At 45.1% G+C, this 71,244-nt stretch overlaps 2 protein-coding genes and 1 pseudogene across 3 annotated transcripts in view; 1 reads left to right on the forward strand and 2 right to left on the reverse strand.

Annotated features, from left to right (window-relative positions):
* The first annotated feature begins 15,125 nt into the window (after positions 1-15,125).
* On the forward strand, positions 15,126-15,631 carry LOC127200573 (transmembrane protein 134-like; annotated as a pseudogene).
* Positions 15,632-19,536: 3,905 nt separating this feature from the next.
* Positions 19,537-42,052, reverse strand: Nol11 (nucleolar protein 11). 2 transcript variants are annotated; one of them, XM_051158943.1, is made up of 18 exons: positions 41,878-42,052; positions 39,733-39,846; positions 39,567-39,623; positions 37,532-37,680; positions 36,037-36,094; positions 34,040-34,184; positions 33,001-33,189; positions 31,528-31,604; positions 29,877-30,000; positions 29,496-29,581; positions 27,408-27,482; positions 26,335-26,516; positions 23,993-24,118; positions 23,594-23,785; positions 22,661-22,739; positions 22,065-22,157; positions 20,515-20,622; positions 19,537-20,119 (listed from the first exon to the last, which is right to left on the reverse strand). In XM_051158943.1, exons 1-18 carry the CDS (start codon positions 42,016-42,018, stop codon positions 20,003-20,005), a joined length of 2,112 nt encoding a protein of 703 aa, XP_051014900.1. In that variant the 5' UTR covers positions 42,019-42,052; the 3' UTR covers positions 19,537-20,002. The 2 variants fall into 2 exon arrangements, with proteins under 2 accessions (XP_051014900.1, XP_051014899.1); XM_051158942.1 differs by having other exon boundaries at positions 19,538-20,119; positions 23,594-23,845.
* Positions 42,053-60,134: 18,082 nt separating this feature from the next.
* The window catches only part of Pitpnc1 (phosphatidylinositol transfer protein cytoplasmic 1), a 267,470-nt gene continuing 256,360 nt past the window's right edge, over positions 60,135-71,244 (reverse strand). Inside the window, exon 9 of the mRNA XM_051158946.1 lies at positions 60,135-60,698. Coding sequence (XP_051014903.1) covers positions 60,382-60,698 — 317 coding nt within the window. The 3' untranslated portion in view covers positions 60,135-60,381. The remainder of the gene's footprint in view (positions 60,699-71,244) is intronic.

Below are 71,244 nucleotides of genomic sequence, written 5' to 3' on the forward strand. Positions count from 1 at the left end.
AATAAAGTAGGTTTTAAAAAAAAATCAAAGCCTAGGGGCTGGAGAGATGGCTCAGTGGTTAAGAGCACTGCTTGCTCTTCCAAAGGACCCAGGTTTAATTCTCAGCACGCACATGGCAGCTCACAACTGTCTGTAACGCCAAGATCTGACACCCTCACACCAATGCACGTAAGTTAAAATTAAATAAAATATTAAAAAACAATCAAAGCCTCGCCAGGCATGGTGAGGCACAACTTTAATCCCAGCACTCAGGAGGCAGAGACAGGAGGATTGCTGTGAGTTTGAGGCCAGCCTGGACTCCAGGGCAGCCAAGGCTAGCACATAGAGACACTGTCTCAAAAAACAACAACAATAACAAAAAAAATGAAAGCCTCACTCTGGAGGCAGAGGAAGAGGGATCGCTGTGAGTTCAAGGCCAGCCTGGTTTATAAAAAGTGAGCCCAGGACAACCAAGGCTACACAAAGAAACCCTGTATTGAAAAACCCCAATAATAAAATCAAAATCAAAATCCTACAAATCTTCCTGTCTCTGCCTCCTCTCCTGTGCTCAGCTTTTTGTGTTGGTACTGGGAATTAAACTCAGGTCCTTGTGCTTTTGAGACAAGAAAGTCCTAGATAGTTCAGGCTAGCTTCAAACTTGCTACGTGGCCACTGAGGACTTTGAACCTGTGCTCCCAGACTGTAGTCATGGCAGGTATGTAACCGAGCGGCTTCTTTTGGCTTTCCTTGCTCCCTGGCCAGAACTAGCTAACAGAGAGTGAAGGAAGCATGGATTTTGAAAACCTTATTTGCTTTTGTTTTTTTGTTTTGTTTTGTTTTGTTTTGTCTTTCTGTGTAGCCTTGGCTGTCCTGGACTCACTTTGTAGACCAGGCTGGCCTTGAACTCACAGTCATCCCTCTGCCTCTGTTTCCCAAGTGCTGGGATTAAAGGTGTGCACCACCAAGCCCTGCTCTTATTTGCTCTTTCTAATGGGTCATTCACAAGAAGCAATAGGGGAGCAGATGAGTTTTATTTCCTGCTTCAATCAAGCCACCTTGAATAATTTTGGCCAGTACATTATCATCCTACTTGGCCAAATGCCACTTCCTCAGCCAGAAACCTGTAAAGCTAACATCTCAGGAAATCAGGATTTTAATAAGCAGTCACTGACATTACTAATGTGAATACCTTAGTAGATCATAAAGTGAACAGCTCGTTTTAGGGGAGGGAAGGTGAGGAAGGAAACGGGCCATGCACGTGCCAGCTGCTGCCGGGGGCTTCTCATTCTCTTCCTGAAACAAAGGAAGTTGGGGCGCAAAGGAGGCACAAAGACTTCCTTTGGCATCCCTGTTGTGTCTGAGCAAGGGATCTGCCTTGTCCTGCTGTGTGCACTTGCACACAGTCCACATCATACCACACGTGCAGAGGACATGTAACACACTAGGCACAGGGTACACACAGATACACATGAACCACACACCATGCACACAGCACATCAGGTACATGCTACACACATGCACAGAGACATACGCACAAACTACACACCATGTACATGCCACGCCAGTGTCACACTACGGATACACAGACATACACACAGAACACATACCACGCACATACAATGCTGTTAAAATAATTTATTTTTATTTTTATTTTTTTGGTTTTTTTTCGAGACAGGGTTTCTCTGTGTAGCCTTTGGTCATCCTGGACTCACTTTGTAGACCAGGCTGGCCTCGAACTCACAGCGATCTGCCTGCCTCTGCCTCCCGAGTGCTGGGATTAAAGGCGTGCACCACCACGCCCGGCTATAATTTTATCCACCCAATTTAACTGTCATCCCCCGGCTTACTGCCTCTGTCTGCTAAGCTAGGCCTAGTCCTGGAAGCTTCTGGCCTCTTTCCAATCTTATGCGGGCGTAGAATGTTTTCAGCCTCTGAGACTTACTGCTGAATAAGCTCACCCTTTCTAGTTCTTTCTGAGCTCTGGCTGGCTGGTTCAACTCAACTGTTCTAGCTCAAACACCATCCCTAGCTGGCTGATTCAATCTGGCTTCTCTCAGCTTCTGACACAAGTGCTTTGCCTGGCCTCAAGTTAACTCTAGCACTCTGTTCTAATCTTCTGCCTCTTTCTCAGTCTCTGCTTCACTGTGTCTTCACCTGTGTCTAGCTTGTTGTCTCTCTTCAACCTGTCTCTGTAAAACTCGCCTGGTGAATCTGCCTCTGAATTCCATGAGCTGAACTGCGACAAACTCAACTCCCCTGCGCTGCCTCTCAACTCACTCTCAATCGAACTGCTTGAACAGCACTGACTGGAAGTCAGAGCTCTGCTGGCCTCCGTCTCCTGAGTGCTGGAATTAAAAGCGTGTACCACCACACCTGGACCTAAGCTTTTCCTTACCTGAAACTTGCTCTATACCAGGCTGGCCTTGAACTCAGAGATCTGCTTGCTTGCTTTCTCCTGGGATTCGAAAGAGTGTCTGCATTCCAGTCGGAGTAGCCATGTTGCTGGATTAAAATTTCTCTATACCCCGCACACACACCACACCAGGTGTGCACCCTGCTACACTCCCTACATACCCACTACACACAGCAGTCATACGCTCCCTGAACCTCCCATATGTGTCCCCACACATGCATACCATGCTACAACATACGGACACCACGTACATATCACACGTACCTCATACACACACTAACAAACATGCAACACACAACACATTACACACCTACCAATACAACCCCCCACAAACTCCAGAAGCCACACACATACCCCACGCAAGCCCTTTCTATAGACACACACCATCTACACGCCACATACTGTTCACACCAGGAACATCGCACATACCGAGACAGACATACCACACACACACACACACACACACACACACACACACACACACTACCTACATGTGAGACTGCTACCACGTCTCCCTCCCTTCCCTTCCCATCCATACCACACGGCACATATATGTCATACACACATCCCATATTTATACCTATCACCCTCCTACATACATACATGCACATACAAGTACACACAAAGTAAATTGCTCTACAGGCCAGGCTGGACCCAATGTGAAACACACATATGCCACGCACCACACATATCTCCCAACATGTACTATACCAGGCACATACTACACAAACAATAAATAATATTGCCCAGATTCTCCAAGTTTAGAAAACTAGCCTGGAGCTGGTCATGGTGGCACACTCGTTTAATCCCAGCACTTGGGAGGCAGAGGCAGGAGGATCTCTGTGAGTTCGAGGGCAGCCTGGACTACAAAGTAAGTTGAGGACAGCCAGGGCTACAAGAGAAACCCTATCTCAAAAAACAAACAAACAAAAAACAAAAAACAAAAGGTGAGGATGGCAAGGCTGGCTTCCAGCCAGGCCTCCCTCAGCCTGTGTGCCCAGATAGCATCTCCTGGTTAGAACAGTGGGCAGAAGTGAGTGACTGGAATCCGTCAGGTCGCCTGCAGGCCTGCCACCTAGCTGACCACTCCGCTGAGCAAAGCTCCATGAAACTGGAAGGTTGTGAGAACACAGGGTGACAAAAATGGGACTGGAGAGCCAGGCCGTGGTGGCGCACGCCTTTAATCCCAGCACTCTGGGAGGCAGAGGCAGGGGGATCGCTGTGAGTTTGAGGCTAGCCTGGTCTACAAAGCAAGTCCAGGACAGCCAAGGCTACACAGAGAAACCCTGTTTTGAAAAACCAAACCAAACAAAACAACAACAACAACAACAACAAAAATGTGGCTCCTAGGTCTGGCCCTGCAGGTCTTCTACTGAAGTTACCAACTACATCTGCTGCCTGGAAACACTAGGGGCCCTGTTGGGTCAGAAAAGGTATTTTTGTTTCTTTGTTTTGTTTTGCTTTTGTATTTTTGAAGCAGGTTCTCATTATGTAGCCCTGGCTGGCCTTGAACTCACAAAGTTCTGCCTGCCTTGGTCTTGTGGGTACTGGAATTAAAGTTGTGCACCACCATGCCCAACTTGGAAGAGCCCCTCAACTCTGTCATGGGAGGACTTGAAATGTTTTTCGTTTGTTTGTTATTTGAGACAGGATTTCTCTGTGTATCCCTGGCTGTTCTGGAACTCACTCTGTAAACCAGGCTGACCTTGAGCTCAGAGATCCTCTTGCCTCTGCCTCCCGAGTGCGGGGATTAAAGGTGTGTGCCACTCCAGTCTGGTTGCATTTGGAATGTTTATTTGGAAAATTTGCTTCTTGTTTGTTTGTTTTTCCAGATAGGGTTTTCTCTGGCTGTCCTGGAACTCACTCTGTAGACCAGGCTGGCCTTGTACTCAGAGATTTGCCTGCTCTGCATGAGTGCTGGGACCACTGAATGCTGCGCCACCACCAAGAGGCCTTGTTTTTTGTTTTGTTTTGTTTTTCAATGATTATTTTATTTTGTATTTTATTGTACATTGGTATTCTGCCTGCTTGTATGTGTGTGTGAGGGTGTCAGATACCTTGGAGCTGGAGTTACAGAGAGTTGTGAGCCACCATGTGGGTGATGGGAATTGAACCCAGGACCTCTGGGAGAGCAGTCCATGCCTTAACTCCTGAGCCATCTCTCCAGCCCCCTATTGTTTGTTTTTTGAGACAGGGTCGCATGTAGCTCAGGCTGGTCTCACACTTGCTATGCATTCAAGGATGATTTTTTAAAACTTATTTATTTATCATATATACACAGTGTTTTGCCTGTATGTACACCAGAAGAGGGCATCAGATCTCATTACAGATGCTTGTGAGCCACCATGTGGTTGCTGAGAATTGAACTCAGGACCTTTGGAAGAGCAGGCAGCGCTCTTAACCACTGAGCCATCTCTCCAGCCCTCAAGGATGATTTTGAACTCTAGGTTCTCATGTCTGCAGCGTCTCAGAGCTTTAGATAACCAGCATGCAGCACTTCCCGGGGCTGGAGTGTAGTGCTTAAACCCATGTTGTTTTGGATCTGAGGCCATGGGAGTTTAAAATAAATTTCAAGGTTACTTTTGGGCTGTTTGAGGGGTTGACAATGCTGTTAGGTGTGGGGCAATGTCATGCTTTCTTCCAGGGTCTGAAGAGTCCTGCCCTCTCTCCCCTCCCCCACTTCTAAACTGTGACATCCCCTTCGCCTGGGGGACATCCTCATTCTTTCACCAGGTTAGTCCATCTTTTCCAGTTCAACAGCAGGGGCGCCACCTCCAGGCCAAGATGTAGAAGTGCAGCTTTCTGAAACCCTTATTTCAGGCTGTGTCTAAAAACTTCAGGGCAGGGGTCTGTCTGTGCTCCTGGTCTGGGAAACTGGGAAGGAGCCTCCCCCATTCATTATATATCATAATCATAATATATAATATGTATATAAAATACAAAGGACCTCTTGGGAGTTAAAAATCTGGGAAGGCTGGATGTGGGAGCACAGGCCTGTATTCCTAACTCTCTGATGGTGGTAGTGGGGAGACAGTAGTAGACACGGGAGAATAAAGAGCTTAAAACCAGTCTGGGATATATAGCAAGATCTTAGTCTAAGTAAGGAAATAAATAGTACACACTTAAAAGAATCAGGGCCAGGTGTTGTGGCAAATGCCTTTAATCCCAGCACTCTGGAGGCAGAGGCAAGTGGATCGCTGTGCATTCAAGGCCAGCCTGGTCTACAAAGTGAGCCTAGGACAGCCAAGACAACACAGAGAAACCCTGTCTTGAAAAACCAAAAAAAAAAATTTTTTTTTTAATTAAAAAAATAAAAAGAACCAGGGCCAGGCAGTGGTGGTACATGTCTTTAATCTCAGCACTTGGGAGGCAGAGGCAGATGGATCGCTAGCCTGGTCTACAGAGGAAGTTCCAGGACAGCCAAGGCTACACAGAGAAACCCTGTCTCAAAAAACAAGCAAACAAAAAAAGAAAGAAAGAAAGAAAGAAAGAAAAACCAAAATCCAAACAAACAAACAAACAAATAATTGGGGAAGTGGCGCATGCCTGTAATCCCAGCACTTGGGAAACAGAGGCAGGTAGACTGATGTGAGTTCGAGGCCAGCCTGGTCTACAAAGCGAGTCCAGGACAGTCAAGGCTACACAGAGAAACCCTGTCTCAAAAAAACAAAAACCAAAAAAAGAATCAGAGAAGCTGGCTGGTGGCGGCGGCACACCCCCTTAATCCCAATACTCACGGAGGCAGAGGCAGGCGGATCTCTGTGAATTCCAGGCCAGCCTGGTCTACAAAACAAGTTGCAGGACAGCCAGGGCTACACAGAGAGAAATCCTGTCTCAAACAAAGGGAGAGAGAGAGAGGGAGAGAAAGAGAGGGGGGGGAGGGAGGGAAGGAGGGGAAGAGAGAGAGAGAGAGAGAGAGAGAGAGAGAGAGAGAGATGGTTTTTTTCTGTAATATTCCCTTATTGTGTGGTTTATTTCACGGATAAACTACTTTTTTTCTTTTCTTTTCTTTTCTTTTTGAGATAGGGTTTTTCTGTGTAGCCTTGGCTGTCCTGGACTCCCTTTGTAGACCAGGCTGGCTTCAAACTCGCAGGGATCCGCCTGCCTCTGCCTCCCGAGTGCTGGGATTAAAGGCGAGTGCCACCATGCCTGGGCTTTTTTTCTTTTCTTTTCTTTCTTTTTTTTTTTTTGAGATGAAGTCTTGCTACCCAGGCTGATTTCGAAATTCCTGAGTTCATATGACCATCCAGGCTTAGCTTCCTGTGTGTTGGAACTACTGGTATGTACATGTGTGTGCATGTACCATATTTTGGAGGGTATAAGATGACTTTTTAATACACACACACACACCAGAAAAATCCGTGTTAAAGTCAAAGTCCCGGGTCACTTTATACACCAGGTACTTACCTGCAGCTTGTTTTCCGTTGCTTCTTCTGTCTGGGGCACACGGTGTGTGTGTGTGGGGGTGCTGTGGCCAAGTCCCCTCTGTGCAGGGAGGAGCAAGCTGCACACATCTTCCTGTACCTCAAGGAGAACATGAGCTTGGATTGGCTCTCCGTCAGAACCCGCCCATTTGACTCGGAGGGTGGTGTGTCTTCATGTTGAGTGTGGAGCGCACCTTAAAGGGGCAGTGTAGGCTGGCAGTGGGTGTCTGCTGGCATTTAATGAAGCACCTGGTTGTCTGTGCCTTGCCTGAAAACAGACACATGCCGGAGTCGGCTACACAGGGTGTGTGTTGGAAGAGGGGTAGTCTTATACGACAAACATTTTTCAAACGCTACATTTTTTGTTTGCTTGTTTGTTTGAGGCAGGGTTTCTTTATAGTCTTGGCTGTCCTGCAACTCTCTCTGTAGACCAGGCTGGCCTCTAACTCAGAGATCCGCCTGCCTCTGCCTTCCCAAGTGCTGAGATTATAGGCATATGCCACCATGCCGGCCTGACCACCCCAGGTTTATGAAGAACTGGGACCCTGTGCATGCCAGGCAGATTTTTTTTTGTTTGGTTTTTTTTTTGTTTTTTTTTTTTTAATTTATTCTTGTTACATCTCAATGGTTATCCCATCCCTTGTATCCTCCCATTCCTCCCCCTCCCCTCATTTTCCCATTATTGCCAGGCAGATTCTTTATCAACTGAGCTACATTTTCCATCTCTGGCCACAATTGTTTATTTCTAGGTTTTCCGTGGCCTCCCTGAAATCAACCTTGTTTTACACCCTTAAGGTAGGTGTCTTGGTCTCTCAAGAAGTCCCTTCCAAGTGACCTTTATATAACTGGATGCCAGAACTTGTGATGGCTTAGTCCAGTGACTTAGGGGACAGGATGGCCAGTGAATTGTGTGGTCTTCAGGGAGAGAAGGCATTGACCTTTGACAGTCACAGTAGCACTTTGGACTCAGCTCACGTCCTCACCATCTTCAATACTTTCTTTAAAACTGTCTTTTATAAACTGGATATGAACCTGGCGTGGTGGCACATGCCTTTAATCCCGACACTAGGGAGGCAGAGGCAGGCGGATCACTGATCACTGTGAGTTCGAGGCCAGCCTGGTCTACAAAGTGAGTCTAGGACAGCCAAGGCGACACAGAGAAACCCTGTCTTGAAAAACAAAAACAAACAAACAAACAAAAAACAACAAAATAAATTATGTCAGATCTCCTGGAACAGGAATTACAGACTCGCTTTATAGACCAGGCTGGCCTAGAACTCACAGAGATCTGCCTGCCTCTGCCACCCCGAGTGCTGGGATTACAGTGTGTGCCACCACTTCCAGCTCAGGATCTGACATACTTACACACACACACACACACACACACACACACACACGTAGTCAAAACATCAATGTACATAAAATAAAAAAATAAGGGGCTGGAGAGATGGCTCAGCTGTTAAGAGCACCGTCTGCTCTTCCAGAGTTCCTGAGTTCAATTCCCAGCAACCACATGGTGGCTGACAACCATCTACAATGAGATCTGGTGCCCTCTTCTGGTGTGTAGGTGTACATGCAGGCAGAACACTGTATATGTAATAAATAAATCTAAAAAAAATAAAAAATAAAAATAAAGCCGGGCGTGGTGGCGCACGCCTTTAATCCCAGCACTCGGGAGGCAGAGGCAGACGGAGCGCAGTGAGTTCGAGGCCAGCCTGGTCTACAAAGTGAGTCCAGGATGGCCACGGCTACACAGAGAAACCCTGTCTCAAAAAAAAAAAACCAAAAAAAAAAAAAAAGCCAGAATATATGTATAAGGTGTGCACCACCGCCACCACTAGTGGTTACTTCTATGTGTCAACTTGGCTACGCCACACTAAGTACTTCCTTGTTCAGTCAGACTGAATCTAGGTGTCCTAATGGAAGTTCTGCACGTGTGGCTGACACCCATAATCCACTGTGTTTAAAGTAGATTATTCTCAACAGGATGGTCCTTCGTCATCAGAGATGCCTTAGGAACAGAGGCTGGCTGGGGAGATGGCTTGGCAATCAAGAGCACTTGCAGCCTTTCATTCCGTTGCCTAGCACCCCTACTGAGAGGCACCAGTATCTAAAACTCTGGGTCCAGAGGAGCTGATGCCTTCTGGCCTCTATGAGCACTTGCATACATGTGCACCTTCACACACACACACACACACACACACACACACACACACACACACACACATCAATACAAATAATATAATGCTTAGGAGAACAGCAAGAAGCTGGACACGGCACTGCATGCCTGTAATCCCAGCACTTGGGAAGCAGAGACCAGTGGATCTCTGGGAGTTCGAGACCAGCCTGGTCCACAAAGCAAGTCTAGGACGGCTAAGCCTACACAGGGGGATCCTGTCTTGGAAAAACAAAAAGAACAGCAACAGAGGTTGGAGAGATGAGTTGGCAGTTAAGAGGTCTTGCTGCTGTTGCGGTGGACCCAGGGGTGGTAGTTCACCCAAGCTCCAGGGAATTCAATGTCCTCTTCTGCTCACATACATGTGGGCAAATAACTCACACACATAAAATGAAACAAGTAACCCAAAACAACAACAACCACCAAACAACAGAACCATGGTTCCTAGGGAAAGGTTTGTCCATGATGGCAGGATCTGTTTTGTTTTCTTTTTTTCCCTGTTGTTTGTTGTTTTTGAGACAAGAGTTCACTGTGTAGGTGTGGTTTACTGTGCAAACTACTCCAACCCTGTGGATGGTGGAGCCCACAGGGATCTGCCCCGTCTCTGCTGGCAGTAAAGACAAACACCACTACACCCAGCAAGCATTGGTTCTTTGCCAGGTGTTTCCCTCCTGGCATTGAGGTAATTTGGATGCTGAGCAACCAGAATAGGCCCCCTCTTGGCCTATCTCGGGACATCTTGGCAGTGCCTTCACGGCTTGGTCACAAGATCTGCAAATCTAAAAGATCGGTTTATTCTCAGAGCCAGCTTCTTCCCATGAGTGAGTTCCTGCTATTTGTGCTGTAAACTCCTGGGTAGATGGGAAGAGCTCGGGGGAACACAAGGAAAGGCCTAGAAGGCAGGCCACACATGTGTTAAGTATGAACACCCCTGCTTTAGGCCGTCCATCTTGGAACTGCAGGGGAGTTACTGGGCCTCTCTGACTCTTGGTTACCTCAGCCACAAAGTAGACACAATGATAACACCCACCCAGGGGAGCTAATTCTGAGAAAAGATGAGCTGGCATCTCGATGAGAGCTTGACAGTCTAAACTGAACCCAGGGCTTTGCAGACGTGAGGGAGTCCTCTCCCACTGAGCCACACCCCAGTCTGTTGTCAGCAGGTGTTTGCTGCTGTTGTTCTGTTTTGTCGGAGACAAGGTCTCAGGATGTTGCTGAGGCAAAGCACAAGATGGGTGGCCAGCCTCTTGGGATGGGACCACAAACACGCTTCACTAGTTTTAATTTAAAACAAATGCACGTGGGGCTGGAGAGATGGCTCAGTGGTTAAGAGCACTATCTTCCCAGCAACCACAGGGTGGCTCAACCATCTATAATGTGATCTGATGCCCTTTTCTGGCCTACAGGTGTAGATGCAGATAGAACACTCATATATGTAAAATAAATAAATAAATCTTTAAAAACAAAAAAACCCTGAAGCTGGGCAGTGGTGGCACACGCCTTTAATCTCAACACTTGGGAGGCAGAGGCAGGCGGATCACTGTGAGTTCAAGGTCAGCCTGGTCTACAAAGTGAGTCCAAGACAGCCAAGGCTACACAGAGAAACCCTGTCTTGAAAAAACAAAAACAAAAAAAAAAACAAAAAAAAAAAAACAAAACCAAACAAACAAAAAAAACCCCTGCATATGTGTGTGTGAGATGTAAGTGCACAGGTCTGTGTGTGTACACATGTACCTAAGTGCACATGTGTGCCTGTTTGTGTCCATGCCAGAGAACTACCCTGGATGTTACTTCTTAGGATGCTCTCTGCCTTTTTGTTGTTGTGTTGTTTTTGCTTGTTTGTTTTTTGAAACAGGGTTTCTCTGTGTAGCCCTGGCTGTCCAGGACTTTGGAGACCAGGCTGGCCTTGAACTCACAGAGATCTGCCTGCTTCAGCTTCCAGAGTGCTGGGACTAAAGGCAAGACTTTTCCCACTACAGTCAGCCCTTGCTTTTTTGTTTTGTTTTCTTGTTTATTTTTTGAGACAGGGTTTCTCCCGGGCCTGTATCTCAGAGTAGAAGGACTGGCTGACCAGTGAACTTCAGGGATCTCCTTGTCTCCACCTCCCCAGCACTAGGATTAAAAGTATGTGCAAAAATAAAAATAATAATAAAAAATGAAAATGAAAATGAAAATAAAAGTATGTGTACCACCACTGGCTTTTCTGTGTTTGTTCCGGCGACTGCTGCTTATGTGGCAAGTACATTACAAGCTGAGCGATCTTCCCCACACCCCCTCTTCTGTTTTCACAGGTTCATTCCAGTCTGAGCATTGAGGATTGACTGCTGGGAGCAGTGCAGGAGGCTTTGCAGTAAACTAGCTGTGAGAGCGTGATGGCTGAGGCCAGGAACAGTAGCGAAGCTGTGGCCAGGACTTAGAACGAAAACAAGGGGGCTGGAGAGACGGGCTCAGCAGTTAACAGTGCTTGCTGTTCCTTCAGAGGATCAGAGCTTGGTTCCTAACACCTATGTTTGATGGCTCACAAATGTGTGTAGCTCCAGCTCCAGGGGGAGATGCTGCCCTCTTCTGGCCTCCATGGGTGCCTGCACACATGCACACAAAATCTTTAAACCAAAAAATAAGGGCTGGAGAGATGGCTCATTCGTTAAAGACTAGGCTCTCAACAACAAAAACAAAACCATGAAACTCCCCCTACTCTGATCAAGCCAATGGTCAGGACATTCTCCACAGTTATGTGGAGAGCGGGGGCTCACTCTGACATGAACTCTGGTGCCCCATATTTGACCACCTCCTCTAGGTGGGGAGGCCTGAGGGCACTCAAAGAATCAGCAGGCTACCAAGATGAGACTTGATAGCCTGTGACTATATAGAGGGGGAGGAGGTCCCCCTTGGTCATAGACCTAGGGGAGGGGAATAAGGTGAAAGCAGGAGGGAGGGAGGAACGGGAGGATGCAAGTGATGGGATAACAATTAATCAAATTAAACAACAACAACAACAACAACAAAACCATGAAACTCCCACAAACCCCACTAAATCCAAAACTAGCCAGGTGTGGTGGCACACACCTTTAATCCCAGTACTTGGGACATAGAGGCAGGCGAGTCTCTGTGAATTCTAGGACAGCCTAGGGAGACCCTATTTCAAAAAACAAAAACAGGGCTGGAGAGATGGCTCAGAGGCTAAGAGCACTGGCTACTTTTTCAAAGGTCCTGAGTTCAATTCCCAGCAAGCACTTGGTGGCTCACAACCATCTATAATGAGATCTAGTGCCCTCTTCTGGTGAGCAAGAGTAAGAGCAGGCAAAAACACTGTATACATAAATCTTAAAAAAATAAAAAGTAGCCCGGCGTGGTGGCACATGCCTATAATCCCAGCATTTGGGAGGCAGAGGCATGCAGATCGCTGTAAGTTCGAGGCCAGCCGGGTCTACAAAGTTAGTCCAGGACAGCCAGGACTATAAGAGAAACCCTGTCTTGGGGGGGAAAAATGGTGCATGCTTTTAGTCCCAGCACTCGGGAGGCAGAGGCAGATGGATCATTGCGAGTTTGAGGCCAGCCTAGTCTACCAAGTGAGTCCCGGAATGTAAAGGCTACACAGAGAAACCCTGTCTGGAAAAACCAAAACCAACCAACCAACCAACCAACAAACCAAAACCCAATATTATATATATATTTAACACAATAATACATAATAATAGTTCCATCGCTTTTCATAGCAAACCACAATGAAACATTGTCCATATACATTAGGATGGCTTCTGAGAAAGAGCCTCCCTTCTGGCAAACCCAAATCCAAACACTGAGGGTATGGAGCTCAGAACTCTGTGGATTGCTGGAGGGACTCTGAAATGGTGCCACTGCTGTGCAGAAGAGGATGGTCACTCCTCATGAAGTCACCAGATGGCCCAGCTACTGCACTTCTGGTTACACCTCCAAGAGATAGTTCTACATCCATGCTCAGTCATTGGAGGAGCAAATGGATAGTCATAGTGAGGAATATGCAAGCTGCACAATATTATTCTACCCCCACCATCCCTGCTTCAAGACAGGGTCTCACTCTATAGCTCTATCTGGCCTTGAACGCTCAACCCTCCAGCCTCAGATTCCTAAGTTATGGGGTTCTAAGCGTGTGCTATCACATCTGGTTTTATTTAGTGTTAATTTTTTTTCTTTGTTGTTATTTTTGCTTGCTTGCTTGTTTTTTGTTTTTGTTTTGTTTTGTTTTGTTTTTTTTTTTTGAGACAGGGTTTCTCTGTGTAGCCTTGGCTGTCCTAGACTCACTTTGTAGACCAGGCTAGCCTCAAACTCACAGCGATCCACCTGTCTCTGCCTCCCAAGTGCTGGGATTAAAGGCATGCGCCACCATGCCTGGCTTGTTTTTTGTTCTTTGAGACAGGGTTTCTCTGCATAACAGTCTTGGCTGTCCTGTACTCTCTTTGTAAACAAAGCTGGGTTGAACTCACAAAGATCCACCTGCCTCTGCTTCTAGAGCTGTTTGTTTGTTTGTTTGTTTTGAAACAGGTTGCTCTGTGTAGCTCTGGCTGTCCTAGAACTAGCTCTGTAGACCATGTTGGCCTCAAACTCAGAGATCTGCCTGCCTCTGCCTCCCAAGTACTAGGATTAAGGGCTTGTGCCCACCACCACCCAGCTCTTAAAAAATGTAAGGCAAAAAAAAAGGTCAGAAGAGGGTGTCTGATCCCATACAACTGAAGTTATGGATGGTTATAGCCACTATGAAGGAGCTGGGAACCAAAGCCAGGATCTCTGCAAAAGCAACAAGGGCTCTTAACCACTGAGCCTCTTAAACTCCACTGCACTCTTTTGTTTTTGTTTGTTTGTTTTTCTGTGTAGCCCTGACTGTCCTGGACTCACTTTGTAGACCAGGCTGGCCTCAAACTCACAGTGATCCGCCTGCCTCTGCCTCCCGAGTGCTGGGATTAAAGTTGTGCGCCACCACTGTACTCTTAAACTCACAGCAGCTGTGATTACCGTCAAAGAAGTGGGTCTGTCAACACCCTGTCTTGGAGTGAGGAGGAACTCACAAGGCTGCACCCCTCCCGGAGGTTCGACTGCCTGTCAGTGGTTGCTGTGAGAAAGGTACTTTCTTCAGTGGCGTAGTCACTGGTCAGAGGCCCATAGCTCCTGCAAGCAGCACTAATGGAGCTCACTGGGTCACACACAAAGACAAGAAAGGAGAAGGGGACTAGTTGAGGGATCAGCAAGGAAGAGGGAGGGGGCTGGAGAGATGGCTCAATTCCCAGCAACCACATGGCAACTCACAACTGTCTGTAACTACAAGATCTGACACCCTCACACCAATGTACATACATTAAAGTTAAATAAAATATTTTTTAAAAAATGGAAGAGAGGAAGATGGGAGTAACTCTGAAGCACATATGTACAAGCAGGGAAGCGCCGTGATGGGTCCCGCTGTTATGTATAATTGACACAGGCTAATAAACACACACAGGAAAGAGACCCCACAGGAGTAGCCTGGTGGTTTCCAGAGAGTGCTGAGAGGAGGAAGTCGATTTCTTAGTGGGTAGCTTTGGTTTCACAAGATGAAAATCTGGAGAGAGGTTATACAGCAAAATAACCAGAGTGATGGAATTGTGTGCTTAAAAGACTTAAGACAGTGATTTTATGTCTGCTTTGCCTATATTTTTAGAAAAGAAAGTGGTTCACAAGTTACTTACGGGGCGGAGAGATGGCTCAGCAGTTCTTGGTGCTCTTGCAGAGGACCCAGGTTTGGTTCCCAGCACCCATATGTTAGCTTGTAACCCTCTTTAATTCCAATTCAGGGGCTCCAACACACTCTTCTGGCCTCCCCTGGAACCAGGCACACACGTGATGCATAGACATACGTGAAGACAAAACACCCATACATATAGAAATGAATAATAAAAATGAATCAAAAGGGAATTTGCAACAATTCTTTTTCTTTTTCAATTTTGGTTGAGACAGGGTCTCTCTGTGTTAGCCTTGTGCTGGAATAACAGGCATGTGCCACCATGCCCGGCCACACATTTGTTTTTTCTAACTTGTGGTTTAGTTGTACTTAAGGATGGTGTCTATGATTAAAGTTAGCTTCTCAGATAGCGGCTGGTGCTGGGAGCCTAGGCGGGCAGGGGTCATGAGTGCCTCCAGGCCCCAGTTGAGCATCGATGACGGGGCCTGGGCCTGAGTCCAGCGGGGTCGCCCGCTTCAGGCCGTGGCACTTGGAACACTGGGCCCTGTTCGAGGTGGCTGATGAAGACAAGTAGTCCCGGCTCGCTACCAGAACCTGGAAAATGACGAGGATGGAGCTCTCGCCTCTCCAGAGCCCGATCAGGGAGTCAGTACCAGGGATTTTGGGCATGTGTCTATCCCGAGCTCCCAGGGGTCCTTCAGCACCAGCAGCAACAGCAGCACCCAGCACGCCTACAATACCTGCTGCAACATCCTTTGATACAGAAAAACTGCCGGCTAGTGCTGGCCTCCTTCCTGCTTCTGCTGCTAGGGCTAGGTGTCTCCAGCGCCATCTTCTCAGCCCCTGGAGTCCTGGGTTAGTCCCCGGAGTCGACCACGTGATCATCTACTGTGCTGTCTGTCAAAGGCCACCGTGACTTCCAGTTCTACCCGCCCTACTTTGAGAAGTGAGCTGCATCTGGCCAATGAGATACCAGTGATCCAAGGCCTCAGGCCACCTTCACTTGTCCACAGGGTGGTCCTCTAGCATGTGCCCTGTTCTGTTCCTTTCACCTGGAAGGAAAAGGTCCTCTGGGACCCTCAGAACCACTAGCCCCCCTGGATTTGCTCAGGAAGTTTGGGGCATGTCAGCCTGGGGATGTTGCCCTTGACCTGATGTGTGCCTTAACTTATTGCTCGGCTCTGGGCTCCTGGGTTGGTGTAATTTTGTGCTAATAAAAGATTAATTAATTCCAAAAATAAATAAATAAAGAAGGTTAATTTGTCAAGAGTAAAACAAGGGCTGGAGAGCTTGCTCAGAGGTTAAGAGCACTGGCTGTTCTTCCAGAGGTCCTAAGTTCAATTCCCAGCAACCACAGGGTGGCTCACAGCCATCTATGAGATCTGGTGACCTATTCTGGCCGGCAGGCACACATTGTGTACATAATAAATCTTTAAAAGAAGAAAGAATAAAACAAGCCAGATGCCTGTAATCCCAGCATTTGGGAAGCGGAGGCAGGTGGATCAGTGATGTCAAGGTCTGGTCTACAGAATTGCAAGGCTGTTACAAAAGGAAACCCTGTCTAGTGAGGGTGGAGGGTGGGGGCGGGGATAAGGAGGGGAGAGATGGGGCGGGCGTTAAGCAGCAAGTGAAATCTTGGACATCTCATGTGAGACTGCAGCATCTTTTAGAAGGATTGCTGATTCTGTCAGGCTAGAGACATAGTAAGTTCTTCAGCTTCAGAGACTTACTCCCCCGGGGAGGTGCTCACTAACTACTCTGAGGAGTAGGAGGTTCCACTCTAACACGTCTTCGGTTTCTGTTTTCTTTTGCATTGTTGGAGATGGGCTCTCAATGAGGCTGGCCTCAACCTCAGAGCTTCTTGCTTTCCAAGCAAGCACTCTAGCTGTGCAGCCACACTCCTAGCTCCCTCTGCTTTTACTTGGAAATTCCTTTACAAGGTCTCATTAATGTTTAATAAAGACTTTCGTCTGTAAAGCTCTTTCTCTAAAGGTCGGTGTGTTTGTATTGAGTGTATGAATGTGTGTGTCTCCTGACACACTCCTGACTGAGGCATTTGTGGATGATTTCCGATTCCTTGGAGTTTGAGTTACAAGTATTTGGAAAAAACGTGGCTTGTCACAGTGGTGCGCATCTGTAATCCCAGCACTCGGAAGGCAGAGGTAGGCAGAACTCTTGTGAGTTCAAGGCCAGCCTGGCCTACAAAGGGAGTCTAGGACAGTCATGTTACACAGAGAAACCCCGTCTTGAAAAACAAAAAAACAAGCCAGGCGTGGTGGCACAGCACTTAGGAGGCAGAGATAGGTGGATCATTGTGAGTTTGAGGCCAGTTTGGTCTACAGAGTGTAGCCCAGGACAGCCAGGGCTACACAGAGAAACCCTGTCTCAAAAAATCAAACCAAAACAAAAACCACCCCCCCCAAAAAAACAAAGCCCCCCAGAAACCACAAAACAACAAAGATTTCCACATGTCTTGCTGCCACCACCCAGGTTTTGGTTTTCTCTCCTTTTTTATTTTTTAGAGACACGGTTTCTGTTACTTTGGCAGTGCTAGGCTCACTTTGTAGACCAGGCTGGCCTTGAACTCACAGCAATCCACCTGCCTCTACTTCCTGGGTACTGGGATTAAAGGTGTGCACTACCACGCCAGGCTAGAGATGGGGTTTGTCTACGTAGCCTTGGCTGTCCTGGACTTGCTTTGTAGATCTGCCTGTCTCTGCCTCCTGTAGTGTTGGGATTACAGGCTTGTGTGTTTTACTCTTTACTTTAATCCTCAAGTACAACTAAACCACAAGTTATAAGAAACAAATGTGTAAGCCAGGCGGTGGTGGCGCACGCCTTTAATCCCAGCATTTGGGAGGCAAGGGCAGGCAGATTGCTGTGAGTTTGAGGCCAGCCTGGTCTACAAGAGTCCAGGACAAGCTGGGCGTGGTAGCACGCACCTTTAATCCCAGCACTAGGGAGGCAGAGGCAGGTGGATCACTGTGAGTTCGAGGCCAGCCTGGTCTACAAAGTGAGTCCAGGATGGCCAAGGCTACACAGAGAAACCCTGTCTCGAAAAACCAAAAACAAAAGCATATAAACCAACTTACAGGGAATTGAATTTGCTTGCCTTTTTTTTTTTTGGCTTCCTTTTAGATAGGCTAGAGATGGCTTGGTGGTGAAGAGCACTTTCTGCTCTTCCAGAAGACTGAGTTTCGGGTCCCAGCACCCATCTCAGGCAGTTCACAGCTAACTGCACGTGGAGTTAGAACAACCTGAACAGTGAGCAGGGTGTGGAGACAAGGGCAGGGCAATCCCTGTGAGTTCATGGCCAGCCAGCCTAGTTTACAATGAGTTGCAAGCTACAGTGAGACCCTGTCTAAAAACAAACCCAAATCAGAGCCTTCTTTATCTTTTATTTTTTGGTTTTTGGAGACAGGGTTTCTCTGTGTAGCCTTGCTGTCCTGGATTCGCTTTGCAGAGCAGGCTGGGCTGAGTGCTGGGATTAAAGGCGTGTAGCATCACACCAGCAGCGAGTAAAGGAACAGAACAACTAGTGCATCACGCTGGTCCCTCCCTCCCTCCTTCCTCACGGGGGTCTTCGTAGTCCCAAGTGGCCTCAAATTCAGGGCTAGCATTCCTTAGCCTCTGAATAGTTGACATTCTTACAACTATGTCTGGCTACTTTTCTATTTACTTTCTTTACAGAGATTAGTGATGACCGAGGGGACCTATTTCTGCCACAGCTGTGACTCAAGTTTACTTTAAAAGCTTTTTCCTAAGACAACCAACCAAGATTCCATATACAGGATTCTTAGATCAGACCTGGACTGAACTGCCCAGACTATGCAAACACTTTTCCCTTATCAATCAACCTGTAAAGATTTTCCAAAACTTTTGTTTACTTATTTATTCTTGGGGGAAGGGTTTGAAGCAAGGCCTCACTCTGGAGTCAGTTGTGCTACCGCTGCACCCTGTAGCACTTGCTGTTCTGGAACTCACTATGTAGATGAAGCTGATCTTGAATATGCAAAGATTAGGCTGCCTCTACTCCTGAGTTCTGGGATTAAAGGCCTGTGCCGCCACGCCCTGTACAGTGTTCTATCTTGGGTGTGGTGGGTCCTGTGCAGTGGAGGGCAAAGAACAACTGTGTGGCCCTGGCTCTCTCCCTCCCACTTCACATGGATGCCAGGGATGGAACTCAAATCAGGTTTACAAACTTCCAACAATATTTATCCAGTGACCTTCACTGGCCTCAGGAAAACTATTTTTTTTTTTTTTTTTAAAAAGGATAGACATTATTAATTATTATTATTTGAGACAGGGTTTCTTTATGTAGCCCTGGCTGTCCTGGACTCCCTTTGTAGACCAGACTGACCTCGAACTCACAGAAATCTGTCTGCCTCTGCCTCACTAAGTGCTGAGATCAAAGGTGTGCGCCACCACGCCCAGCTAACATCTTCATTATTTAGTAATAGGATTTTATAATTTACATGGATTTTTACCATTATCCTTTTTTTTTTTTTTTTTTTTTTTTTTTTGGTTTTTATGAGACAGGGTTTCTCTGTGTAGCCTTGGCCATCCTGCACTCACTTTGTAGACCAGGCTGGCCTCGAACTCACAGCGATTCACCTGCCTGTGCCTCCCAAGTGCTGGGATTAAAGGTGTGCGCCACCATGCCTGGCTTTACCATTATCCTTATCACACAGTTCATCTGAGACCTCTCACTGGAAGAAGGACTTTCTCATCCCCTGAGCACAGGGGAGAGATGGCAGGAGGCAGCACACACTATGTTGGCTTGGAGTCCCGAGTGCTCCACAATACAGAGTTGGAACAGCTTCTGACTGAAACACATTCCCCCATGATTCACTCTTAGAGATAATTTGCTTCTTTTATTAAAAGAAAAACTATTAAAATACATAAGAAATTAGACTTTTATCAGTATGCAAATAAGTTTACTTAAAATCAGCTCAAAAAGGTTCATAACCTCCTTCTATGGATGTGTGTGGAACCTGTAGCACACTGAGGAATGGTGACACACGATGGTCCAGGTCCTCACACTTCTCTCTAGACACTGATGGATACAAACCAAACTTCTTTCCATGGATGAAGAAGCAGATTCATATAAAGGATTCCATCAAGCCAGGCGTGGTGGCACACACCTTTAATCCCAGCATTCTGGAAGGTAGAGGCAGGCGGATCTCCATGAGTTTGAGGCAAGCCTGGTCTACATAGTGAGCTCCAAGACAGCCAGGGCTACATAGTGAGAAGCGTCTCAAAAAAACCAAACCAAAAAGATGGAGAACTCCATAAATGTCCATGAAGGGAAAGCCCCGCCATCAAAAGAGCTCCAGCACTTCAATGGAGTAGAGTCCTCTGCTGCTCTTCTCTTGGTTTAATTTCTGCAGCTCCCGGAAACTTACTTCAATCTTGTTGAGCTCGGAATAGATGGAGATCTGAGGAAGACAGACTCAGTAACGTCACATACCCACATTAGCACGCCCTCAGCCTACCAAGCCTACCAACCGCTCTGCAGACATCTCTGTTGTCTGGCTAATGAATCAAGGGTTCCAAGTATGCATCGTCCCTTTCCCATGAGCTAATTCCCACATCTTCACATCAAACTTTAAAGATAAGTTGTATGGATTATACATATGTTAATGGCATTGCTAGAAATAAGCCGCTCCCCCTTGGACTTGCAGGGTGTGAAGAGAGAACCAATTCTCTAAAAGTGTGCTCCAACCTACACACTCATGCTCTGGGGCACACACCCACAGACTCACTCAAATTAAATTATTAACCTGCAGTATTAAAGAACTACAAACCTAAGGGGAAAAAAACACCCACAAACCTGAGATTTCACAAAATTGTAAAGATTAAGCAAGAGTCTTTTTGCTTCTGGGATCATTAAGACAACAGTAAAATTAGCATCTAGAAGCAGGCATATCCAATCCATAATCTGCAGAGAGATGCAGAAAGATTAATCCATTAATTCAAGTCTTTTTTTTTTTTTTGGTTTTTCGAGACAGGGTTTCTCTGTGTAGCCTTGGCCATCCTAGACTCACTTTGTAGACCAGGCTGGCCTCGAACTCACAGCAATCCGCCTGCCTCTGCCTCCTGAGTGCTGAGATTAAAGGCGTGCGCCACCACGCCCGGCGCCTTCTTCTTCTTCTTCTTTTTTTTTTTAAGATTTATTTATTTATTATTATGTATACAGTATATTATTATGTATACGTATTATGTATACAGTGCTCTGCCAGCAATATACACCTGTAGCCCAGGGGAGGGCATCAGATCTCATTATAGATGGTTGTGAGGCACCATGTGGTTGCTGGGAATTGAACTCAAGACCTCTGAAGAGCAGTCAGTGCTCTTAACCTCTGAGCCATTTCTCCAGCCCCTAATTCAAGTATTTCATTGTCTCAAACTCAAAAAAAAGAAATTATTTTGTTTTGCTTTGCTTTCTTGAGACAGAGTTTCTCTGTGTAGCCTTGGCTGTCCTGGACTCACATTGTGTTTTGTTTTTCTGAGACAGAATTTCACTCTGTAGCCCCAGATTCCCAGCACTTGGGAGGCAGAGGCAGGTGGCTCGCTGTAAGTTTAAGGCCAGCCTGGTCTACAAAAGCAAGTCCAGGACAGCCAGGACTATTACATAGAGAAACTCTGTCTCAAAAAACCTTAAAAAAAAAAAAAAAAAAAAAAAAAAAAAAAAAAGAACATGATTTCTCTGTGTAGCTCTGCTTTAATTCGAACTCACTCTGTGGATCAGGGTGGCTTCTACCTGCTTCTGTTGGGATTAAAGGTGTGTGCCATCCTGTCCAGCTAAAAAAAACCTTAATGTTGATTATCTCTAAGTGGGCCCAGAGGAGTAGAAGTGCAAAGTTTATTTATTTAGTTTTTTTTTTTTTTTTTTTTTTTTGTAGACAGGGTTTCTCTGTGTAGCCTTGGCTGTCCTGGACTTGCTTTGTAGACCAGGCCTGCCTCTGCCTCCTGAGTGCTGGGGATTAAAGGCGTGCACCACCACCGCCCGGCTAGTTAGTTATTTTTGAGGCAAAGTGTCACATGAGACCTCATTATGAAGATCAGACTTGTCTTGAGTTTATAGAGATCCATCTGCTCCTGACTTTTAAAAATTAAGATCAAAGGCATGTACTACCACAGCTGGTCCCAAAGTTTACTTTTTGAAAGTTTTGTGATATTGAAACTTCCAACTACAATGATGACTTTGGAATTTTTTATAGCCCCGAACTATGGCTCTAGGTATTCATCTACTAAACAGAAGCCCTCTCCAACCCAACAGTGTGAGCAGGAGGGAAGGGACAGCAGGGAGAAATCAGCTATGGGACTCTGAGGTTGACACTGCATGCAAGGTTTCTGTACAAAGGCAAAAAGGTGTCTGACCTGGCTCACAGTTGGCGGGCTTTTTCCAGGAAGAGTCATAGTAGCATTGCCACTACACTTCAGATAGAGGAAATACAAATACTGGAGAAATAGCTGTGTGAGGGAAAAAAAAAGAGGAGCATAAATTACCACCAGGTAGAAAAATGTTCTCTACAAATAAACCCAAGAGATAGTAGAAAAAATAATTTATGAAGCTGTTCGATTAAATTATCCAGCAAACAAATGTGACAGGTCTCTGGTGACAGAAACCAGTCCTTGTTACCACCAAGAAGCTTCTTAAGTTAGGTAGGACAGGGGACAAGGAGCTCAGGTCAGTGAACGACAGGCAACAAAGACTTTCTCCTCTCTCTTCTCAGTTCTTTTCAGTGTCTTTTCAATGGTAACTGGTCTAACCTGGTTTCCAAGTATGGCAGAAAGAACACACCAAGTCTATCACCCCCAAATCACCCTAGTTTCCTGAGCAATCTTCACTATGTGTGGACCTCTCTTTTGCATATGGAAGTATCCTGCAGTGTTTAGATGGCCTGCTAACAGCTCAGAACTAATCAGCGCAGTTAAGCCAGAAATACAAGGCACAGGATGTGCAGGACACTTACTGTGATGTGCTTGGCAGGGATGTCTTTCAAGTGCGGCAGAAGGAAGGGCTCACTATATGCTGAATGAAGGACTGCATTTCTACTAGGGACTAAAGGAAAATCCTTGATAGACGAAAGGCTATATTTCTGTGAGTCGGTGGTCCCTTCGTTGGTTTAGAAGGGGTCTATCACCAATACTTTCCTATTGTCAGAGATCAGGAACACTGCTTATTTGTAAACAATACTTTTTAGCTGGGCGTGATACATGCCTGTGATCCCATCACTCAGGAGACAAGAGGCAGGAGGATTTCTGTGAGTTCCAGGCCAGTCTGTTCTACAAAGAGAGTCCAGGACAGCCAAGGCTACACAGAGAAACCCTGTCTCAAAAAACTAAAAAAAAAAAAAAAAAAAAAAAAAAAAAAAAAAAAAAAATAGGCCAAGCACAATATGGTGGCACACACCTGCTATCTTGGCACTCAGGAAGTAGAGACAAGAGGATATCAATGCCGTCCTTGGCTATATAAGCCACAACTCAGAACAAAATTAAACTAAAAGAAACAATAAAAGAAGCTCCAAAGAAAACAGATATAAATGGCTAGGAAAGGCAGCTCTGAAATAGACAGTTTATAAAGTATGCACAGAAGCATAAGTGTAATCCACTCAAACACACACAGTCAGAGAGGACAGTTTTAATAAATTAATTGAAAGTAGCATTGGTGCAAGGCCAGGCTGGTCTACAAAGAAAGTCCAGGTCAGCCAAGGTTAACACAGAGAAACCCTGTCTCAAAACAAACAAACAAACAAAAAGAAAGAAAGAAAGAACGCAGCATTGAATAGAATCCATTTCAAGTACATACTGAAAAACAGGAAAAAACAACCATATCTTCATTACTGCTTAGCATGTAAGTACGTCCCTGATGGACACAGTGCGATGGAACCCATTTGGAAGGATACAGCAGAGTGGCTCGTTTTGGTGACACAGGACATGAAGTCACAGGGAATGAGATGGTCTCCTGTGTTGCATCTCCAGCCTTTTTGCTTAATTGCTGACTGTCTTTACTGCAGCCACTGTCTTCGGGACTGAAGCCATTTTGAGCAATTTCAGTTTGCTCTTCCATTTCCTCTTCCCCATCTTGTATGACGTCACTATAATCAAAAACTGACTCCACATTGATAGTAATGTCTCGGAGACAGTCATCAGCAATGCTACGATGTTAATTGAAAGCAAGAGGTTAATTCTTTTCACTATTTGAACTTCTGAAAGTTCAGTTTCTAAGCATTCAACATTTTAGAAGTCAGTAAGTCACGGATTTAAATGGCACCAAGGGAATGAAAACACAAGCCCTAACTTACCTCAAGAAAAGTTTTAAGCAAGCACAGGTGGTAGACTCAGGAATGTCAGGGAACTGCTGCAGACACAGCTGTAACATCTGCACGTCCCTGTGCTCTAGGGCAATCTCCATCAAGCCAGGGCACAAGCTGAGACCGGAAAGTAAGACAATTAATAAAAAACTTGATAAAGGGCTGGAGAGATGGCTCAGAGGTTAAGAGCACTGGCTGCTCTTCTAAAGGTCCTGAGTTCAATTTTTAGCAACAACCCATAGTGATTTGGTGCCCTCTTTTGGCCTACAGGTAGGCAAAACATGTATACATTAAAAAAAAAAGTTAAGCGGGCGTGGTGGCGCACACCTTTAATCCCAGCACTCGGGAGGCAGAGGCAGGCGGATCGCTGTGAGTTCGAGGCCAGCCTGGTCTACAAAGTGAGTCCACGATAGCCAAGGCTACACAGAGAAACCCTGTCTCGAAAAAACAAAAAAAAAAAAAAAAAACCAAAAAAAAAAAACAAAACAAGGTCCAAGACAGCCAGAGCTGTTACATAGAGAAACCCTGTTTCGAAAAACAAACAAACAAAGTTGAGAAAAAGCCAGGCATGGTGGCACACACCTTTAATCCCAGCACTCGGGAGGCAGAGGCAAGTGGATCGCTGTGAGTTCGAGGTCGGCCTGGTCTACAAAGTGAGTCCAGGCCAAGTAAGGCTACACAGAAAAACCCTGTCCCAAAAAACCAAAAAAAAAAAAAAGTTCAGACAAAATATTTACTCTACAAATGTCTTCCCTGTATGTGTACCTGTGTACCACATGTATGTACGCCTGTGTACCACATGTGTGCCTAGTGTCTATAAGAGCGCACTAGGTTCCCTGGTACTTGTGAGCTGCCAAGTAGCTGCCGGGAAAATAAAGCCAGGTGCTTTGCAAAAAGAGCAAGTGCTTTCTAGCGCCACTTTTTAAAAAAAGAGGGGGTCACTAAGAGATTCAGGCTGCCTTGGCCTACTGACTGTTAGATCACAGGCATGCAGCCTCACCGCTGCCTTAGTTCCTCCCTTATTTTCTTTTTTTGAGACAAGGTTTCCCTGTTTAACAGCCCCGGCTGTCCTGAAACTGGACTTGTAGACCAGGCTGGCCTCCAACTCAGAGATCCCGCTGCTTCTGCCTCCTACGTGCTTGGACTAAAGGTGTGCACCACCACGCCTGGTGTCTTTAAGGTTCTTTACTAGCAGCTGGGGTAGACTATGTGGCTCTTAGGTTGAGGGTACAATGTAAATGAGTTTGGTATTTGGGTTTCAAATGCAGTGAACAGCTCAAGGGAAAGCGTGGGAACCTAAAAACAGCAATGCTGAGAGAGATGGGCACAGCGGAACAAGAGACTCTTAGGAACTGAGCTATGGGCCATTTGTGTGGTATTCTGACCAAGAACCTGGCCTCCTTCTGTCCACTTCCTTAGAACATACATGAAGCTCAACTGGGCAATAGTTGACTCGTTTGTTTCCTAGAGGAAATGTAAAAGGAGATCATTTAGTGCTGGGTGTGGTGGTGCACGGACGCCTGCAACCCTAGGACTCAGGGAGCTGTGTCAGTTCAGTTTAGGGCCACCAGAGCTACACAGAAAAACCCTGTCTCCAAAAACAAAAAACAAACAAAAATCATCTAGTTTGATACTGAGAAGCCATCTGTAACTATTAAAGAAATCAATGTCATTAACCAGAAACCTTTTATTACACTTGACAATAAGAAAGCTGTCCCAAGGGCAAACTCCATCCCTCTGAGGCTCTACCTAGTGAATACACAGGCTCATTTAAAGGGAATCTAAGCCGAAGAAGATCCCTGCTCCTCAAATGCAACTGCCTAGCACCAGCACCAAGGAGCTGATCGAGCTGTCATCCAAGCCGCACCTTATCCAGGCAATAACGGTCTGAGGCCAAAGAGGCCAGCAATGTGTGGCAGGGCTGAGTTCCTACAAAGGGGTTCACACGCCCACTGCGTGAGGCTGAGGAGGTGAGGTCTATGTGTTGAAGCCCATGTCACCACAGGCACAGGATAGGGAACTAGACTACAAGCACACCTAGATGACAACCTTTCTGGTTGTGTGTGTGTGTGTGTGTGGTGGAGACGAAACTCTTGCTACTTCTTTCTTTACCCCTCACGCCTCGGACTGCAGGTGGGCTGTCATACCCCACTATACTGCTACTAGGTTCTGGGAGGCCACACTCCAGCCCTGATATTTACTCACTGAGCACCTCCTCGTGAACATTTTTACATAGGGGGAAAAAAAAAAAACAAAAACAGAAACAAAAAATCCACAAGTATAAAAAAACAAGGTTAAAAATGCTGACTATCAAGTGTGAGACACGTATCTACCTGTAGGAAAGCACGTGTGTTTGGATGAGCTGCATCAGACAGTTCCGGGGATAAAATGATTGTTCTGCTTTGCATCTTCCCAGAAGCCCCGCCACTATATCCCCAATTACAGTATGAAAGTCAGGTGTTGACTTAGCCAAGAATTTTCGTAGTTCTACTTCAATGTGTTTTTCCGAATCTTTCTGAAAGAGTAGAATTAATGAAATTTAGTTTGGTACATTAAGAAATGTCATTCTGAACTAAAAATAAGTCTATCAGCACATTTTGTCAAAAGATGTAATATCCATGCAACCCACTAAAGCAAGATGACATTAAATTACACACGAGAACACACACACATAGACACAGTCTGCAAAAGAGGAAAAATACAAGGGTTTATAAACCCAGATACTCAGAGTCTACATTACAAACATGGTGCAGAGTATGAGATACAGGAGGGCAGCGCCAGATCACTAATTCGTCAGATAGTAGAGTCAACTAAGGTGGTTGAAAATACACAATACAAATGTTGACCATAGCTAACGTTAAACCTTACGACATGTAGAATGGGGCTGGAGAGATGGCTCAGCAGTTAAGAGTACTTGCTGCTCTTGCAGGGAAACTGGGTTCAATTCCCAGGACCTGTTTAGTAGCTTAACTTCCTAGACATTCTGGTGGTGCGCGTTCATACGCACAAAATAACTGGATAGGGTTCTTCATCCCACCTTTGTTTGGGTCCCGTGAGAAAAGTGCCTTTACCCACTGACCCATCTCAAGAGCCCCATTTCCAATTTTCTTTCTTTCTTTTTTTTTTTTTTTTTGTTTTTTGTTTTTTGAGACAGGGTCTCTCTGTGTAGCCTTGGCTGTCTTGGACTTACTTTGTAGACCAGGCTGGCCTTGAACTCACAGAGATTCACCCACCTCTGCCTCCCAAGTCCTGGGATTAAAGGTGTGCGCCACCATGCCCAACCCCCAGTTTTCTTTTTTTTAAATTTATCTTTATTACCCTACACAGTGAGTTCTAGGATAGTGAAGGCTACCCAGAGAAACCCTGCCTTGAAAAACAAAAAAACCAATCAACCAACCAAAATTACCTTTATTATTAATAAAAGTTGCTTGAATCCTGGAACTTCTGGTTGTAAATTTGTTTCAATTTTTTTTCTCCTTGGCTGTAAGTAAATTGATTGATTAGGTTTTCAAAATAATGCAAAAGACCTATCTAAAATTTAGAAGACTACAAAACAAACAAGCATACTAGGTATGATCATATTCTTTTTTTGTTGTTATTATTTGTTTTTTGAGACAGGGTTTCTCTGTGTAACCTTGGCTGTCTTGGATTTGTAGACCAGGCTGACCTTGAACTCATAGTGATCCATCCGCCAGCCTCTGCCTCCTGAGTACAGGGATTAAAGGTGTGCGCCACCATGCCTGGCTTCATATTTTTAAGAAAATATAAAAAGGGCTGGAGAGATGGCTCAGACGTTAAGAGCACTGTCTGCTCTTCCAAAGGTCCCTTGAGTTCAATTCCTAGCAACCACAGGGTGGCTCATGACCGTGTGTAATGAGATCCAGTGTCTTCTTGTGGCCGGCAGGCACACATGCGGACAGAATATTATATAAATAATAAATAAATCTAAAAAATTAAAAAATTAAAAAATAAAAAAGGTAATTAGTTTTTTGGGTTTTTTTTGGTTTTTTTTTTTTTTTTTTTTTTTTTTTTTTTTTTTTTTTTGGATACAGAATCTCTCTATATGGTCTGAAACTTGCACAGACCAGGCTTGCCTCAAACTAAAAAATATCTACCTGCCTTTGCCGTCTGAGTCCTGGGATTAGAGTCATGTGCCATCATGCTCAGCTAGTGTTCATTGTTGTCTACATGTATGCATGTGTAGTATGTTAAGTGCCTGGTCCCATGGAGGCCAGGAGAGGGAGTTAGATCCCCTGAACTGGAGTTATAGATGGTTTTGAGCTGCCATGTTGATGCCAGGAACAAACTCTGCTCCTTTATAAGAGCAGCCAGTACTCTTTTTTAAAAAATTTTATTTATTTATTATTTATACAGTGTTGTGCCTGCCTGCATGTATGTACACCTGCATGCCAGAAGAGAGCATAGGATCACATTATAGATGATTGTGAGTCACCATGTGGTTGCTGGGAATTGAACTTAAGACCTTTTGAAGAGCAGCCAGTGCTTTTAACCTCTGAGCCATCTCTCCAGCCCCAATCACATATTCTTAAAAACAAGCTTTATTATAAATAAAATGTTTTATTTATTTGGTTTTTCTGTGTAAGAGCCTTGGCTGTCCTAGACCCACTTTGTAGACCAGGCTAGTTTTGAACTCATAGACCTCTCGAGTACTGGGATTAAAGGCATGAGCCATTCTTGCCTGGCATAAAGTACTTTTATTACAACTTTGAAATTAAATACATTAAAGTGTGGTGGGTTTTTTTGTTTGTTTATTTGTTTGTTTTCTGAGACAGAGTTTCTCTGTGTAGCCTTCGCTGTCCTGGACTCCCTTTGTACAGTTTTTGTTTTTTTTTTAAACTTAGGCTGGTCTGGAACCTATTACATAGTCCAGGCTGGCCTCAAACTTGCAATCCTCCCTACTTGGCCTCCTAATCACCGGAATTAGAGGCATCCAGCTTTAGTTTTAGGCTTTTGTTTTTGTTTTAAACTTAAACTAAAACCTCTATACCCAGGAGGGAATTACTGGTAATTGCAAATTGGCCTCTTTTCCTACCTGGGACTTAGTTAATACCACACACACCCTTAAATATTAAAACACACTAGGGCTGGAGAGATCGTCCAGTATTATCACCGAGAACATTTGCTGCACTTGCAGAGGACCTGAGTCTGGTTCCCAGCACCCACACGGCAGTTCAAAACCACCTATAACTCTAGTTCCAGGGGACCTGACTTTTTTCTCACATCCGCTGGTAGAGTACATGCATAACTGGGTCCTTAAACATAAAACAAATAATATTAAAAAAAAAAAAAAAACAGCTAGTTTTGCCAAGTATCACTTTGGATAAAAACTACAATGTCACAATGCTGAAGTCCTATTACTGAGATGAAGATGTAAGAGGCACACAGATATTTTAAGCTAATAAAGCCTTTTCCTATTTTTTTTTTTTTTTTTGAACATTCACACTAACATTTCTCATTCAGCTAATGAACTTACAGTTTTTGACTGCTCTGCACTGCAGGACCCAAGTTCATATCCTGAACACGTTTCCCAGTTTACAAAATGGGGCATGGAATGAGTGCCTAAGGAAACACAAAACAAATTACTGGACTATTTGACCTAACAGCATCAAATTCAAGAGCAAAATAAAACTAATTATGCACAATTTATGAGAGTTTTCAAACTAGGCAATGGTGGTACACTCCTTTAATTTCAGCACTAGCTAGGCAGAAGCAGGTAGATCTCTGAGATAGAAACCAGAGTAAGTGCTAGGATAGTAAAGGCTACACAGGGAAAGCCTATCTAGAAAAACCCAAAGGAAAAAAAAGAAATCGGGTACTAATAAAATGGTCTGAGTTGACAAAATCAAAATCCTACCTGACTCTTGAGTAGGCTTGAGCTTTCCAAGAGCGCTGGCTAGAGATGACACTTCACACTTGTACGGAATCACAGTTAGACACTTTCCATGTAGCATAAATAGTATTTCCCCATGATACCAGAGCTGGAAAAAGCAGCACACATTTTTCTGAGGTCCGACTCTACAAAAGCCAGTAACCAATTAGCATGCATTCATTGCATCAAATGATGCCTTTCATTTTATTTCACACACAATCGCCTGCCCTTGACCCTCGTTTACTGCCCCACCCACTCCCTCCTGTTGCTCAGCTTCTTTCCTCATCCCTGTTCCACTCTCATGCCTTATACAAATTTAAGTCTCGTTTCAGCAATGAAATAAAACTCCAATTTTTAAAAAATTTCACCTACTTTTCCTATAAATGACATTTTATTCTTCCTTATGACTTAAGTTCCATTATGTAACACGTATCACATTGTATTCAGCCACTGATGGGCATACAGGCTGCCTCTTTAACTCAGCGTTACCATGTAACAGCAACACTTCATGAGCTATCTCAGAACAAGACTGGGTTTCACTATGCAGCTCTGGCCATCCTGGAAGGCACAGGCAGATCAGGGCTGGCCTGCAACTCAAGAGATCTGCTGGCCTATGCCTCTAGAGTGCTGGGATTAAAGGTGTGTGTCACAATTGCCCTGAAAATATTTAATTCTTTAAGTAATTTCATGGTAATATTTACTATATAAAGGCTAATTTATTAGAAATAGTTAATAGGTTTAATACACAGAAAATAAAATGCTCAGGAATGGAGAGATGGCTCAGTGGTTAAGAGCACTGTCTGCTCTTCCAAAGGACCTAGGTTCAATTCCAAGCACATGGTAGCTCACAACTGTCTATAACTCCAGTTTCAGGTGATCTGACACCCTCACACCAATGCATATAAAATAAAATTAGATAAATTAAAAAAAAAATCAAATAAAATGCTCAAACAAAAGAAGAGCTAAAAACAAACGAATTGTTCTACTCTGATCTAAAATGTAGTACTTTGAAAGTCATACAGAGATGGGCAGTGTTGTTGCCCACTTTTAATCCCAGCACTCTAGAGGCAGAGGCAGATGCCAGCCTGGTTTACAGATCAAGTTCCAAAACATCCAGAGCTAAATAGACAAACCTTGTCAAAAAAAAAAAAAAAAAAAAAAAAAAAAAAGAAAGAAAGAAAGAAAGAAAAGAATAAGCTGTTAAAACAAAAACTCAACCAATGTAATCTCTTTGGTAAAAAGTAAATTATACCCAGGTGTGGTGGTGCATGTTTTTAATCCAGCATTTGGAAGGCAGAGGCAGGCTGGTCTCTGAGTTCGAGGACAGCCTGGTCTACAAAGTGATCCAGGAGAGCCAGGGCTATTATATAGAGAAACTCTGTCTCAAAAAACCAAAAAATAAAAAATAAGTCAATGCTACTTCTAGTTTTCTTCAGAGGACAGTTAACAGAAACTTAAGCAACCAGCAGCAGGAAGGTATACACCTAAAGCTCTGGCACTCAGGAGGCTACGGCAGGAGAACTGCAAATGTGAGGCCACCCAGGGCTACATAGCAACACCTTACCTCAACCAACAACCCAAACCTGAACAAAACAAAAACCCATAACAAACAAAGTAAGGAAAAACCCGAACATACTTGCCCACTGGTTCCTTGTGGCAGCTCTTTTGATGTCTGCAATGTTTGAAACTTTATGTTCCATATGGAGAGGCAATCTATAATGTAAGTTACAAAAAGTTCAGAAACAGACCTAAATATCTACAAATATGGCTACACAGAGAAACTCTGTCTCAAAAAAACAAAACAAAACAAAAACCCCCCAAAATAAATAAATAAATAAAAAGCAAGATGGGGCTAGAGATATGGCTCAGAGGTTAAAAGCACCCTCTGCTCTTGCAGAGGTCCTGAGTTCAATTCCCAGCAACCACATGGTGGCTCATAACCATCTATCATGAGATCTGGTGCCCTCTTCTGATGTGCAGGTGTATATGCAGGCAGAACACTGTATATGTAATAAATAAATCTTAAAAAAAAAAAAAAAAAAAGCAAAATGAGTAAACTGCCAGAGGAATTCAAACAAATGAGACACAAGATAAGTAGGAAGTAGAGTGGACAAGCTCCAAGGGAAAATTAAAATGGCAGACAATCAAGAAAGAAGAGCCCTGAGTTGGAGAGATGGCTCAGAGGTTAAAAGCACCGCCTGCTCTTCCAAAGGTCCTAAGTTTAATTCCTAGCAACCACATAGTGGCTCACAACCATCTATAATGTTATCTGATGCCCTCTTATGGAGTGCAGGTATACATAATAAATAAATATAATAAAAGAAAATAAAAAAGAAGAGCCCAGGACCAGAACCAGATGACCTCAGCACTGAATTCCAATAGTCATAAAATCAGCACCAGACCCTTTTAGAATATAGAAGAAATAAGTCCTAACCCTCTAGTAAATCCGTATTACCCCAAGACCAAAGCCAACACACATGCAGGCATGCATGCTCACATGAACACACACAGAGAGGCATGCACTAATAGCACAAATAGTAAAACTTAGAAAAGTTGCAGGCATAAAAGCAACACATAGGCCGGGTGGTGGTGGCGCACACCTTTAACCCCAGCCCTTGGGAGGCAGAGGTAGGTGGACCTCTGTGAGTTCGAGGCCAGCCTGGTCTGAGTCCAGGACAGCCAAGGCTACACAGAGAAACTCCATCTTGAAAACAAAACAACAACAAAAACCAAAACAAAACAAAACAAAACAAAAAACCAAAAAACCCCAACACATAAAACCAGCTAAGTTTCTACAGCCGATAAAGGGAAGCTCTGAAAAGGAAATGTTTATATTAACATTTAAAAGAATAATTTAACCAAGGAGGGAAAGGGCTGAGGGCACAGTAAAGGCCCCAATAAGGAAGACATAAACAGATGGAGTCCATGAGGTGGAAGTGGCACTGGCATGGGGCACACACCTGTCGCCCTAGCGCTTGGGGAGCTGGGGTAGGAGGATCTTGGGATCAAGGCCAGCCTGGGCGACACAGGGGGATTCTGCTGAAAACAAGGAGAGATGACAGAGACGAGAGGCTGAACGCTAACTTTGACTGTTAGGTGATCTCATTACCCTTAGAAGCTGGAAGTGGAGGTCCCAGGACGGCTATGTGGTCTTGATCCAGGAAGGTGAGGGCCAGACCATTTCGAGCACCACCAGACACAACTGCCTTGAGCATCAGTGCTCTACCTAACCTCTGATTTTTTTCTGTGTCACTTGAATACATTGGTATCAAGGTTTCATATATACACCCATCAGAGCCTGTTGGGAGAAAGTATTTGTTGTTTATTAATGGGAAAAGGACAGTTTGTATTTACTGTAGTTAAAGGTATTAGGGTGTTTCTAAGACTATAAATCCATAAATAACACAACTGTAACGCTGAACAATTGTATCACTCTAGGCTATCTCTCAACAGATATATTAAAATTTTTATAAATGGGGTCAGTAAAATGGCCTGCAAGGTACAGGCACCAAACACGACAGCCTGAGCATGATCACTGACGCCCACACAGTGGAGGGAGAGAACTGCAAGTTGTTCTCTGGCCTCAAAATGGAAGCCAAGGCACAAACACAGAAGAGTACACACTACATAATGCCAGAGCATTGTGTGTAAGTGTAGGGGAAACATTGGAGGTGTAACTCAATTGGTAAAAATGCTTGCCTACTGTTTGGTCCCTAGCACACATAAAACCAGGCACGGCTGAACACACTGTAGTCTCAGCACCTGGAAGGCAGAGGCAGGAGGATCAGAATGGTCATCCTTAGCTACGTGTAACTTTTTTTTTTTCCCTGAGGCAGGGTTTCTTTGTGTAACAGAACCCTGGCTGTCCTGGACTTGCTTTGTAGACGAGGCTGGTCTCAAACTCAGAGATCTGCATGCCCCTGCCTCCTAAGTGCTGGGATTATAGGCATGTATCGCAATGGCCAGTTTGTGACTTTAAAAACAAAACAAAAAAAAAGGTATTGTATTATTTGTCGTTGTTTATGGTAAACTTAACAAAAAATTCCTATGATGGCCATGGAGGAAAACTGCAGAAGCTTAGGAATCTACATCAAGTACAACCCTCTAACAACCTCCTATTACCAACTGTGACATTAAAGAAAACTTACTTAGCGACACCAGGGAGATGAATTTCCCATCCAAACGTGCAGTAAAATTTGGTTTAACAGTGTTTTCTTGTTTTCCAAGTAAGAGTGTGTATTTGCTTAAGGTGTGTGATTTGCACAACTGTACGTAAGCAAAATAATTCTCATGCTGCAAAACAAAAAAAAATATTTTATAAATATTGGACTTTAACTAACTTTAGTTAAACATTAAAATTAGAAGTTATTGCTCCGTTCTAATGACTTCAACAAATACTTAAAAACTGCTTGCAACAAGTTCCAGGCTACTAAGGACGGCAGAGAAGCTTGGGAAGCAGGAGCTGTGCTGCTGCTATATCCCCACCCTTGTCCTTTAAAACAAGTGCATCATGCATCGCCTTCCTCAGCCAGTACATGTTTTATTCTATTTATTTATTTGTTTGCTTTTTGAGGCAGGGTTTCTCTGTGTAGCCTTGGCTTTGTAGACCAGGCTAGCCTTGAAGCCATAGTGCCCTGCCTCTGCCTCCCCAGTGCTGGGATTACAGGTGTGTGCCACTTGGTTCCTCCTTTGTCTTTTGAGACACGGTCTCGCTATGTAGCACAAGCTGACCGTAATCTCTTCATCTTCCTGCGCCATTCTCCCAAGTGTTTGGGATTATGGAATGTTGTAATTATAGGCATGGCTTCAGTTAAATTTACAATGTTGGCTTAATTTTGTCCTTAAGGAAATATCACGATGGGTACCGCTGGGTAGCAGAGGACCTGGGGACCCCCGGCTCAGCAGCCGTCGCAGGCTATGGTGGCTTGTGGAAATATGGCAAAGACAAGCAACAGACCCCTGTGACCAAGTTGGACCACCTGGTCAAGGACATGAAGATCAAGTGCCTGAGGATCTGCCTGTTTTCCTTGCCATCCAGGAATCTGAGTTACTGACTTCCTGGAGCATCCCTAAAGAATGAGGCTCTAAAAATCGCACCACGACAGAAGCAGAGTAGGGATGCCAGCAGACCTGGCTCAAGGCTTATGTTGCTATTGGGGACGACAACGGTCACGTGAATCTTGGTGTTAAGCAGTCTAAAGAGGTAACTACTGCCATCTGAAGGCCCAGGGCCCTGGCCAAACTTTCCATTTTTCCTGTGTGGGAAGGGCTGATGGGAAACAAGATTTGCAAGCCCCACTGTCCAAGCATCAGCAAGGGGCTGTTACCACTATCATCTTTGATGGCATCTCCAAGACTGATAAGCTACCTGATCCCACAGCCCTGGAAAGAGACTGTGTTCACCAAGGCCCCATACTGGGCAATCTTTGACCATCTTATGAAAATCCACACTTGAGTTTACATGTAGAAGATAGAGGCTCCAGCTGTGGCTACCACATGAAGTTCCTATACCATAAAAATAAAGTAAATTAAGTCTGGTTTTAAAAAAAAGTTTGGAGGACGGTCAGTGGTGGCGCATACCTTTAATCCCAGCACTCGGAAGGCAGAGACAGGTAGATCTCTGTGAGTTTGAGGCCAGCCTGGTCTACAAAGCAAGCCCAGGACAGGAAAGGCTACATACAGAAAAACCCTGTCTCAAAAACAAAACAAAACAAAAAAAGTTTGGGACTGAAGAGATGGCTCAGAGGTTAAGAGCACAGTATCTGCTCTTCCAGAGATCCTGAGTTCAATTCCCAGCAACCACATAGTGGCTCACAAACATCTGTAATGTGATCTGGCGCCCTCTTCTGGTGCACAGGCAAACATGCAGGCAGAACACTATACATAATAATTCTAAAAAAAAAAAAAGTTCAATTTAGGCATGGAAAAATAGTTCAAACACAGAGAAACTTTGTCTTGAAAACAAACAAACAAACAAACAAACAAAAAATAGTTCAATAGGCATAGAATGGTTCAATTTAGGCATAGAACTAGCAATTTAATGTTTACAAAGAAAAAACCTTCTAAGAGAAACAAAATCACATTTTTGTTTTGAAAATAACACAGGTGACTGAAAAAAAGACCAGAAATTGAAGATGTCACTTACATTTTCAGTAATAAAAATTAAGACGGGTTGTTTAAATAACATGAAAACCTCTGACCACCTTTAAAAAAGAAAGAAAAATTAGAAAACATAAAGTCAGTTGAGAAATGTTATTTATCTATTAAGCTGAAATAACTATTACGTTTGGAGGCAGGACAGCAGGGAACTCCTACTTCAGTAACTGCAGCCACTGGCTCACAGGCTGTTAAACTTCCCAGACCATAATGAAAACTGTGAGGTTGGGGGTGAGGAGTCGGTAGTCCTTTAAGGACTTTGGGAACCAGCGCTCTTGGGGAAACGTTAGACTGTTACCTGCCTTCTAGCAACTAGGGCAGCACTGTCAGTCTGTGGCAAAATAGTGACTAGAACACAAGGTCGCCGCTCACCCCTCAGAGGCATCCATGGTCAGTCTAAGATCAAGCTGTCCACATGCTCCCTGACTCAGCACAAGTCTATGCTGTTAGGAATTTAGTTTCCACTAGGTAGAGCTGAAGAGACCACAAGAAAAATGAACAGGGAGCGTGATGAAGTAATGAGGACGGGAGAGACGAAGTCATGACAGTCCTACCACCATGTGAGCACGCTATTTACCCAGCACTATTCCAGAGCCTGGGAAAGCAGCGGCCTTAAAGCACTACCATCAATCACCTTACTACCAAGGAATGTTTTTCTTCAGGGGAAAGGGCTGTGGCTTGGCACTTGGCTATATGGCAGGAGCAAAGAGGATAGACTTCCAGCATTATCCATTTCACTCACAAAGAGCTGACTGTCCAGGTCTCTGACATGTGACTAGAACTATGGCCATTTCCTCATCATTTATTATTCCACAGGCTCACAGTCTTGGAAATTTTGCTCAGTGTCTCATAAGTGGGTGGTCCCCTTCCGCCACCCCCTCACCCCCGCCCCCCGGGCAGGATTTCTCTGTGTAGTTTTTTTGTTTGTTTTGTTTTTTAAAATCAAGGTATTAATATATAGCCCTTGCCTGCCTAGAACTTGTTATACAGACCAGACTGCCCTCAAACGCAGAGATCTGACTGCCTCTGTCTCTCCAGTACTACACCCAGTGGTAAGTGGAATTTAATTAGAGTGGTGTTGTGTCCCCCACTGCACCCCCCCCCCCGGATTCCAGGGATTAACTCTAGGTTTGAGACCTGCTAGGCAGGGCTAGGTCACTGAATTCTATCACAGCCCTTTATGTTTCTAAGCAAAAATACTTTTAAATGCAGGAACGAATGTAGTAAAGTAATTCGTAGCCAACTTTCTACTGGCAAAAATTCATAATTGAGAAGCTAGAGAGATGGTTCAGCTGTTAAGAGCCCTGGCTGCTCTTTCAGAGGACCTGGGTTCTATTCCCAGCACCCATATGGCAGGTTATAACTGTCTATATCTCCAGTTCCAAGGGATCTGCACCCTCATCTGGCCTCCTAGGGCACAGACATAAATGCACACAAAACCAAATAAAAATTTTAAAAAATCATAAGTGTGTATTGGAACTTACTTGATTACCTCCTCATCAGGTATGACAGCTTCAATGTTCTGCTGAGGCTCGGTAAGCAAGGCCTCTAGCCCACGAGCAGCACCTCTGCTGAACAGTACCAATGGTTCTGTCCTTTGTACTGAATGGATCCTATGGACCTCAGCTGACAGCTGGAAAAAATGTTCCACGTATTTTAAGTTTTACTCTAAAAGAACAGACAGACAACACAATACAGACATTTATAGCTGCTTAGCTGTGCTGTCTAGGCTGCCCTTGGTCTCATAATTCTGCTTTAGCCTCCAAGTAGCAGACATTACCAGCATGTGTGATCACACCAGGTCTGAGATCTGTTTAATCTCAGCACTCGGGAGGCAGAGGCAGGCGGATTGCTGTGAGTTTGAGGCTAACCTGGTCTACAAAGCAAGTTCCAGAACAGCCAAGGCTACACAGAGAAACTCTTATCTCAAAAAACCAAAAAGACAAAACAAAAAGCATGCATCATCATGCATGGTTAGAGCTGGAACATTTGAAATTAGTCTCATTTAAGAGGCTCGTTTTACCTCTTTAGGTCAGTAGTAGAACACACACACACACACACACACACACACACACACACACACACACACACACACAGCCAAGACTACAGAGAAACCCTGTCTCAAAAAATCAAAACAAAACAATACCCCTCAAAAAACTCTATGTATGTATGTATTTATGTACGTACGTACATACGTACATATGTATGTTTTGTTTTTCGAGGCAGGGTTTCTCTGTGTAGTCTTGACTTTCCTAGACTTGCTTTGTAGACCAGGCTGACCTCAAACTCACAGTGATTAGCCTGCCTCTGCCTCCCAAGTGCTGGGATTAAAGGCATGTGCCATTACTACACGGCTGTTATTTATTTGTTTGTTTGTTTGTTTGTTTGTTTTTCGAGACAGGGTTTCTCTGTGTAGCCTTGGCTGTCCTGGACTTGCTTTGTAGACTAGGCTGGCCTCGAACTCACAGCGATCCGCCTGCCTCTGCCTCCCGAGTGCTGGGATTCAAGGCGTGCAACACCACGCCTGGCTGATTTATATATATATATATATTTTAAAATATTTATTTATTTATTATATATACAACGCTCTCTCTGCATGTGCACCTACAGGCCAGAAAAGGGCATAGGATCACATCATACATGGTTGTGAGCCACCATGTGGCTGCTGGGGATTGAACTCAGGACCTCTGGAAGAGCAGTCAGTGCTCTTAACCGCTGAGCCATCTCTCCAGCCCTTGATTTTTATATTTTTAAGAACATTTATAGAGCCGGGCGTGGTGGCGCACGCCTTTAATCCCAGCACTTGGGAGGCAGAGGCAGGCGGATCGCTGTGAGTTCGAGGCCAGCCTGGTCTACAAAGTGAGTCCAGGATGGCCAAGGCTACACAGAGAAACCCTGTCTCGAAAAACCAAAAAAAAAAAAAAAAAAAAAAATTAAATCACCAGTGTTTGTGGGATAATAAAGCCTGCATCATCATCATCTTCTTTTTTAAAAGATTAATTTATTATGTATACAGTACCTGCCTGAATGTGTGCCTGTACACTAGAAGAGGGAACCAGATCTCACTATAGATGGTTGTGAGCCACCATGTGGTTGCTGGGAATTGAACTCAGGACCTCTGGAAGAATAGTCAGTGCTCTTAACCTCTGAGTCATCTCTCCAGCCCCTTCATCTTCTAACCTATGAACATATGAGCTGAGATGGTTATCATGAGATATAAGAAAACAGCTAGAAGGGGAAACTGACTACAACCAGGAGCTCATTTGCCCAGAGGTGATACGTAACAAATGAGCCAGGTGTGGTGGCGCACGCCTTTATAATACCAGCACTCGGGAGGCAGAGGCAGGTGGATCTTTGTGATGTCGAGGCCAGCCTGGTCTACAAGTGAGTCCAGGACAGCCAAGGCTACAAAGAGAGACCCTGTCTCAAAAAACAACAAAAAGATATGTAACAAACGTGAGATTGTGAGTTATTTCATTTCACCAACAATTAAGTATGTGAGAAAATCCAAAGACTTACTGTAGCTTTAAATACTTTATCCAGGGTTACATCTTCATTATTCCATATTCTCAAAACCTTAAATCAGAGCACACATGTTAAACAGGACTGTATTGCCTATCTACATGCCAACAATCAATACATGCAACATGTCTTATGTCACACACATTAATGTTTTCAGCTTTACCTTATGGTCATGTACCACAATATACTCTCCCGTCTGAAAGTTGCACACAGCTGGACACGTTATACACTGGCCTTGTTTCACCGACCAGCTGCCCAAGGGTTTCTGGTCAGAAACCTGGAGAAAGAATACACAACTTTTTAATCCCAGCACTCGGGAGGCAGAGGCAGGCGGATCGCTGTGAGTTCGAGGCCAGCCTGGTCTACAAAGTGAGTCCAGATGGCCAAAGCTACACAGAGAAACCCTGTCTTGAAAAACAAACAAACAAACAAAAAAAGAATACACGACTTAAGTATTCAGCTTTAGACATTTCCAGAAATTAGATGTAACAGACAAAAAGGGAAGCCCTTAAATAACAACACTGAGCATGATCTAACTTTATGAAGTACCTAACTTGACATAATGACTGATGGAGAATGACGGTTACCAGGGGCTGGGGAAGAATAGTTATGATTTCTTCTTTGTTGGACATGGTCTTTCTGTGTAGTCTAGACTGACTTCAAACTCCAGAGTGGAGAGTTATTATTTATTTTTAAGTATATGTATGTATTTATTTGTGCGTGTGTGAGCCTAAAGAACAGGTTTCAGGAGTCAGTTCTATTCGTTCTACTACGCAGATCTGGGGAACTGAATTCGGGTCATCAGACTTGGTGGCAAGTGCTGTTAGCAGCTGAGCCATCTCACCAGCCCTCAGAACTAGTACAGATTTTCAGTTTTGTAAGTTGAAGAGTTTTGGAGACAGATTATGGTGATGTCTGTACAATAATATAAATATACTTAACACTTGACTATATGTAACTTTGAAAGTTATAATGGTAAATATGATATCTTAAAAAACCCTCACAATAGCCAGGTGTGGTGGAGCAAGCCTTTAATTTAATCCCAGGACTTGGGAGGCAGAGGCAGGCGGATCTCTGAGTTTGAGCCAGCTTGGTCTACAGAGAGAGTTCCAGGACAGTCAGGGCTATTACACAGAGAATCCCTGTCTCAAACAAAAAACAAAAACCCCCCTCACAATAAGTAGGTGTGATGGCTCAAACTCGAAGTCTCAGCACTGGGGAGGCTGAGGTAGGAGAATTGTAAACTCAAAACCAGCCTGTTTTCAAAAACAAAATAAAAATCTCCAAAACAGTAAGCAAATTAATTCAAGAAATGGCTTATAAACACAATGATGCCTTTAAAGATGAATTTATCAGCTGTGGAACAGAGGTGGAAAATCAGGTTGGTGTAACTGGATCCAGTCCACCTAAGTCCTATGCAGAAACAGCCAAACTGCCCCAAAGATGAACAGTCTGAAGGGAAGTCTAAACAACAGTATAGGGAATTGTTGGCAGCTTGTCCCCAAAACGCGAAAGCAGACGGGTAACGTTTTAATGTCACAAGAAACTGTTCAGCGCTGGCTGGTGGTGGCACATGCCTTTAATCCCATCGGATTTCTCTGAGTTCAATCTACAGAGCCAGGAGAGTCAGGGCTACACAGAGAAACCCTGTCTCAAAAAACCAAAACCAAAATAACAATAACAACAGCAACAACAAACTGTTCAGAATTTTTAAACCTGCTTTGGCCGGGCGCGGTGGCGCACACCTGTAATCGCAGCCCTCGGGAGGCAGAGGCAGGCGGATCGCTGTGAGTTTGAGGCCAGCCTGGTCTACAAAGCGTGTCCAGGACAGCCAAGGCTACACAGAGAGAGGAAAGAAAAGAAAAAAAGAAAGAAAGAAAGAAAGAAAGCCTCTGCCTCTTCATCCCTCCCACCCCACGCCCCCAAAATTAAGGGGCGGAGGATGATAAAGTCGATAACACATATTTTCAACCTGTCAGTGTCATCCTTTGAAACTGAGTCTCCGCTCGACCCTTGGGCAAACGCGCCGCAAGGTGACAGAGAGCCCCTTGAATTTCTGGGAGAGAAGATGCGGAGGCACAGGTGCTCGGCGTGCCCCACGTGCACAAGACAGTGCCGCCTGCCACTCGGTCACCTGCCGGTTCCCACAGGAAAACACCTTCCGAATCTCATTCGGCGTCGCACCGCGGTGGCCGCCGGGCTCTGTCACGCCCGCCCCCGGCTTTCCTTCCCAAGCTGTGAGAAACTCAAGCCTCCCGCTCCCGGCTTCGGACCAGCCGGCCGCCCCCCCCTCCCCCGCAGACCTCACCTTGTAGAGGACGACGGTCCTGCCGCCGTCTGTCACTAGGAACTGGTCTGCTTTGTCACTCTGCTCTACACCTAGGAATCCTTCAGGCCCGGCGCCCAAGACTCCAGTAGACAGCGTGAACTCCTCTTCCAGCGTTGCCATCTTGGGCTGGCCTGCGACCCTAGCACGCCTCCCAGCAGCCTTTGCGCTTTCTCTCGCGAGAGCCAAGGGCACAAAGAGGGTGGGTCCTCGCCAAAGGAGGAAAATCAGCTCCAGCAGAACTGCGACCCCTGGCGGCCAGAAGGGGAGCGGCCGAACAACCTTCCAGTAGGTGGAGCCTAGACTACGTGCCAATGCTCGTGGCCCTCAAGGCCACGCCTCCCGGTAGAAACTGAAGGATTAGTTTAGAAAATGCCCTGGTATAAACAAACAGATTTTAAAAAGATCTAAGGTGACTCTAGGAAGTCCTACCACACCATGTCAGAGGGGGAGAAAAAAAAAAAAAAATCAACCTGTAGACGACTGTTTCTAAATGCCTAATCGCTCTTACCCCAATTCTCCAGAGATGCCTAGTCCTGTAAGCATTTATTTTTCCTATTGTTTTGGCAGTGGTGGGATGCTTCTTTCAGATTATCAGAGTTTACAACTCCTTTGACTAAAAAAGAAATGCCCAAGGCTCAAGGCTACACAGAGAAACCCTGTCTTGAAAAAAAAAAAAAAAAAGGAGAAATCCAAAGCAGAGAGGGTGGCACACGCCTTTAGTCCCAGGACTTGGGAGGCAGATGCAGGCGGATTGCTGTGAGTTTGAGGCCAGCCTGGTCTATAAAGCAAATCCAAAACAGACAAGGCTACACAGTCTTGAAAAACCAAAACCAAAAAAAAAAAAAAAAATCCATCCAGGAGAGTCCAGGACCTCGAAGATAACACAGAGAAACTGTCTTAAAAATAAAATAAAATAATAAAAATAAAAAGAGAAAAGAAAGGAAGGAACACTCGGGAGGCAGAGGCAGGCGTATCACTGTGAGTTCGAGGCCAGCCTGGTCTACAAAGTGAGTCTAGGACAGCCAAAACTATCACAGAGAAACCTTGTCTCGAAAAACCAAAAAAACAAAACAAAACAACCAAAAAAAAAAAAAAAAAAAAAAAAAAAAAAAAGAAAGAAAGAAAGGAAAAGAAAACAAAGAGTGCATGCCAGTGATCCCCAGCACTCAGGGAGGGAGAGGCAGGTGGATCTCTATGAGTTTGAGGCCAGCCCGGTCTACAAAGTGAGTCTAGGACAGCCAAGGCAGAGAAACCCTGCCTTGAAAACCAAAACCAAACAAACAAGAATTCTAGGACAACCATAGCTAAATAAAAAGACTGTCTTAAGAAACAAACAAAGGCCGGGCGTGGTGGCGCACGCCTTTAATCCCAGCACTCGGGAGGCAGAAGCAGGCGGATCGCTGTGAGTTCGAGGCCAGCCTGGTCTACAAAGCGAGTCCATGATGGCCAAGGCTACACAGAGAAACCCTGTCTCAAAAAACCAAAAAAAAAAAAAAAAAGAAACAAACAAAGGAAAAAAAAAAGAAACAAACAAACAAACAAACAAAGAGGACTGGAGAGATGGCTCAGAGGTTAAGAGCACTGGCTGCTCTTCCAGAGATCCCGAGTTCAATTCCCAGCAACCACATGGTGGCTCACAACCATCTATTGTGAGATCTGGTGCCCTCTGCCGGCAGGCAGGCACACGTGCAGGCAGAGCATTGTATACTAAATAAATAAATAAATAAATTGGCTTAAAAAAAAAAAACTTAAGGGCTGGAGAGTTGGCTCAGTGGTTAAGAGTACTGTCTGCTCTTCCAAAGGTCCTAGGTTCAATTCCCAGCACCCACATGGCAACTCACAACAATCTGTAACTCCAAGATCTGACACCCTCACACCAATGCACATAAATTAAAATTAAATAAAAATATTTTTTAAAAACTTAAAAGGAAAATACATTAAAAAAAAAAAAAAAAAAAGAAAGAAAGAAAGAAAAAGAAACAAAGGAATCTAGCAGGGTATGCCCAGCCCTTGCAAAGGATGGCAACGGCAACAGGTTGAAGGGCAGCCTGGGCTTTTGGGAGATGCTGTCATTAAGTGAAGTCAGAAGTGCTCTGTGCTAACCAACTTAGGCCGGGCTTCCTTAAACCCCTTGGTGCGGGGGAAAAATCACAGCGTTCGTTCCCGGAGCTCCCTGCCTCTCTGACAGGCAGCTAGGCTGCTTGTGTAACTTTGGAAATGGGGCCTGTGAATTTTAGAGGTTTCAGCTTCCTTAGACTTCTAAGTTTGGTTTATTTCCTGAGTCTCTGGGCCTCGAACCTCCTTTTTCCCACCTCGGGACTATTCAGAGGTGCTATTGCACTTTGAACTAAATGTTTCACAGTGTATGCATATGTATACACACACACACACACACACACACACACACACACGCTGTTTCTGTTTTGTTTTGTTTGAAATAGAGTATTCTGTATCCCAGGCTGGCCTGGAACGTACTTAGTAGTCTGTATCACCAAGCCTTTGTTTATTTGTTTTAGTATAGAAGCCAAATTTTCCTACATAGCCAAGATGGACTAGAACTGGTTATGTAGTCCCAGGCTAGCCCGTCTTCCTGTCTCATTCTTGCTTGTGCTGGGATAAGAGTTATCGGCCTTCACACATGGCTCGAAGTGGGGGAATATTTGGGGCTTTTTTTGTTTTTTGTTTTTTTGGGGTTTTTTGTTTATTTGTTTGGTTTTTGGTTTTTGGTTTTTAAGACAGGGTCTCTCTGTGTAGCCTTGGCTGTCCTGGGCTTGCTTTGTAGACCAGGTTGGCCTTGAACTCACAGCGATCCGCCTGCCTCTGCCTCCCAAGTGCTGGGATTAAAGGCGTGCGCCACCACGCCTGGCCTTGTGATGGTTCTTATATAAGATATAAGATGTCTGAGGTGTGCTTCTCAATTTCGGGGTCTCATCATACTGTGAGAGCAAATATTCAGACCACAGCAAGGAGTGGAATAATACCAGAATTCCAGCCGGCATCTCAGAAAGTAGCTTCTCTGCAGCAGGAATTGGAGAGAGAAGAAATCTGATGCGAACTGTCTTTTCAAAATGCAGCAGGTGCATCTGGAAGTGGTTTTTTGTTTGTTTGTTCGTTTTTCAAGACAAGGTTTTTCTGTGTAGCTTTGGTTGCCCTGGACTCACTTTGTAGACCAAGCTGGCCTGGAACTCACAGCGATCCCCCTGCCTCTGCCTCCCGAGTGCTGGGATTAAAGGTGTGCACCACCACTTCCAGGCTGGCCTAGAACTTCCTAAATAGATTAGGGCAGCTTTAAATGCTCTTAGATCTGCCTGCTTCTGCCTCTGGGATACTGAGATTAAAAGTGTGTTCCACCATGGCCTATTTATTTATTTATTTAGTTTTTTTTTTTTTAAGATTTATTTATTATGTATACAGTATACATCAGATCATATTATAGATGGTTGTGAGCCACCATGTGGTTGCTGAGAATTGAACTCAGGGCGTCTGGCAGAGCAGTCAGTGCTCCTAACCACTGAGCTATCTCTCCAGCACCCAGCCTATTTATTTTTATGTTTAATTGTGTATGTGTGTGTGTGTGGCCTGCAGAGGCCAGTGGTACCAGATTTCCCTGGGAGCTGAACTTCTAGTGATCACCAGCCTTCTAATTCGGGAGCTGAGACATGAACTCTGTAAGAGCTGCATTTGCTCCTAAGTATCGAGCCATCTTTCCAGCCCCAGTTTTGTTGTTTTGGGGACAGAATCTTATGTAGCCCAGGATGGCCTCCATCTTACTTTGTAGTCAAAGATGATAGTGAACTTAACTTTTTAAAAATTATATCATTCATTTAAAAATGTGTGTGTGCCAGTCAGGGTGGTGCACGTCTGTAATCCCAGCAGTAGGAAGGCAGAGGCAGGTGGATCTCTGTGAGTTGGAGGCCAGCCTGATCTACAAAGTGGGTCCAGGACAGCCAGGGCTACCCTGTCTTGAAAAACAAAACAAAAAGTGTGTGTGAGCCGGGCGTGGTGGCGCACGCCTTTAATCCCAGCACTCGGGAGGCAGAGGCAGGTGGATCGCTGTGAGTTCGAGGCCAGCCTGGTCTACAAAGTGAGTCCAGGATGGCCAAGGCTACACAGAGAAACCCTGTCTCGAAAAACCAAAAAAAAAAAAAGTGTGTGTGTGTGTGTGTGTGTGTACACACAGGTCACCTGGCAGTTTATAGGAGCAGATTCTTTCTGTTATTCAGGTTTAAGGATCCCAATGAAGTGGCAGATACCTTTGCCTGCTGAGACAACTTCTGAGCCCTGCCTTGACCATCTGATCCTCTTGCCTCCACCTTCTGAATGCTGGACTTGCAGGAATGCCACATCTACCCAAGTTATTCAGTGCCGGGATGGAAGCCAGGCCTTCATGCCAGGCAAGCCCAGAAGCACCCAGCCCCAGCAGTGAGCTCAACGGTTCTGTTTCACTTTCTTCCAGAGTAAGACAGAGATGACTGTCCTTTTAATTCCTGCTGTTATGCGGGCCAAATGAATTCATTAGTGTGAACTCAGTCATAATGAAGAGTCAGGGAGTGCCAGCCAGGGATGAGACTTTATCTAAAAAAAAAAAAAAAAAAATGGGGGTGAGGTCGCAGGTGGGGAGTAGGGACATCCGCTAAAGCTTTTGGCACATGCCACACTGAGGACGGGAGTTCAGAGTCACAGATTCCACATAAGTCAGGAATGTGAGGGCGAAGTAGGGAGGACACTGAAATGGATACTCCACAGACAGCAGGAAGATGTTGGGTTCTTTTTGCTTTGTTTGTTTTGGTTTTTTTGTTTTTGTTTTGTGGATGAGAGAGAAAAGCTTCTGGAACAGCACAGAGCAGAGACAAAAGAAACAGACCGGACACAGCTAGGGCTAGGAAGTCAGGGCCGTGGAAAGATCATGAGGGTTATAAGGAGGGCAAGGAGCTGGGGGAAGGGAGGGGTGCTTGAGCCAGAGCAGCCTGGGAGTTGGGGTTGGGGGAGGAGGTGAGAAGAAGGCCCAGGGGAGGCTTTGAGTTGGGTAACAAGTCTCTATCTGGAAGTTAGAGATGGGGGGGCCTTGTGTCTGTGAATCGACCGCAACCCATCAAATATGATCTTGGGAGCTACTAGGAAAAAAAAAAATATCTTGCTTTCCTACCAAACTGAAACCCTCTTCATCTCTGTTTTCTCTGAGGGGTCTTCTGAGCCTCCGTCATTTCCTCTGGAGAAGAACAGCTGCTGGGCTGTCCTTTGGGAGACGGAAGAATCCCACCTTTGGAACTCTCTTTTCTACTTTGAAGTGTGTGCTGTGGCACACAAAATAAATGAAATGCAATAAAAATTGATTTGAGGCCGGGTGTGGTGGCCCACGCCTTTAATCCCAGCACTCGGGAGGCAGAAGCAGGCGGATCTCTATGAGTTCGAGGCCAGCCTGGTCTACAAAGTGAGTCCAGGACGGCCAAGGCTACACAGAGAAACCTTGTCTCGAAAAAAAATATTGATTTTTATTTAGGTCCGGATTTGAAGGGGCTCATTTTTCAGGTATTTGTTATGCCTCCTGGGACATTTGGCTTTCCCCGCCCCCGAGCTGGGCTGGAATTCACTAAGTAGATGAGGCTGGCCTGGAACTCACAGTGATCCACCTGCCTCTGCCTCTCCCAGTGTTGGAATTAAAGACACGAGCCACCAAGCAAGGCTGTTGGGCTTGATTTTATATAGAAAAGAACCACTGAACAGTTCCCACTGAGGCTTTGGCCTTGCTTTCCACGCAGAGTGTTAACGCAAAGTTAAACTGTGTGTTAGTCGGCTCTTTCTGCAGAGCCTTTCAAGTGAGGAGTGTGTCTTAGCTCCCCGATGTAAATTAGATTTAGCATATCAGGAAGAAAGGAGAAGCTTGACATTTTCATGTTCAGACAATAGCAGGTCAAGTTGCTCAAGGAGTCTGAGTCCAGAGCTGTTGACCCACAGATAATCAGAAATTAAGTTTTATTATTTAAATGATCTAAGTGCTCTCATTTAATTCTTTTTATGGAAGATAATTCTTTTCACAAGTGGCAAACATGAAAATGAAACAGATTTTGTGCTTTAAAAAAAAAAAATTCGTCAAGGCTACACAGAGAAACCCTGTCTCAAAAGACCAAAAAACAAAACAAAACAAAACAAAAAATTCTTTTTTAAGCATGGTCGTGAATGACTGTAGTCCCCACAGTGGGGAGGTGGAGGCAGGAGGATCAGAAGTTCAAGATCACCCTCAGCTATAGCCAGTAGGAGGATTTAAAGCTCTGCCAGAGTGGCTCTACAGGGGCTGGCTCCGTAACAAAGGATTTTTATCAAACTGGCTTCAAAATACAAAGCTTGCCAAGGCCATGGTAGCGCAGGCCTTTAATCCCAGCACCTGGGAGGCAGAGGCAAGCGGATCACTGTGAGTTTGAGGCCAGCCTGGTCTACAAAGTTAGTCCAGGACAGGCAAGGCTACACAGAGAAACCCTGTTTCGAAAAACAAACAAAACCAAAACCAAAATAAATCCCAGCACTTGGGAGACAGAGGCAGGTGGATTTCTGTGAGTTTGAGGCCAGCCTGGATTACAAAGTGAGTTCTAGGATAGCCAGAGCTGTTATACAGAGAAATCCTGTCTTGAAAAACCAAAAAAATCAAACCAAAACAAAGTACAAAGCTTGAGCCAGGGCATGGTGGTGTACACCTTTAATTCCTGCACTCGCGAGGCAGAGGCAGGAGGATCCTTCGTGAGTTCGAGACAAGCCTTGTCTACAGAGTGAGTCCAGGCAGCTAGGGCTCTGACAAAGAGAAACCCTGTCTCAAAAAAACAAAAAAACCAAACCAAAACAAAAGAGCCCAAAAAACAAAGTACAAAGCTCAAGCCGGTCACACTAGGAGCAGTGAGGGTGGAGATGCCACAGTTGCTGGGCAAGATGTGCAAACAGATCAGTGTCCAAAAGTGAACACTTGAAGACAAAGAACTTTACTGGGTGAGAAGAGAAGAAACAAAACAAAACAAAACAAAACCCTAAGTCTTTTGTGTCTGCCTTAGGTGCAATATTTGGTATTAAAAAAAAAAAAAAGTAGGCCAGGTGTGGTGGTGCATGCCTTTAATCCCAGCACCCGGGAGGCAGAAGCAGGTGGATCATTGTGAGTTCGAGGCCAGCCTGGTCTATAGAGTGAGTCCAGGACAACCAGGACTGTTATACAGAGAAACCCTGTCTAAAAAAAAAGGTATAAGTGAGAGTGAGGGGTGGCTGGTGGTGGCAGTGGTGCTTGGGAGGTGAAGGCAGCCTGGACTACAGAATGAGTTCCAGGACTGCCAGGGCTACACAGAGAAACCTTGTATCGAAAAACCAAACCAAATCAACCAAACTTAAAAAGTATCGTGTGTGTGTGTGTGTGTGTGTGTGTGTGTGTGTGTGTGTGTGTGTGTGTATGTGTGTGTGTCACAGCCTCCACTGTGTGAGTGTAGAGGTCAGAGGACAGCTTACAGGAGTCAGGACTTTCCTTCAATCAGGTTCTCAGGCTTGGTGGAAGGCCTTGTCCATGTTGAGTCATCTTTTGGCTCCATTAACTTTTTTGGGGGGGCGTTTCGAGACAGGGTTTCTCTGTGTAGCCTTGGCCATCCTAGACTCGCTTGGTAGACCAGGCTGGCCTCGAACTCACAGCAATCCGCCTGCCTCTGCCTCCTGAGTGCTGGAATTAAAGGTGTGTGCCACCACGCCCAGCTCCATTAACTTTTTTTTTGGTTTTTCAAGACAAGGTTTCTCTGTGTAGCCTTGGCCATCCTGGACTCACTTTGTAGACCAGGCTGGCCTCGAACTCACAGCAATCCGCCTGCCTCTGCCTCCTGAGTGCTGGGATTAAAGGCGTGTGCCACCACTACCGGCTCGGCTCCATTAACTTTTTTACAGGTACATTTTATCACTCAAATCTCAGGAGCTTAATTCAGCCCTGAATTCAGGCTATTCAGTTGCACTCACTGCAGGGCAGACCCAGGAGGCTACCAATATTTTAGTTTTAGGCTTTGAACAAACTATGTAGCCAACGTTGATTTTGTTGTTATTGTTTAAATGTGAGAACTGGGCGTTAGATCACTCATAACTGCTTTTACAGGTGGGTGTGAGCTATCATGAGGGTACTGGGGATTGAACCCAGGTCCTCTGCAAGAGCAACAAGTACCCTTAACCCCTGAGCCAACTCTCCAACCTCCTAAGACTCACAAGGAGTGGTACTTTTTTTTGTTGTTTTAGTTTTTTTGTTTTTCGAGACAGGGTTTCTCTATGTAGCCTTGGCTATCCTGGACTCGCTTTGTTGACCAGGCTAGCCTCGAACTCACAGAGATCCGCCTGCCTCTGCCTCCCGAGTGCTGGGATTAAAGGCATGCGCCACCACGCGCGGCTGGAGTGGTACTATTTAAAAGGATTAGAAAGTGTGGCCTTGAGCCAGCATTCGGGAAGCAGAGGTAGGCGGATCACTATGAGTTCAAGGGCAACCTGGTCTACAAAGTGAGTCCAGGTTGGCCAACATAACATAAAGGAAACCCTGTCTCGAAAAACCAACCAACCAACCAATAAAAAAAAAAAAAAATGTGTGGCTTTGTTGGAGGAGGCGTGTCACTGTGGCGTGGGCTTTGTTGGAGGAGGTGTGTCACTCCGGGGTGGGCTTTGAGCTTTCAGAAGCCCAAGTCAGCCCAGTAGCTCTTGCTGTCTTCCTGCTGCCCGTCCGTTCGGATGGAGAGCTCTCAGCTTCTTCTCAAACACTACGTCTGCCTGCATGCCTCCACGGTCCTAGCAGTGGACTAGACCCGAGACTGTAAGCAGGCCCCAACTAAATGCTTTCCTTTATACGCGTATCCGGGGCCATGGTGTCTCTTTACAGCAATAGAACACTCACTGCCTCTACCACCTCCCCAGTGCTAGGATTACAGGGGTGTACCACCACGCCTGACTTATGTGGTGGTGGGCACTTGTTTTGTTTTGTAGATCAGGCTGGCCTGAAACTCATAGCGATCCTCCTGCCTCTGCCTACTGGGTGCTGAGATTAAAGGCGTGCGCCACCACGCCCAGCTCTCTAGTCTCTTTTTATTTTTATTTTTTATATTTTCAGTCCCCCCTTTTAATTTATTTTTTATTTTTATTTTTGGCTCACGTGCTGGGAACAGAACAAGAGTATTAAGGCAAATTGCTGGCCTGTTCCTAGCTGCGGTTAGTTTATTATCAGCTTGACCACAAACTTCGGCATTGCTGGGAAGAAGGGATGCCTTTTTCAGATTGGCCTGTGCGCATGTCTGTGAGGCATTTTCTTGCTTGCTAATTGATGTAAGAGGGCCCATACTACTGTGGGTGAAGCATTACTGGGCGCATGGGTCTGGGCTAAATAAGAACGGCAGCTGAGGGGCTGGAGAGATGGCTCAGCAGTTAGGAGCACCTGCTGCTCTTCTAGAGGACCCAAGATGAGATTGCAGCACCCGAACCTGTCAGCTAACAACCTCTTTTTTTTTTTTTTGGTTTTTCGAGACAGGGTTTCTCTGTGTAGCCTTGACTGTCCTGGACTCGCTTTGTAGACCAGGCTGGCCTCGAACTCACAGCGATCCGCCTGCCTCTGCCTCCCGAGTGCTGGGATTAAAGGCGTGCGCCACCATGCCTGGCTCCTAACAACCTCTTTTAACCTCCAAGGGAATCATACTCACACACGCACAGCTCAACGCACAGATATAAACATATTAAATAATAAAATAAAGTGTGTGTATTTGTGTAGAGATATAGGTAGGCAGGTAGATAGATAGATAGAAATATGATATGAGAGAGAGAACTCTCACCTCCCTAGTTGCTTTTGGTCAGTGTGCTGGCTAGTTTTATGTCAACTTGACACAAGCTGGAGTCATCTGAGAGGAGAGAACATCAATTAAAAAATGCCTCCATAGCCGGGCGTGGTGGCGCACGCCTTTAATCCCAGCACTCGGGAGGCAGAGGCAGGCGGATCGCTGTGAGTTCGAGGCCAGCCTGGTCTACAAAGCGAGTCCAGGACAGCCAAGGCTACATAGAGAAACCCTGTCTTGAGAAACTAAAAAGAAAAAAAGAAAATGCCTCCAGCTGGGCAATGGCGGCACAGCCCTTAATCCCAGCATTTAGGAAGCAGAGGTGGATCTCTGTGAGCTTGAGGCCAGCCTGGTCTAGAATTCCAGGACAGCCATGGCCACACAGAGAAACTCCTGTCTTGAAAAAAAAAATCGGGAGGCAGAAGCAGGAGGATTGCTGTGAGTTCAAGACCAGCCTGGTCTGCAATGTGACTCCAAGACAGTCAGTCAAGGCTAACACAGAGAGACCCTGCCCCGAAAAACCAAAAAAACCAAACCAAAAAACCTGCCTCCATAAGATCTGGCTGTAGGGCATTTTCTTAGTGATTGATGGGGGAATGCCCAGCCCATTGTGGGTGGGGCTATGCTTGGGCTGGTGGTCCTGGGTGCTATAAGAAAACAAGCAGCAGTAAGGCCCTCCACGGCCTCTGCATCAGCTCTGCCTCCAGGTTCCTGCTCTGTTTGAGTTCCTGTCCTGACTTCCTTCAGTGACAGACAGGGATGGGGAAGTGTAAGCCAGATAAACCCTTTCCTCCCCAGCTTGCTTTTTGGCCATGGTGTTTCACTTGTAGCCTTAGAAACTCTAAGACAGTCAGTATGCTGTTTATTACAGACAACAGACAAGAACATCAAATTTCTCAGGAAGAGGAGCGTAACTAAATCTTTGAATTTGAATGAGGTAGTCTCTCAGGCTACACAGGATGGAAGAGAGAGAATTCATATGTAGAAGTTAGGCAAAACGGGTCAATCCATAACCTTAAAACCAGAGCTTGCTGGATCCACCGCATACTCAGGTCAGATGAGTACTCAGGTTGTCCTTGCAAAGACATCAAAGCCTCTGCTGACTGTGACAATTTTGTGTATTCTGTATTCTGAACTTGAGAGCAAGGAGCAACCGGAGGTCAGAGGAGGAAATGCCACGAGGGCTGTAATGACTGTGTGGATGCTTGAGGAAATCTCAGATATGTGGGTGTTCAGAAGTCTAAGCTTAGGCCTCAGCAGGAAGGCAGCCTTTGATGAACTGGGGGGGGGGGGGTCACAAGTGCCTATATGTTAAGCATCAGGCATGCAAATATTTAACAACCCCACACAGTTCAGCTCCACAAGGCAGCCTCTGCCCAAGAATGCAGGCTGAAAGCCAGCCAGCAGCCGAGTGGGTGGGAAGTTTGTGTGTTTTGAATACAGAATTAAAAGGCAGGAAGGGGGTGTAATGGTGAGGCTGGGGCTACAAAAGGAAACCTATTTTAGTTCATTGATATTACACAGCTCAGAGAACTTCAGAATAAGAAAGCAGCATGCAAGCTGGGCGTGGTGGCGCACGCCTTTAATCCCAGCACTCAGGAGGCAGAGGCAGGCGGATCGCTGTGAGTTCGAGGCCAGCCTGGTCTACAAAGTGAGTCCAGGATGGCCAAGGCTACACAGAGAGACCCTGTCTCGAAAAACCAAAACAAAAAACAAAAAAAAACAAGAAAGCAGCATGCTTGCTCTTTAGTCAAGAAGTCAGACTGTGACATTTTTTTCTCTTTTAAAATTATATTTATGGAGGCAGGAGGATCTCTGTGAGTTTGAGGCCAGCCTGGTCTACAGAGCAAGTTCCAGGACAGCCAGAGCTGTTACACAGAGAAACTCTGTCTTGAAAAACAAAAACAACAACAACAACAACAACAAAATTGCATATATGGCCAGGCATGGTGGCACACACCTTTAATCCCAGCACTCAGGAGGCAGAGGCAGGTGGATCGCTGTGAGTTCCAGGCCAGCCTGGTCTACAAAGTGAATCCAGGACAGCCAAGGCTACACAGAGAGACTCTGTTTCAAAAAACCAGTACAAAAAACAAAAAACAAAACAAAACAAAACAAAACAAAAAAACCACCCCAATCTCCTCTCTCCCCCAAAATTAATTAATTAATTAATTTAGAGAGAGCGTGTGTGTATGTGTGTGTTTCTGCTGAGGTCCGAGGATGGCTTCTGAGAGTGGCAGGGCCTGAGGAAGGATCAGACTTCAGGCATTACACTTGGCCGCAAATACCCTGACCCACTGAGCCAGCCAGCCAGCCAAAGACGGTGACATTTCTGTCAGGATAAACTGGAAGATAGAATAAGGGTTGTTTTTCTGCGTAAACTCCACAGAGATTAACAAACCACAGACAATGAAACATTTCTGTTTCCATACCCACCAACCAGAGGAACGTCTAGTAAACAGAAGGGGCTGACTGAAATAGAAAAATCAAGGCAGGGGCTGGAGAGATGGCTCAGAGGTTAAGAGCACTGACTCCTCTTCCAGAGGTCCTGAGTTCAATTCCCAGCAACCACATGCTGACTTAAAAAACCATCTAAAATGAGATCTGGTGCCCTCTTCTGGTGGGCAAGCACACGTGTGGGCAGAACATTGTACAAGTTTGAGGCCAGCCTGGTCTACAAAGCGGGTACAGGACAACCAAGGCTACACAGAGAGACCCTGTCTTGAAAAACCAAAAAAAAAAAAAAAAAAAAGGGGGGGGGCCACAGAGAAATCATATCATATCATGGCAGGGCAATTTTTTTCTTTATTCCCGGCTTACAGCAGGACAATTTTGGCTTACCTTAAAAAGTGACCTAACTGTGGGGCGGGAGAGACCAGTCAGTGGTTAAGAGTGCTCGCTGCTCAAACATGAGAACTCCAGTTTTGAGGAATCTGATCCCCTCTTGAAGACACATAAACACACATAAATAAAATAAATCCTTAAAAAAAAAAAAATGACCCAAGTAGGGCTAGGAACGTAGGTCAGCTGGTAACATCCTAGCCTGGCATCCACCAAGCTCTGGGTTGGATCCCCAGCACTGCATAAACTGAGTGTACTGGTATACGCCTGAATACCAGAACCTGGAAGGTTGAGGCAGGGAGATTGGAGTTTCAAAGTTATCTTTAGCCATATTGCAAGGTCAGGGAACTATTTGAGACTTTGTCTTAAAAAAATAAAAAAAAAGATGAGGCAGGGGCACACCCTTTAATCCCAGCACTTGGAGGCAGAGGCCAGTGGATCTCTGTGATTTTGATGCCAGCTTGGTCTACATAGTGAGTTCCAGAACAGCCAGGGCTACATAAGAGAGACCCTCTAGCAAAAATAAATGAAAAAAACAAAACAAACAAACAAAACAATGCATTTAAACACACACACACACACACACATGCATGCTTGTGCTCACGCGTGCTTGCCAGACCTAGCCTGGCATGGAGCGTTGGGGGATGGTAATTTAAAAACATCTGGTTGGCATTCCCAAGGATTCATGGCAGCTATGTGATCTCAAACTCCATGGATATTCAAGTACCTGCTAGGTGGATGGTGGAGTCTATGCATTCATCCTATGGGATTATTGATTTTCCTTCCTTATTTTTAGGCAGGAAAGTTAAGAGTCACTTGGTAGGGACTTTTCCTACCAAGGGTCTTGGATGTAAGACCCTTTAGTAGGGGAGGCATCCTTGCACACAAAACCACACAGCTGGGTACAGTAATTGGTTTCTTACTTCCTTGTCCATATTTCCTTCCCCACTGATGTTAACATTGGCTAGTATTCCCTTGAGCCTGGCCGAGCAAGACGAAGGTACGCTTCAGAAGAAGATTGCATCATACTTTTATTTACAACAGAATGTAAGAAAAAGTAAATTATCAACAATAATAAATAACGGGGGAGGGGTGGGTGGGTGTCAACGACAGTACAGCCATAAGATGACATAGAGGGGTGTGTGTATGTGTGTGTGTGTGTGTGTGTGACTTCCATTTACATTGCTTGCGACTGCACGTTCCAACAACTTGGTCCTTTATCCGTGGCAGTGGTGTTTTGACTAAGTTAGCCAATTAAGATCTCAGCTCAGAAACGTAAACACCGAAATTGCACTGGAGAGGACACGTAAGAGGCAGATGGGTAACATCATCAACTCAAACGATCCTCTTCTTTTCTCAGGGACACAGTGAAACCAAAAGAGAGGCTAGAAATCCCAAAGACGCAGTTTCGATTTGGAAATGGAGAAAGGGGGAGGGCCTTGTCTAAGCATTTGTTAACATGGAAGTTACAGTCAGGGCTATCGTCTGGGCAGTTCTCCATCAATTCACATCCCCTTCCAGCAGGAAGTCCTTTGGAGCTTGAGCAGTCAGATAATCAAACACAGGCAGGTGTCACTGAAGGTAGAACACAGAAGAATACAGGTGCCTCGCGGCGTCAACGTGGGGTGACGGTGTGATACGTTGGTCTCCCCAAGAATGAAGAGCTTAACATAGTTTATTCATGTCAGCTTACAGGCCAGGCCAGGGTTTTATTTTTATTTTTTTCACCACCACGACTCACATGGCATATTGTCATCTCGGCCCGCTAGTCAGGCGACCAGAAAAGGAAGGAAATCGTTTAAGACACTTGCTCTTCCTTGGATCACCTGCTCGCAGATGGAAAGAATTGTCAACCCTATGCTGGCCAGTCTAAGCCAGCTGGCGACCTGCTAGCCCGCTGACTCTGAGATATGAAGAGATTAAGGAAGTGAAATGAGAAAATGTTCATAAACACATTAGCCCTGAAGTTTTCACTGATTTTTTTTTTTTTTTAAATCATGATGCCTCTTTGTTTACAGTTCATTACAGGCTGCAGAACAAAACCACAGGATTACTTTTGGGGGGTGTTATTGAGGGTTTTGTATTTCATTTAAAATTTTTTATTTATGCATTTATTTGTGTTTGCCTGTGCATGCAGGCATGTGTGCCTGTTTCTGTGTGTGTGTTGGTGTGTATGCCACTGTACACGTGTGGAGGTCAGAGGACAACTTGTAAGAACCAGTTCTTTTTTTCACTCATGTGAGACCTGGGGATTGAAGTCAGGTTGTCAGGCTTAGTGACAAGTGCCTTTGACCCTCTGACAATTTGACAGCCTTTGCGTGTGTGTGTGCATGTGCATGTGCGTGTGAGTGTGCGTGCATTATGAGTGTTTGTGTTCATTATATCCACAAATGAGCTAACTTATTTCCACACCCAAAAACAATGCTGACCTATACCCAGCAAATAAGTTAGCCCAGTCCCCACATAGATGCAGAGCCGCAACAGCAGAGTTTATAAGCAAGTCCACTAGCAAACTGGCAAGTAAAAATGTCACAGCTTCTCTCGTGCTCAGTTTTTCCTTTGTTTTCTCTTAAGATAGCTTGAAAGGAAATGCTCCTCGGAGGTGATTTTGGACAAACATCACTCAATGAGAATACCGCAAAACCTTCGTCCAGGAAAGCACAGACAAAGCGAGATGCCGTGCCACACCGAGAGCACAGGGACATTGCTATTTGGAAGCCACTGGGAGCAAAGACATGTACGGCCATTTTAGTAGCATCCACTGACATGAAGATGAAGAGGATTACACGCATGTATTATCCTACGGGTTAATATTTCAGTTTGGCTACCAGAGACTTAGAACTGGTGGTGTGTGACTTGCTATACTGCATTTAATATATATATATATATATACACATCTATAAAATGTACAGGTATAATACAATTTTGGTGCACAAAGTTGGAGGGATTTCACATGGCAGACAGAGGCACTGAGTTAAGGACTCCATTTCCCTCTCAAACATGCTTATTAGCAAAGTCAAGTTTCTGCTATTTTTTTTTTTTCTTCCTAAATTTCCATCATGCAGCCATTTTGTTTCTATCCTCACAAGAATTATTCCTGTTCTATGTACACTTTCAGCGAAGGCTTGTACCCCGCAACAGCAGATGCAGACAAAGCGAAACAACACTTAGAAATCAAGATTTAGAAAATACTGAAGTCATTTGTGTTTCGTGATGACTGGATTAAATATTCAAAGTAGTTAATGAAATATATCCCGACTCTCACCCCTTCCCTATTTGTAACACAGGCAAACTACATGTAGGCAGAAAAAAAAAAAAAAAACCAAACCCTAAACACACACGTGTCGGTTAAGAATCACACAACATAGGTTAGCGCTGCAATTGGCGCCGAGGGTGTTGGGCCAATTACAAAGGGAAGAAAACCCACGAAAGGGGAATCAGAAAGTAGCTTTTGAACATGAACCAGACTGTTGAACTTGACAATAGAAGCTGATGTAGAAAACGGAAAGTGGCACAGTACTAATGCCAGACGGGCTAACCACCTGCGCAAAATCAATCTGTACTCTATGAAAACCAAGGAGCCCACCCCAGCCCACATCAGCTTGCAAATGGTAAGCAGATACAATATACGATCCCCGAGTCTTCTGAAAGTGGAATTTTGCTTTTGGAAGCCAGACATTCCCATGGAGTACAGCCGCATGGAGAGGGAACCACTGAGAAGCCCAAAGGGTTCGAGAAAAGAGGACGTTTTCCCACAAGCGAGAGTCATGCTCCTATACTATGCAAAGACGGGCGCCCTACTGCGGTACTGTCGCCTTAAGGACAAGATGCGCTGTTACACTAAGCTGTTTGCGATTGCTTTCCTTGGAGTGCTGGGCATAAAATCCATCTATAGAAAAGGAAGTGATCTAGATACTCTAAGCACTTTGGCGCTGGGGCCAGCACCTGTGCCTTAGGAGAGGGCACCGACCCAGGAGACATTGCAGAATGTGGAAAATACCAGGGAAGGAGAACAGACCCCCACCCCCCCCCCCCGGCATCCCCTTTTTTTTCCTTTGGGATCTGTGTTGAGGGACATTTCCTTGCCTGAGGTTGGAGGTCACGGTCAGGAAGGCTAGCTAGGACATGGGCTCTGGTGTCCCCCAGCTAGCTCTTGTTAACGTTGATAATCTGCTCCCTTTCCTTGTGGGTTTAAAGGCAGTGAGGTGCAGCAGGACAGATCTCTCTCTCTCTCTCTCTGACACTTTGATGACTGGCCTTGCCAGCTGTCGGCCTGGGCTCTGATGTGCATTCCCACTTTCAGCAAGACAAAGGGAGGGGAGTGGGGTATTTATGACTATGCCTTTGTACAAACAGGAGTCTGTTTACATCCTACTCCTTGTCTCCTCCCACCTGGCTGTTTACTGGATTCCTGAGACACTGCCAATATTTAGACTGTTTCCTTTCTTTGCAGTGTTGGGGCCTAAGCCCAGGGCCTCACGCATGCTAGGCAAGAATTCTACAATTGAGCTACCTCCTGGTCCCCAAGATTTGGATTGTAAAGGAGGAGGATGAGAATAAGGGTGTTTCCTAAAGCCTGGTGGTGGGCAACCATCCCAGGAGGCACAGACATCCTAAGAGTAACCAGGAGGGGAGGGGGTCTCCTTTGCCTGGCTCAGACACCAGGCTTTCCCGACAGTGGCTAAGCCCAGGTAACCTAGTCCACTCTGAACTTCTTCACGTGGGAGATTGTCAATGAATTCTATTTAGTTTGGTGAGATTTCTGAGACTCATAATGAATGACGGAAGCTCACAGGTCAAGCTTTGTTGGTACCTACAGGGAAGATGTTTGTCTCACCTAGGGCTCTGGGGTTCTAAAACCTTCCACCCTATATCAGCTGTCGTCACAGTCATCCATGCAAGTCTGAAAAGATCTGAGAAGCCACCAGGGCACAGAAGGGGAAGCTAAAGAGACAAAAACAGATGGGCTCTTTATTAAATTTTGTGAAAAGGTATAAAGAAGTTATCATTAATGCACTTGGAGCCTCTAGAAGTTGGTCATTAAAATTTTCAAAAAAATTTAAGAGGTTAATTAGGCCCCAAATCCTGAGTCAGACTAATCAAAGTAGGAATATTGATAACAACTGGAATTCAAGTATTGGTGGTCAGCAGTCCAAAATTTAACAATTAGGCATGTGACACCTGAGAGTATTTTGTTTTTGTAGTTGTTGTTGTTGTTGAGAATTTCAGGTTTGATGGGAGGAAACTGACTTCACTATTTTATCACATCTTAAAAAAAAAAAACCAACAAACAAACAAAACCCAAAAACCCAGGTTCATGTTTTTTCATCTATTCACCTATTTACCATTGAGGGCCACTCAGCAAACTCATCAAGGTCCCCAAAACAACAAGGCTTCCTCCCTGGCCCACATCTAAAGGTGTAGATGATTCTGTGGGTTGGCTGTTCTCATGTAACCCAGGCTGGCCTCAAAATCTGTACATAGCTGAGGCTGACCTTGAACTTCTGATCTTCCTGCCTAGGTTTCCCGTTGCTGGGGATGGAACCTAGGGCTTCACACAAGCTGCAGAAGCATTCTATCCACTAAGCTCCGTCCTCAGCCTCTGCTGTTTCAGTCTAAGACTTCTGTCTCACATTCACTATGATGCTGTGTGGCACGCGTAGGGATTCTTGCTATCTTGTAAATTATTTAAACCACATGCACAATCCGAGATCAAGGAACACATCTGAATAAAGAGGCAGTCTTTTCCTCTATCAGAGGATTCTTAAAATTAAAAAAAAAAAAAAAAAGCCTCAAATGAAAATATAAGACCCAATAGGAGGTTCACGTGAAGTTACTCTGATTTGGGCCGACATGGCTTTTCAGAGGAGTGGACGCCAGGTAAATTCAGGGTGGCTTTTTTCTCTGGATCCGGAAGTGTGAGCGTCTCTGGGGCAGATTTTTTCCGGGGCCGGTCTTTGGGAATGGACAGAAATTCTGGGGCATCTGTGGAGAGAGGGGTGGAGGGGGCGCTGGAGGGGGCGCTGCGCACCGAAGGTGGCAGCAGGGCGATACTGGAGATCGAAATGGCGGGTGGGAAAACGCCGATTTTCTTGTTGGTGGCTTCCTGAGTGGCTCTTTCGAATTCCCGCACTTCATCCATTGTCATGTCTTCAAGGGGAAAAGCAGAGAAAAAAATAGTTACTGTTCAGATGTGCAAATGGGTTTATTTGCTAAATCTGGGGACCCTGCCATGAAGGAGACCCCCTACCCATCACAAACCTGAATTATCTTTGAAATATTAAACCCTTATTCCCGCGGCCTCCTCCCCCATCTTTGTTCCTGAGACACATCCCTGAAAAGAATATTTCTTTTTTGGATACTCAACCCAAGAGTTTTCAAAGGACTCTTCAGATTGTATTTAGAAATTACGGAAGTACATTTTATCTATCTAATTGCTGTGTGAGCATGGCTGTGTGTGTGGTGGGTGGGCAGGGGTGAGTGGAGGGGAGAGAACAGATTTTTCTGGGGGTTGTTTTTTTTTTTTTTTTTTTTTTTTTTTTTTGCCATTTGGGTCCTGAGATCACTGGGATGAGCTCAGGTTGTCAGGCTTGGCAGCGGTAGCTACCTTTACTCAACGTGCCATTTTATTAGCTCTATTAGTACACATTAAAAATATTTGTGAGTTCGAGGCCAGCCTGGTCTACAAAGTGAGTCCAGGACAGCCAAGGCTACACAGAGAGACCCTGTCTCGCAAAAAAAAAAAAAAAAAAAAAAAAAAAAAAAAAAAAAATGTGTGTGTGCGCGCATATATGTGTGTGTGTGTGTGTGGTGTATGGGTGCATATGTGTGGTGTGAGTGCACGTATGTGAAACCTGTTTTTTGTTTGGTTTTGGTTTTTCGAGACAGGGTTTCTCTGTGTTAGCCTCGGCTGTCCTGGAGTAGTTTTTTAGCCCAGGGTGGCCTCGAACTCACAGTGATCCTCCTGCTTCTGCCTCCCAAGTGCTAGGATTAAAGGTGTGCACCACCACGCCCGGCTCATATGTGCGCATGTGTGCATGCACCTCTGGGTACACAAGGCAGCCAGAAGAGAGCATCATGACTTTTCCCTATTCCTTTGGGGCAGGTCTCTCTCCCAGAGAAGCTGGGGCTCACATTTTCTGAGCCCTTGATCCTCTGACGACTTTAAGCCTTCATCCCATGAGCTAGAGATGCAGGCATTTGCAAGGCACCTGGACTATTACCTGGATGCTGGGAATCCAAGTTTCTGTCCTCACTATCACTCAGCACAAGTGGTTTAGGCTGCTGAGCCATCTCTCCAGCCACTTCAATTAGGGTTCTGAATTAGGATTCAAGAGGAGAGTGGAGAACCAGGTCCAGTGTGTGTGTGTGTGTGTGTGTGTGTGTGTGTGTGTGTGTGTGTGTGTGTGTGTGTGTTCGAGCACGCACACGTGCACATGCTGCTATTGTGGGCACGTGAGGCTTTTGAGGACTAGGGTCACATCCTCCATTAAAGCAATCTGTGGCCTTGACAACATCACTATCAGGTTTGGATCACAGAAGAAGCAGGTACCTTTCGAGGGTAAATTTAGGTGAAATACCAGAACTTCTCACCATTCTTATCCCCAGAACTTCCTTTTTGTACTCTGAAAAGACACAGGCTGTTCCTGCTATTCAGCAATAAATACCGACAATTGCTCACCCAAGAGGAAAAGAAAGTCATCCCTCAAGGGGGTTTAAAGGAACAAAGAAAGAGAATGAAAAGACAGAATCATTTAAAGGGGAAAAAGAACACCGTTTGGAATCCAACAAGTAAGTCAGAGAGGCCTTGAATACTACCTGCTTAAAAATTTTAATTGATTGGGACTGGAGACACAGCTTAGCCAGTAAGAGCACATACTGCTCTTCCCAAGGACCAGAATTCAAGCCCCAGCATCCACATCAGATAGCTCACAACCACCTGTAACTCCTGCCTCAAGGGAGGGCAGGTGGAGATCAGAGGACAACTTTTGGGAGTTGGTTCTTGCTCCCTGCCATGCGGGGCCCAGGGCTCAAACTGAAATGTCTGTGGCCTCTTGTTATTGTTATTAGGGATGACTGTCCGTCTGGGCTATTCCTGGCATCCTTTGGTGACGTTTACTTACTGGGGATAGAGAAAAACTGGTAATTGGAAATATCAAAATAGGCGGAAGTGAAGGCTTAGCCTTGGCGTAGGGTGGAGGCCTGAGCTCTCCTTATCTGCTTTGGTAGTGTATCATTCAACAACTTTAGGAACCCAGAGCGTGGTATGAATGTTAACAACACATGTTAATCATTATGTGTTCCCTGTATTGCTGGGGATCAAGCCCAGGGCCCTGAGCGTGCCAGGCAGGAGCTCTAACACCAAGCTATATCCCCACCACTGGGTTTTATAACATCTGAACAAACAGAACAACAAAACTTTTTTTTTTTTTAAAGACAGGGTTTCTTCTGTGTGGCCCCAGGTGTCCTGGAACTTGCTTCATAGATCAGGCTGGCCCTGATCTCAGAGATCTGCCTCTACCTCCCAAGTTCTGGGACTAAAGGTGTGTCCCACCATACTTTGCTCAAAAACCATTTTCCATTAAGTTAAATCTGTGACCATTTCCTTATGAAGTTATTAAAATTTCCTGAAAGAAAAAGTTTTTACAAAAGAGATAAAAATTACAATTGAGCTGACATAAAAGAAATTTATATAATTTTAAGAAAAATTATACCTATTAACTTGTCACTTGTTTTTTTTTTGTTGTTTTTTTCAAGACAGGGTTTCTCTGTTTAGCCTTGGCTATCCTGGACTCATTTTGTAGACCAGGCTGGCCTTGAACTCACAGAGATCTGCCTGCCTCTGCCTCCTCGACCACTGAAATTACAGGCATGTGTCACTGCACCTAGTTTAGGATATATCTTTTATGGGGGAAGGGGTTTGTTGTTGTTGCTGCTGTTGTTGTTTTGAGACAGGGTTTCTCTGTGTAGCCTTGGCTGTCCTGGACTCCCTTTGTAGACCAGGCTGGCCTCGAATTCACAGCGATCCACCTGCCTCTGCCTCCCAAGTGCTGGGATTAAAGGTGTGTGCCACCACACCTGGCAGGATATGTCTTTTAAAATTGAATAGCAATTATGAAAAATTACTTGGTTAACCAGTGGATGGACTGTTGTGATACTGGTGTTTCCAGCAGGGGGCAGAAGTGACACAGAGTACAGAATTTGGATTTTTTTTTTTTTTTAAACTCAAGTCTCTTTCTTGGAGGCTTTTGTAGCCTCCCAGCTGTCAATGAGACTGTTCTTTCTAATATATTAATTTTGCTTACTTCCTAGTTAACTTATCCATTCTCAAGGTGGTAAGTTACATTCCATTTAGCACCCATGAAGTTTATTGTTTTTCTTTTTCCTTTTTTTCATAGGCTCTTGGGTAGGTCAGGCTGGCCTCTAACTCCCTATGTAGCTGAGGATAACTTTGGATTTCTGATCCTCTGGCCTCTACTTCCCCAGTGCTGAGACTGCAGTTGTGCTACCCCCGCCACAGTTTATGTGTGTTGGGGATGAAGACCAGGGTTTGTGCACGCCTGGCACTTTGCCAAATGAGTGACATCCCTAGCCACTCATGTGGTTTTATTACTATTTATAAATAAAAAAAATTATTTTTAAATCTGTGTGTATATACACATGCACGCACACACATGCGTGCAACTTTGTGGAGCCAATTCTCTTTCCACAGCTGCTTGGCTTGTATGGTTAGGGCCTTTCCTGAGGAGCAATCTTGCTGGCCCATCCATGTGGTTCTTCTTTGTGGTCCAAACAGCCCCTCGACTTTAACCATCTTTTCATTATGATTAAAAAAAAAAAAGTAAAATTGTAAAAAAAAATTATAAATGATCCCCCATCTTATGAAATTCCAAAGAAAGAGGGCAACCAACATCGCAAGACAACCATCATGCTGATATCATGGCGACAATGGGTGTCTGCAGCCAAAGAATGTGGGGGACTCTCTGGAAGGTGGGGGTGGGGCGCATTCTAAGTTCTCCCTCTACCACAGTTTAATGCTAAAAATGATGAATTACAACAGAAAGAACGCTGGGCGTGGTGGCGCATGCCTTTAATCCCAGCACTTGGAAGGCAGAGGCAGGTGAATCGCTGTGAGTTCGAGGCCAGCCTGGTCTACAAAGTGAGCCCAGGACAACCAAGGCTACACAGAGAAACCTTGTCTTGAAAAACCAAAAACAAACAAACAAATAAACAAACAAAAAACCAGAAAGAACACATGCAAAGACCTGCAGCCGTAAGCATCCCGCCCCGCTCCCCCCCAGCGACCCCTCTGCTCTGAGACAAAGCCTCACATCGTAGCTCAGGCTCCAACTCAAGGCAATTCTTCTGCCTCAGCTCTCAGCCACCATGCCTGGAGTAGGCTCTGGAAATAGTTGTGCATCCACTGTCCCTCCCTCCCCTGTAGCTTTCTTTGTCTGGTCCTGTTTGTTTTGACATTCCTACGGGAAAAGGTAATCAGAAACAACGGACCATCCAGGAACGGTTTCCTTAAAGAACAGTCCTATCTTTAGAACAGGGAAAGAGGAGAGGTGAGGGAGGTATCTGACCAAAACCCCAGCAAACCTTCAGCCACTCTTGACCCAGCTTTCCCTGCAAAACCCATCAGATCATGCCACTGGGGGATGGAGGAGCCAAGGCGTGCTCAGACTCGCAGGCGCTCACATGCATCCAAGGGCGGCGTGCACCAGCCTGGCAAGGCACAGTCCACATCATGCTCTCAAAACTTACTTAACATTTCCAAAATGTTACCAGAAAATCTTCCAACTCTAAAGCCTTTGTCACAATAGCCACCTCTCAAAGTTCTGTAATTACATTTTTTTTGTTTTGTTTTGTTTTTGGTAGGGGTGGGGGTGGGGGGGGGGGTGGGGTGGGGGTGTTTTGAGACAGGGTTTCTCTGTGGAGCCTTGGCTGTCCTGGAACTCTTTTTGTAGACCAGGCTGGCCTTGAACTCACGCGATCCGACTGCCCCTGCCTCCCGAGTGCTGGGATTACAGGTGTGCACCATCACGCATGGCTATACTTTCTTTAAAAAAAAAAAAGGTTTACCATTTGATCGTTTATTTATTTATTGTGCATATATACATGTGTGTACACGTTCATGCAGTGCCTGGTGAGGACAGAAGAGGGCACTGGATACCCTAGACCTAGAGTTACAGGCAGTTGTGAGGAGACGAGGGCGCTGGGAACCGAACTTGGGTCCTCTGCAAGAGCAGCAAGTGCTCTCAACTGCTTAGCCATCTCTTTAGACTATAATATTCTCATTTCTTAAAGAACCAAAAAAAAAAAAAAAAAAAAAAAAAAGCAGCAGCAGCATGTAGTAACTGCATTCCGGACTTTTCAAATATCTCACAAATATTATTCTAGGGCCTGGGCATGGCAGACAAAAAGTTCAAACTGTTCCCAGAGAGGTCGCAGTTCTGGCTGAGACCCACACAAGGACTTACTGATTAGGTCTTTGTTATCTGTTCGGCATCTTCATTAGCACGACTGGTTGAGGGATAACTATATTTAAATTCTGGTATACACCATGCAATCAGCTCTCAGTAATGCGAGGCTGTCAATAACCCAGGGCTCTCTAAGGCCTTTGCTAAGTCCCCAGCCAGACTGACTGTGCAGCACCCCTAAATCTCAGCTCATCACCCCTCCACCACTCGGCACCACTGCTGCTTAGTCTTGAGATTAGCCTAAATCAAATAGAACTGACTGAGTAAAACAGCCCGAAAGAGTTCTAGAAAGCCTTTCAGAGCCCAGGAAACCTAAAACAGCCCATGAGGGAAGCCCTCCACAGAACACAAGCGTCAACTATGCCTTGAAAGGCTCGGCATTTGAAGCCAGGCACAGTGGCGCACGCCTGTGATCCCAGCACTCGGGAGGCAGAGGCAGGAGGGTCTCTGAGAGTCTGAGGCCAGTCTGGTCTACCAAGTGAGTCCAGGACAGCTAAAACTACACAGAGAAACCCTGTCTCGAAAAACCAAAATCAAAAACAAAAAAAGCAGAAGCTTTGATCTATTTTACATTTGACACCCGCTATCCCAGCTATGTTACTTCGTGATTGGTGCCTTCTGACAGGCTCCACCAAATGCTTCCACCCTCTGTGTTCTGGGTTTTATGATTGGGTTAGCCATGAAGTTAAGCCACTTTAAAGAATGGAAAGATCTGGAAGACCCAGGTGACTGACACAGCCACTCAAGAACTCAGGGGGCATCTTCACCCACAGTCTCTGGGAGAGGTTGTGTTTTCACAGAGGGCTAGGGGCCCCCCGCATTCTCAGGAGCTGACAGATGGGTTTCTGTGTCTGTTTCCCACAGGGTGGGCAGCGCGCTTTGAACAGTCTACATACACTGGTCTGTGCATGGCCCTCTATGTCATCCACAGTGGAGGAGTGCTGATTGCAAACTTTTATGTTGGTTTGTTCATGCATGTTTTTCTCGTATTCTCGGACATCATCCATTGTCATATCTGAAAGAAGTCAAGACGTGGGCAACTGCCGTTATTAAACACAAACTTTAATGGGGGACACTTTAGGGAAAGATGATAGCTCTACAGTAGGCTTAAAAAAAAAAAAAAAAGCAGGTGACTGACTAACTTTATGGGGTAAATCATAAAGTTAGATAAACCAGCCAAAGAAAGGAGTAAGGGCAAGAAAGTTAAGGGTGGAAATCGTTTAGGGGTGAATCTTGGAAAGTGGGTGGTGAAAGTGTTAGCGAGTGGGCTATGCACAGCGTGAGATCTCCCAAAGCTGTCTTAGAAGATCTCTTTTTGGGGCCAGAGGGGCCAGGTGTTCTCGGTTTCATACTTACCTTCAGGTGGAACTTCCCAGAGGGAACTAGGGCAGCTTAAAGTTAGTGCATCTGACAACAGCAAGGACACTTTCATTGCTACGGTTGGAGACAGGCTGTGGAGGGCAGACCCAGTGAGTTCACTAGTGTGTGTGTGCGAGAGTCCGTACAACTCTCACATGATGTGTTTTTTTCACATAGAATAGAGGGGGCCAGAAAGTGCCGGTCTTTGAGTCTAGTCTAACAGCTTGGAGACGGCTGGCACTATTCCGCCCAATGGTCTATAAATACAATGGCATACAACACCGTGTTTGGCTAGAATCTACAATTTTTTTTTTAGTATTTTAGGATAATGAGCTCCTAGTCCATAATGGTTTTCAGAGGGAGATAGTTTTGTGACAGTTTCTGGTTGGGAGAGTGGTGGGAAGTGTTTTAGTGGCATCTCTCTAGTGAAGGGGAGGCTGAGATGCTGTGGAACATTCCATATGCCAGGATCCCCAATTCTCAACAAACAAAAATCTGATTCCAAATGTCAATAGTGACCAGATTGAGAAATTCTGGCTTCATTCTTGCATATTGACACTTGGGAGGCTGAGGCAGAAGGATTATGGCTTCAAGGCCAGCCTGAGCTACATGAGACTTGTTTAAAAAACAAAACAAAACAAAACAAATTGGGCTGGAGATCTGGCTCAGTGAAGAGCACTGGCTGCTCTTCCAGAGGACCAGGGTTCAATTCCCAGTGCCTACGTGGCAGCTCAAAACTGTCTGTATTTAATTCAGCTAGGGGATCTGACAACCCCATACAGCCATACATGCAGGCAAAACACCAATGCACATAAAACAAACAAACAAACAAAACTCAAACACCTCAGACAAAAACAAAATAGCAAGCCAGGCATGGTGGCCCACACCTTTAATCCCAGCACTCAGGAGGCAGAGGCAGGCAGGGCTCTGTGAGTTCAAGGCCAGCCTGGTCTACAAAGTGAGTCTAGGACAGCCAAGGCTACACAGAGAAACTCTGTCTCTAAAAACCAAAACCCAACAACAACAGAAAAACAAACAAAAAACAAAAAAGCAAAAACAAACAAACAGAATGAAAACCAAGAAAATCTCCCTTTTTAGCAAGTGAAATGCATAAAATTGATATTTTATTGGTCCCACTGTAAATGTTCCCTTTGTATTCCTCTCCACCCCCAACCCTCTTGCTATTCTGATTTATTTTATCAGCTATTCTCCCAGTCCCACAACCCTTTATCGCTGCCCTGTCAGAATTTCATTTCATGGCTTTTCACCAACCAAGAAAGTCTGAAAAGGGGAAAAAGAAAAAAGAAAAAAGAAAAGGAAAAAAAAAAAAAAGAAAAAGAAAAAAAAGAAAGAAAGAAAGAAAAAGAGGCTGCACTCTCTACCCCATCACTGACTGGCTTAGTGGGGGATTTGCAGCTTGCATTCCAGCTGGAGTTTTTCCTTAAGTATTTTCTGCATCACATGGCCTGATTTTTAGACCAATCCGAGTGTCATGTGAGGTGCTCTTTGCTTCCAAAGGGCAGACCTGGAGTATGGCTCAAAATCTAGGCCTGGGCTGTTTCATTGACCTCACGATGCCCTTCCCAGCCCTGGAATCATCCATCAGAAACGCTGTCCACAAGCAATGTAAGTAGAGAGAAGAAGGCTAAGCGGCAGGCCGGCCAAGCAGGAGCATGCTCTTCTTTTAGAAAACAGGTTATTGACAAGCAATCAGAGAATGCTGCTTTAGGGCAAAGACAGAGGGTCCTTAATCAATCAATAATAACACATGCCACAAGACCAACCCCCATAATGTTAATGACTGATTATCAGTATTTCTTAAACCCAAAGACACCTAGAAATGAATACAAAGAGGTCCCAGTCAACTACGAGTTTAAAACTGTACACGTCATTAACCACTTAATTGGGAAAACAAAACACGGGGAAGGCAAGGAGCTTGCTGTCTCACTCTCCTGAATCTCCACAGAAGAGTCACTCTCTATCTGTGATCAGCTCATTGTGAGGGGAGGACTCCACCCAGGGTAGACTCTGGACTCTCAGAGCTGGGTCACTTTCAGGGAGGCAGGAGGGGGTTGAGTGGCAGAGACGATCTGCCTCGTTCAGGGAGAAAAGTAGAGAATATCTCAAGGGACTGATGGTACCGCATGATTGACAAAAACAAAAACATAAGACAAAACAAAAAAGAAGAGTATTTAATCCTGGTAGGAAAGGTCCTTGGTATATTTAAAAACATTGAAGGCCGCCGGGTGATGGTGGCGCACGCCTTTAATCCCAGCACTTGGGAGGCAGAGGCAGGCGGATCGCTGTGAGTTCGAGGCCAGCCTGGTCTACAAAGCGAGTCCAGGACAGCCAAGGCTACATAGAGAAACTCTGTCTCAAAAAACCAAAACCAACCAACCAACCAAACAATGCCCCCCCCCCCCCCCCGCCAAAACACTGAAGGCTTCTGCTCTCTCTCTCTGTCTCTGCTCTCTCTCTCTCTCTCTCTCTCTCTCTCTCTCTCTCTCTCTCTCTGTGTGTGTGTGTGTGTGTGTGTATCCCAGGGGGACCCTGAACCTTTGATCGTTTTACCTCCACTTCCCAAGTGCTGGGGCTACATGCCAGGTAAGCTGCCAACTAAGAAAACCTCTAAATCTTGAAATCCTCACATTCCATAAATACATATAAATATGAGGTAAATAATTCCATCAGTCCTCTTTAGTAATTTATGGAGATCCTAATTAGGTGAAAAAGCCCCAGTTTGGGTTATCTGGTTAAATGTATTGTACTGTCTTTGCAATGGATATTACCTCAAAATCCGCAGGCAAATCTATTTTCTAGAAAATTCAATTGCATGTACCCAATGACAGACTTATTATTGATTGATCTTTCAGTGATCAGAGTAACTTCTAGCAATTCCAGTTCAGAGCTCTTGCCAGAAACAAATGCTTTCTGAGGTTATCAGCCAAACTTTTTTTTTTCCCCAGATAGGGTTTCTCTGTGTAACCTTGGCTGTCCTTTCTCTGCCTCCCAAGGGCTGGGATTAAGGCTTGCATCACCACCACCGGGCATTCAGCCAAACTTTTTTTTTTTTTTAAGATTTATTATGTATACAGTATCCTGCCTGCATTTACAGCTGCCTTCCAGGAGAGGGCACCAGATCTCACCATAGACGGTTATGTGGTTGTTGGGAATTGAACTCAGGACCTCTGGAAGAGCAGACAGTGCTCTTAAACCACTCGAGTCATCTCTCCAGGCCTCAGCCAAACTTTTAAAGTTTTTTTTTCCAAACACTTATTCATTCATTCACTCACTCACTCATTCACTTACTCATTTGTGCGCGGGCGTGTGTGTGTGTGTGTGTGTGTGTGTGTGTGTGTGTGTGTGTGTGTGTGTGTGTGTGTGTGTGTGTGTCCTGGGTATTGAAGTCAGGTTATCAGGTTTGGAGGCAAATGCTTTTACCACTGAGCCATCTTGCTGGCTTTCAGACAAATTCTAAATGCAAGAAAGCCTTAGGTGATGACCTGTTTTAGATTTTGAAAGGCTGTAATTTAGTTTTCTTTTTCCTTGTATGTGTGTGTGTGGTGTGTGTGTGTGCAGCGTAGGTGTGAATATATGCTTTTATATGTGTAGCTATATGAAGAGGAGACACACACACACACACACACACACACACACACACACACACACACACACAATCAGGGTCTGACCAGGAATCCTGGGTCCACTGGAAGATGCTGGCACGGCGAGCCCAGCCACCTTGTGCTCATCCCGCCCCCCCCCCGCGCCCCACCCCCCAGCCTGAGCTTCCTTCTCTCCTTGTCAGACCTTCCCTAGGGATTCTGGCTGACTTCTAAGTCACTTCATAAGACCGT

Source organism: Acomys russatus, chromosome 16 (assembly GCF_903995435.1).
Source record: "Acomys russatus chromosome 16, mAcoRus1.1, whole genome shotgun sequence".
In the NCBI taxonomy this organism is placed as follows: domain Eukaryota; kingdom Metazoa; phylum Chordata; class Mammalia; order Rodentia; family Muridae; genus Acomys; species Acomys russatus.

Excerpts from the sequence above, each read along its gene's own strand:
- Nol11 (XM_051158942.1), bottom strand. The coding sequence starts at position 42,018 with ATGGCAACGCTGGAAGAGGAGTTCACGCTGTCTACTGGAGTCTTGGGC. Across the intron at positions 26,517-27,407 it reads AACTTTTATTAATAATAAAG|AAAGATTCGGAAAAACACAT; the intron begins GTAATTTTGGTT and ends CTACTCTTTCAG. Across the intron at positions 22,740-23,593 it reads CCAAAACGAGCCACTCTGCT|AAATGCAGTCCTTCATTCAG; the intron begins GTATCCTTCCAA and ends AGTCCCTAGTAG.